At 31.6% G+C, this 72,089-nt stretch overlaps 1 protein-coding gene across 3 annotated transcripts; it reads right to left on the bottom strand.

Moving 5' to 3' along the window:
• Window positions 1–14,112: 14,112 nt before the first annotated feature.
• LOC134687888 (tyrosine-protein kinase ZAP-70-like) lies at window positions 14,113–70,842 on the bottom strand. Of its 3 annotated transcripts, none has more exons than XM_063548356.1 (5): window positions 70,760–70,842; window positions 17,444–17,633; window positions 16,524–16,664; window positions 15,409–15,524; window positions 14,113–14,846 (listed from the first exon to the last, which is right to left on the bottom strand). In XM_063548356.1, exons 1-5 carry the CDS (start codon window positions 70,816–70,818, stop codon window positions 14,765–14,767), a joined length of 588 nt encoding a protein of 195 aa, XP_063404426.1. In that variant the 5' UTR covers window positions 70,819–70,842; the 3' UTR covers window positions 14,113–14,764. The 3 variants fall into 3 exon arrangements, with proteins under 3 accessions (XP_063404426.1, XP_063404433.1, XP_063404419.1); XM_063548363.1 differs by lacking the exon at window positions 70,760–70,842 and adding an exon at window positions 20,382–20,417; XM_063548349.1 differs by lacking the exons at window positions 14,113–14,846; window positions 15,409–15,524; window positions 16,524–16,664; window positions 17,444–17,633 and adding exons at window positions 62,790–64,652; window positions 65,379–65,494; window positions 66,489–66,629; window positions 67,409–67,598.
• Between the last annotated feature and the right edge of the window lie 1,247 nt (window positions 70,843–72,089).

Raw genomic sequence — 72,089 nt, 5'->3', positions numbered from 1 at the left:
ATGTTTTAATTCATCCAGCGTGTTGTAGATCTTGTATTGATGATTTTTTTTTTCCTTTTTTTTTTTTTACAGTTTCTACTTATGCAAAAACTTTATTCCAGTTTGTTTTCAAAATATTAATCAGAACTCAAAAATGAGTCAATTTGGTAATTTAGATCAGTAAGTCTGTTAAAGAGTCATCCAATAATTTCGGGCATAGTATTAGTTTTATAGATCTTGTATTGCTGATCCTGTTTGCTGCTTCAATTATTTTCTCATCTATTATAGTTTCCAGATAAGTGGGGATCTGTATTGTACCTTTGATAACTATTTACGCTACTGGGTCGATGCCACTGCTAGTGAATATCAATTATATGGTAATTTTTATAAATTTTCGGTAACAAAACCTTGAATATTCGAAAAAACTAAGGATTTTCTTATCCCAGGAATAGATTAGCTGTATTTGGCACAACTTTTTGGAATTTTGGGTCCTCAATGCTCTTCAACTTTGTATTTGTTTGGCTTTATAACTTTTGTGATCTGAGCGTCACTGATGAGTCTTATGTAGACGAAACGCTCGTCTGGCGTATTAATTTATAATCCTGGTACCTTTGATAACGAGTTACTTAGTTTTTGAAATTATTTTAAATTAAAGAATATGTCTTCCCAATGCATGGTCTGATTTACATGCCCGGCTTTTGTCATACTTTTGGCTTTACGAGCTCTTAATTTTATTTGATAATTTTGGATTTTCAAAGATTTTGGCTTCGACTATTATTAAGAGACTTTAATTGTCGAAATTCACATTGTATGTAGACTATAAATTGTACCATAAATGATATTCACTACATTGAAGCTCATTTTGGCTCATTCTCTGGTGTAATACAAATTAAAAAAAAACCGGAAGGCATGATAGACAAAAATTTAAAATAGTGTAGATAATATAAATTTAACTACCACACTCGTTCAGGTATAAGGCTTATACTTCGGCATAAATTAATCAGAATGTGAAAAAAAGCACAAGTAATTAAGTTAAAAAAAATCACTTATGAAATCATAGGATAGTATATGATGTAATGGCCCGTTAGCGATAGTAGGGTTACGATATGTTTCTAGTTTGTGTAGCTGTATCTTTTTCCTTCAAATCTATTAAAGATTAAAGTGTCGGTTTAATGGGTGTCCTATGAAGTTGCGTTGATTTCACCTTGACACTTATTGGAAATATTCAACAAAGTGATGTTTTTAACGACATTGACTAGGTATACAGCCCTTGCACTGTCGGCTCTAGCTTGCGCCTTTTTTTGGCATTTACATAATTTAATGTTTACCATATAAGACATGTTACTTGCGGTATGAGCTTTAAAAGAGGCCAAATTTTAATTATATATGAATCTTTGCAGTAGACTGATTTTAGAAATGTGCTACTGTGAGAAAAGCAAAAAAGGGGTTTATATAATCAAACAGCCGACGAAAAAACAAACACATACTGGAAATGCGAAGATGTTATTGAAGCTTTAGATTTTTCTCCTAGACATCAATATATGTACGTTTCGGCGATAAAGTGTATCGACAAGTAGAAGGTATTCCTATGGGCACTAACTCCGACCTTTTAATAGCAGATTTATTCATGTATTGCTCTTGTTCTCAGTTTATGACCGAACTCAGTAAAGACGAGTCATTGTTACATTTGGTTGATACATTCAACACTATGAATCACTGGTATATTCAGGGTTTCGTTACCATAATAGTTATCAAAGGTACCAGGATTAAAATTTAGTACGCCAGACTCGCGTTTCTTCTACATAAGGCTCATCAGTGACGCTCATATCAAAATATTGATTAAGCCATACAAGTACAAAGTTGAAGAGCATTGAGGATCCAAAATTCCAAAAAAATGTGCCAAATACGGCTAAGGTAATCTATGTCTGGGATAAGAAAATCTTTAGTTTTACGAACAATTCAAAGTTTTGTAAACTGGGCTGGTGATACCCTCGGGGACGAAACGTCCACCAGCAGTGGCATCGACCCAGTGATGTAAATAGTTTTCAAAGGTACCAGGATTATAATTTAGTACGCCAGACGCGCGTTTCGTCTACATAATACTCATCAGTGACGCTCATCAAAATAAGTAAAAAGCCAAACAAGTACAAAGTTAAAGAGCATTGAGGATCAAAAATACCAAAAAGTTGTGCCAAATACGGCTAAGGTCTATGAAATTGACCACATTATTGTTGACAACTGGGCTGGTGATAGCCTCGGGGGGGGGGGGGGGGGGATGTCCGTCATCAGTGACATTGACCCAGTGCTGTAAATAGTTATCAATTAAATAATAAATTACTTCAAACTTTTACTAAATTCTTTCATAGATACAAAGATTTAGCTTATAGTAAATTTGGCCGTACCTGTAAAAAACATATTAAAACGGTTTCACATCCTAAATTTTACGGTTATATTGTACATAAACGCGGAAATCACTACGTGATCCGTGTAAACTCATCGAACCTTTAAACAGACTAATAAGTAAATGTTATCTTACCAATGTTGTAATTAGATCTTGTATATAGTTTACATTGGCACTAATATCAGCAAATTAAAACATAACTAAATTTGTATTCTTTTCAAACGGGTGTATAAAGATCACTGGGGTTAAGCTGATGACCGTAACTGCATTCACGGTCATCCCAAGATGTCGGACGAAAAATTAGGTCAGTATTGTTATTGTCTGTTAAGGTGTTTCTACATCATTTTCTTTAAAAAGCATACATTGGTACGATGTAATTTATAAAAGATTCGCACGGAAGTCACAAATCTCTACCAAGGAACGTGTATAGAACGGAAAATTGGATTTTAAAAATTCGCTAAGATGACCGTAAATCATCTTTAAAATATTTTCAAGATGACCGTAACATATGATAAGGATGACCGTGATTGGTAAAATGATGACCGTAATTTCGGAAGGATGACCGTAATTTATAAAGGATGACCGTACCTTTCATAGTATAACCGTCATTTCTAAGAAAAATCCGTCTTTTGTATTACCTTTTTTGTATCAAATAATTAATCGTGTTGGTGAAAGACGTATTTATAAGACAACATTAGTTTAAACAATATTTATTCAGATAATTCATCATGATACGATATTATACAAAGGAAATAATATTCAGGATTCAGAAACAAGCAATTTGCTTTTACAAATCTGTCTCCTTTACAAAAATAATTCACTTATTGAACAATACATAACTATAAATACTGGCATGCTCTGTAATAAATATATGAATATGAAAAAGGTGAAAGAAGAAAAAGAAGAAATAATTTAATGAGAAACAAAATAAAAAAAATAAACATGAATTGTTGTAATGTATACAGTGTGACATGCTTTGGTTCCTATTGAGTGACGAAGCATTAACACCAAGGGTTAAAACGTTTACTTTTAATAATATATTTCTGCACCAAACTAAATAAATGACTATTCTGCTCATCTGAGAGTACCGTTGATCCAAAAAGCAAAGTTTTTGTGTTAACTTGGACAGGAAGAACTGAAACAGAATCCAATAGTTATTTTCTTAAATTAGTATATATAGGGCAAGATAACAGGAAGTGAGAATTTGTTTCTACATCACCACAACGACAATTTGGAGAGTCCATACTAAGTTACGAAGGAAAAGGTGAGAATTCATTGAACTTGAATCCATTCTTAAGCGAGCATGAAGAATTTGACCAAAACGATGTCCTATATAATAATACGCTGGGATCTTACTATTTTGGGTACTAATTTGTTTTTTGAATAATGATAAAGATTCACATTTTCTCATGTTTAAGTTAAGAGTGTCCCATAGTTTTGTTGTTGCAGGGATGAAATATTCAGAATATAAACGGGTCCGTGTGTTGACTTGTGAATTATTTTTTCTCTGTCTTGTATTATGATCATGACTACTGCCTACTGAATCAGGCAATAAGTCTCTTAAATACTCTGGAGTTTTATTATTCAAAATTTTGTGATAATGAGTTAGTCTGTGATTGCGTCCGTCTTTCAGATAGTTTCAACATATAATATAAATTGTTTATACTGGTAAGTTAAAAACCCCGCGTGACGATACGCGCTGCGTCAAGCTGAATACTTTCAAGTTAAGCAATTAAATTCTGTCCCAAACGACATCGGCATATTCAAGAATTGGGCAAACTTTTTTCAAGTCAAAATCTATCAAGAACGTTTTTCATTTTTCTCATTATATTTATTCTTTTGTAAGATTTAGAAACTTTATATTCAATATGGTCGTTCCAGGATCCGTTTTTAGAAAAAAAGACACCTAGATGTTTGTGTTTACTTACTGTTTATAGCTCTTGGGTGTTCATATTTAACGGAGGATGAAAGGGTCTATTTATATTTTTGAAATTATCATACTTTCAGTTTTTTGGGGCATTAAAATTAACAAGCCATTTTTTTGACCAATTATAAATCTTATCTAGATCGTCATTTAGAATTTTAGCTGTTTCTGTTGGATTGTCAACCATAATATTTAATGAAGTGTCATCTGCGAATAGCTTAATTTGAGCTTGAATGTCTTCTACAATATCGTTTATAAATATCAAAAAAAGGAGAGGGCCTAGAATGGACCCTTGTGGGACGCCTGCATTTACAGGTAACCATTCGGAACTTGAAACGTTAATAACCACCCGCTGGACTCTATTTGTAAGATAATTTTCAAACCACCTTAGTAAAGAACCCTGTATGCCCGCTTGTTGAAGTTTAAATAGCAGTCCCTTATGCCAGACTCAATCAAACGCTTTTATACTTATATTACAGAATACTACCCTTATTTCTTTACCGCTATATAAAGCCTTCCCAAAATCATTCGAAATGTTAATTAATTGATTAACTGCTGAATCCCCCCGTGTAAAGCCTGACTGATTTTTCGTTAAAATATTATTGCGCATAAAGTGATTGTAAACATGTTTATATACACATCGTTCCATACACTTTGATATTACACTCAACAAGGAAATAAGTCTATAGTTTTTAATGTCATTCTGTTTACTGTTTTTATAAACTGGGGTAACATTTGCTCTTTTCCATTGATCTGGAAAAGTATACGTACTTAACGATAAGTTAAATAATTTACATAGTGGATATTTTAAAACAGAAGATGCTTCTTTTAACAATTTGGGACTTATGAGGTCTGGGCCAGAAGCTTTTGTAGGATTAACAATTTTCAATATATCTTCAACTTCAGTAACAGTAAGTTCTATATAACTATTGTCATCACTAATATTATGAAGTTCTTCAGGTAACACAGCACTTGAATCATCAATATTTAACTGGGAAGAAAAAAAATTCGATTAAATTCATTTGCCTTTTCGATTTCATCAAATATTAAGTTGTTATTAACCATTTATGGGGGTACACTTGCGTCGTTTGTTTTTAATCCGGATATTTGTTTAACCGTTTTCCATCAGTTAGTAGTGGACGGGTTACTGTTAGTGATTTTTTAGATTGAATAGTTGTTAAAATCATCCTTCGATTTTCTTATTTAACTAGTAACTTCATTTCGTATTTTCTTAAATTTTGACCACTCCGATGGGTTATTATATTTTTTAGCCTTTCTGTGGATTCTATTTTTTTCCTTATCTTTTTTTTAACATCATTTGTTAGCCATAGAGGTTCATTTTTGCGAACAGTTATTTATTTATTTGGAAAACAATTTTCAGCAGCTTCTATGATAGTTTTTGTTATTTCGATTGTAAATTGTTCAACGTTATTTAAGTTAATTACGGAATCCCATTTTTTTTCAGATAAAATGTTACGATATCTGTCATAGTCTCCTCGATCATATAGCAAAATTTTCCGCTTAAAAGTTTTTTGACGACATTTTGGAAAGTTCAAAAGACTAATTAAAGGACAGTGGTTTAATAAAGGTGGCCCGACTCCATAGTAATTTATTATGTGAGCATCATTTGTTATAAAAAGGTCTAACAATGATGACGACGATTCAGTAAAATGAGTAGGTTTATCTATCATTTGAGTAAGACTAAATTGGCTTAACAAATGTGTAATTTTTGAAGACAACATTATGCTAAAGGTAGACAAAAATAAGACGTGCTTCAAATACATGGTTCGTCATATATAGCATCCAACTACTAGCCAAATAGTTAAAAAGAACTAACCGAGCCCCTATTGCGACAAACTCAACAAAAAACAATGCATACAAATATAGATGTTTCTTTCTTTCCTTTTAAATTTAGTCATTCTTTATAAATTACGGTCATCCTTAACAATTTACGGTCATCTTTTAACCAATTACGGTCAGCCTTGTTATGAATCGCTAATCCTGTTACGGTCATCTCGACTACGATTTACGGTCATCCTCGCGAATTTTTCAAATCCAAATACCCGTTTTATACACGTTCCTCGGTAGAGATTTGTGACTTCCGTGTGAATCTTTTATATATCTAAATCGTATCAAAGTATGCTTTGTAAAGAAAATGATGTATCAACACCTTAACAGACAATAAAAATACTGACCTAATTTTTCATCCGACATCTTTGGATGACCGTGAATGCAGTTACGGTCATCAGCTTTACCCCAGTGAAGATGCACCCATGTTCATTTTTATCTATTAAGAGGTTAACTCCTAACTATCCTACTGCCTGTCGATACATTTATTTTTGGCATTGCACAAGTCATGTCTTCTTTGACTATATATGACGTTAAAATACTAAATCCCTGTGATGTGTTTAAGTTGATTTAAGTCTCTGATGCATGATCTCTTTTATCATTACAGTTTTTGGCTTTTAACTACATTTTGTAGCTGTCCGTAACTGCGGGTACTCTCAAATCGTACTGTCTTATTAATTTGGCCTGTTGATACTATTTTTAATGCGTTTAATAAGTTTATTGTTGTTAACACATCACAAACAGTAAACTTACCTTTGTTTGTTAATCAAGACTTCTATGTAAACATTATTGGTAAAATATGTACCTTTAAATTATTTTAATTACTCTTTATTTGAATCTTAATTATTGTTTAAATTTTAAGAGAAGCGACAAATACGAGAGCGTAATTCAAACTCATAATTCGAAAATAAACTGACAAAGACTTGGCTAAAAAATAAGGAAAAGCAGAAAAACGATAGTGCATAAAACAAAATGCAGAAAACTTAAGCAAACTGAGCAATACGAACATGCTGAAGTAATTTGAAGTCCAATATTGTTGCTGACAAATTGGTTGACAAGTCGTAGTATAAAAAAACCAAGTCAACAGGAACAGCAGATACATATTGTCTTCTTTGTCGGACGTTTATATGCAAATATTTATGGTTTTATTGGCATGTTTCTAATTTGGGTAATTAACACTTACTCAAACAATTATTGCTATAATGAGAGGTGGGAATCTTATCCGTCTCAAAGTTATCAAACAGAAGGGGTAGAGTGGTCCAAAGGACGCCACCTACATATCATATGATTTGCTTACATGCAGGTATTATATAATATAGTTGCTTTATTTGTGAATAAGAAACTTCCATCTTCTTTTACTGACACTTCAAAATTGAGAAAAAATATGTTTGCAGGCGAGGTCATCAGACATATTTTTTAAACTAGATACTCAAATGATGATTGTTTGAATTGGGCAAAGTCGTTTCTGAGGGGAAGCGTATTGAAAAAGATACAATTACGAAAACTTATTAAAAACTGAATTGAATATAAAGAGCAATAACTCCTAAAGGGGTCGACTGACAATTTTGGTCCTGTGGACTTATTTGTTGATCTTACTTTGCTGAACATTATTGCTGTTTACAGTTTATCTCTATCTATAATAATATTCAAGATAATAACCAAAAACTGCAACGTTTCCTTAAAATTACCAGTTTAGGGGCAGCAACCAAACAATGGGTTTTTGAATTCGTCTGAAAATTTAAGGACGGATAGATCTTAACCTGATGAACATGTTTACCCAATTTCAGATTTGCTCTTAATGCTTTAGTTTAAGAGATATAAGCCAAAAACTACATTTTACCCCTATGTTCTATATTTAGCCATGTCGGCCATGTTGGTTGGCAGGCTGGGTCATCGGACACATTTTTAAACAAGATATCTTGGTGAAGATTGTGGCCAAGTTTGGTTAAATATGGGCCATCAGTTTCAGAGAAGAAGATTTCTGTAAAAGTTAAAAGAAGACGACGGACGCCAACTGATGAGAAGAGATCACTTGATCTTTCAGGTCAGATGAGATAAAAATAAATGTACAGTTAAATGATCCAAGCGATGGCAAGGCTCATATTCACAAAAAAGGCTATGTGAGCAAATTATCAATATCAAGATGTCTTTTCTCTAATGAGTTTAAAGCAGTAAAACAATAGTAGTTAGAAATTCATTTATTATGAGAAAAATACACAGTCAAATCAAAACTCTGAAAACATAACAAAGATCATTTGTAGATACATTAAAACAATGAATTGCTCTATTGTCAAAAAGACCAGCTATTCAACAACACAGGGTTTGTGTATAAATTATAAAATTTCTTATACTCCAGTAGATTGACAGGGCAGATTTGGAAGTTTGGTTTCCTGTTTTTTCCTATAGATAGGTTTATAATGAGTTATTTCCCTTGGCTTCCATTTTGGAGGGATAAATTGTTGATTTTCTAATCTATGGAAATTCAAGGAATTATTTGAATCTGGAATAATTTTAAATTCTGGAAATTTTTTGAGAAATTTATGATGAAAACTAACCCAACTAAATAGGGTTAGCCTAAGCCATTTGCGCATGGCTAAAGGGGGTTAGTTAGTTCATATGATAGAGAAATTCAAATTAACCTTAGCCATGCTCGCATGGCTAACCCTATTCAGTTTGGTTAGTTTTCATCATACATTTCTGATCAATTTTGTTCCAGATTCAAATAGTTCCTTGATTAAATCCAAAAAATATAGAAATTAAATTAAATGTTACCCACAGAAATCATGTTGTAGATAAAATAATGTTTACTAAAAGATTAAGATTTAGTGTTATATTATATGTACAGACGAACACTTTATTCTCATTGAGAACTGTATTAATAATGATTAGAACTCCAAGCATTTGTTCATATAGAATTTTTCAAAATATACACATATAAATATTTCGGGGAAAAAACTGACTACAAAATATAAATAAGTAAACAATTCAAAAATAATTTGGTGGGACAAGTAAAAAATACTAGTAACAATAGGTAAAAAGATAATACCAGGTATATCATAAATCGAGCCATTTTTACCATGTCTGATTTTCAACAGCTCTTTTAGATTGTATTTCATTTAGACGTGGTGTCCCTTCGATGCCTACAGACATTTAAAAAATAATGGCAGTATCATAATAGAGAAATTAATCACAATGCTAGCTCACTTTCACACATTTTTTTCTTCGTTCATTCCAAAATTAAATTTCTGTATGTTGATGTACATTAGAAGATTTCTATCAAAAAGAGTTGTTTGCCTTTTTTCCTACTGTAAAATATCTATTTTAAAAGTATGTGGAATGTTTACTCATATCACAATTGTTGAATTGAACAAAAAAGGCATATAAAATAATTCAGTAAATAAATTTAATAAAATAGAATGTAAAGTACATCAAATTTTATTTGCAAACTGTTTTGTACACACCAACAAATTAATAGGCAAATGTGATTTCTTGAATAATAACACTCTGGCAAAATTCTCAATAAAGCCAGGATCCCAAAATGATTAGAATAAGCCCCATTGCATGTTTTAAAAAATGATATGAAGCCTTTAACAGCAGCAAATCAAATCTAAGATTCTTTATTATCCTATTGTGATTTTTGTTTTCACAACTACTGTTCCCAAGACTTTTTCTAAACATTTGTTAATGAACATTTCAACTCATATTAAATAATTCATTTTATGAATAACTATAGACGGTCTAATGATGGAAAAAAATATATGTTTTATGTTTTATGCAAAATAAAAAAATGTTCAAAACTCATTTTTCACAAACATAAAATTTAGTGAAATTCAATTTGAAAATAACTATCATACAAAATTCTCAGTCACAGTTTGTATCATACAAATAGTTCTTTAAATTGTTATTTTGAAGAAAACAAAAACCTTTCCCCAGTATCTGTTGATGTTTACCTGACTCTAAATTTTGGAAAATTGAATTATGTGTTTTAAAGCAGAATTAATTAATGAACAATTGGCTTTTAAAGGAGAAGAAATTTAAAGTAAAATGAACACCACAGAAAACAAAAGCTATTGTATTTATTCATTGGGACACTTAACTTAAATGGCCAGGAAAAAAACCCAGCTGATTCTGATGACAGGTTTTGTTTTCTTTACATCAACACTTGAAACATTTGAACCATTCATATATTATTATGCACAATGATTCTTTTTTGTAGAATGAAATAAAATATCCACAAGCCAACATGTAAATGAAATATGAAAATGTCATGAAATGACTGCTTTTGTAGCACCAGGAATGAGGACACATTTTATGAAAAAGTATAATTACTCACACACACAAAAATCATCATAACGAAAGAGTCCTCATAAAACACTAAAACAGTTCAAATGGCTGTTTTATTTGTTTTTTTAAAATGTAACCATTGTCTGCTACTGTGGATTCATTATTATTCGTTGGATACCAATTTTCGTGGATTTCGTGGGAACAGTTGAACCACGAAATTAAATGTTCAACGAATGACAAATTTTCTCATGGCTTGTTTGCAAACTTCGGCAAAACCACGAAATCAAATATCCACGAACAAGTAAGTTTTCCTCAATCCACGAAAATTGGTACCAACGAAAATAAATGAATCCACAGTATTTGCCACAAGGGCATATCCAACAGTTATTTCTGACGGTGAGAATTTTCCTCTTTAAGATATATAGGCTATTTTTTACCTGCTCAAATCAAATTTATAATAAAAAATATATCTTTACTTGCTACTTTTTGAGAATATGTGGTCGAAATTTCAGATATTTGCTAAAAATTTGGATTTGTGGACGTATTTTTCCTCCCGACAGAAATGTATAACTTTTTTGTTTTAAAAGATAAACACCAGCTACTTTTTGTTAAATTATTTATAAGTTTTCTTTTATATAAATTTCCTATAAATGTATCAGATATTTTGCTTAGAAATAACTAAAATTTATTAAATGTTCATGAATGTAGAATAAAACGTAATTTTTTGCTGTATATTTAACAAATTTAAAAAAATTGTATCATTGACTTTTTCATGAAATTTGGTACAAATAATCTTCATACGTAATCAAACCGAATGTCATTTTAAAAAAGAGGGGTCCATGATCTCGTTTAAAAGTGAAATCAATTTGAATGATTAAAATCAGTCGAAAAATGATTTTTTTTCCCGATATGTCAGTTTGACGTCGCGAAAATATCATTTTACGCAAGCAACGGCATTACCTCCCGTGTAACTGTAACATATGCCCTTAAGACATTAAAACATGCACAACATATTCTTTTTGCTGGATTGAGAAATAGTCTAGCAGAAAAATAATTCTTTTCAATGTTTTAACCACAAAATCATTGAAACAAGAGGCCCAACTGTGCCTGTATCACTTACCTAGTGAATAATTTGCCAGTTTGCTATGACTTTTATGTTCACATACTATAATAATACATTTTATTGATGTTAATTTTTGTAAATACTCCAGTAAATAAAAATCCACAACAGCTTTTCAATGAAAACAATTGTAAACTTTTCATTTCTCCAAATTTATCAAAAAAATTAATTAAGCATAAAAGCAAAAAAAAAAAAAAAAGAAAAATTGACGATGAGTCAATGCATGCAGGCAGAAACTTGGTTGAAATAGAACAAAAGGAACGAAGCTCTTTGTTAGAGAAGGCGATAAATGCTAACTGTAATGTTTACCATAGTGACAAAAATTTTCAAAGTTAAAAGCAACAAATAAAATGACAATTTTCTTCTAATACGGAGTGGGGTTTTTTAAAACATCATTTGCATAAGTTTTCAATTTATCTAGTACATAGTTAAGCAGAACAAATAGATATCAAGTCGATATGCATAACCTCCGATTTAATTTTTTTTTTTACCACGAACGGAAAACATATAAATCTATTAGTTTAGTAATTTTCGTGTCTGCCCTTCCATTATGTGACTCGAAAAAAAAAATCCAAAAAATGGGTAACAAAAAGTAAAATCACAAAAATACTGAACTGAGAGGAAAATCAATTAGGAAAGTCCATAATCACATGGCAAAATCAAATAACAAAACGCATCAAAAACAAATGGACAAGAACTGTCATATTCCTGACTTGGTACAGGCATTTTCAAATGTAGAAAATGGTGGATTAAACCTGGTTCTATAGCGCTAACCCTCTCACTTTAATAACAGTCTCATCAAATTCCGTTATATTAACATGATGCGTTAAATAAACAGTCACAATTAATAAAATAGTCAAAATATGGGTACATCAGTCATCATCGTATAACAATTTTAAAAGGGGACAATTTAACCGAAAACAAAAACATCTTCTATCTACGAACACATTAATTGATTTGAGTGTCTGACGTCAGAAAATGTTATACGTCACATAAATTTGTCGTTCAATGTGCATATACAAACAGATTTAAAATTTACATAGGCAATGTAAGCAAACAGGGTTAAAAAATCAAAAGTATGTAAGAATAAATAACAGAAATAGACCGATATTAAAACTAGTCCAAAAGTTATAGGTAGTATTTATGAGAATCCAAAAATAGTTAATACCACTACGCGATTGAATGATTTTGACGTTTGTGGTTCAACGTATATAGTAATTCATAATAGAAATATATCATAATGACATATAATAGACCAATATAATACTGACGGTATTACAGAGTCACGTAGTAAGAAGAAAAGAAATACAAAAAGTCGCATACACAAAACAAACCACAAAAAAATGAAAGCCAATACAAACACATTGACTAGATGTATAAGTACCGAGCCACGTCAAACTGATATCACATAAAACCATTCAACAGTAAAAGTAATATTAATACTAGAACAAAGACAAATGAAAGAACAATAAAACATGTTGTTAAGATGATAAACAACATCAGTACGCAGAATCTATACATCAAGACCATCGTGTATTATGTGAGAAGTTGATACGGAATATTTATCAACAAGGTCTTGATACCTTCCGATGAACTTTGTCAGAAAAAGGACGAGACGTTCTTTGACATATCCCTGGTTCATCAACTTTCTACTCAGACACTGATGACGTTTTACAAAGTCTGAGTAGGAGCTGCAAGATCTTGAATATCGAATAAGTTGGGAAATATATATCCCATATGCAGGTGAAGTTGGTATATTACTACTAAGGTGGGGAAAATTTATAATTTCAAAATTAAGATCGTCTCGTTTGTCATAGATTCTGGTACTGAGATGACTGTGTAAGTCAAATTCGAGATATAAGTCTAAAAATGAGGCGGAGGAAGCTGTGTCTGTTGTTTCTTTAATCTCTAGTTCTGGGGGATATATCAATGGAACCCAATCAGAAAAGTTTGGATTGTATCGAAAAGAGAAAATCGAGTGCACCGTTTTATGTTAGGGCGTGTTTGAGTTGAATATTTTGTCTGGATATCGTACAAAGCAAGAATATTTCATACATCGTTTCGATTCAGATTCTATAATTTTTATATATCGAAGCTACAGGTTGACTTTATAACATAAAAAAATCACAGTAATAAAAGATCAAATATATGGGTCAAGTGAAATACCTATCTAATGAATCACAAAAACAGAGTAGGTGTGTTCGAATAGCTGTTTTTTTTTTACTAAAAGTACTTGTCTTTCAAGTTGGATGATGAAAATGCATATCTTCGAAAAATTATATTTTTTTTGTATGTGATAACTAGGGTTTAAAATCTTCAACCACTAAAAAAATCTAGTCTGCCCTTCCACGAAATATTTAATTAATTTTTTTTAAATGTTTAAGAATTTTCGAAAATTCCACCTGACAACCGATCAGACAATAGTTTTTAGTTGAATAAATGCAGACACGATCATTAACTGATGCTCATTAGCTAGCTGATACATTTGTCTTTTAAGATACAACTGACATATAAAATTGTTGTTGTTGTTGTTGTTATAAGGATCGTAATGGTGCTATGCGGATAAATTATCGGTTTTCAAGAGCAAAATTGACAGCGCGTCATCCCTACAATGGCTTCCATTTCTACGATTGTGAAAATGAACTGGCGTAATGGAGGAGATAATTTTGACATTGTTAGAATCCTGACTGCATGGAAGATCTTTTTATTATAAATTGCACAAAATTTCTCTGCAATAAGTCTTGAACAGAGATATTTTTATAATTCTAGAAACAACTACTTCTGTTTTGTTTTGACTTTATAATTTTTTTTAGAGTGATTCCAGCCATTTAAAATACCCTCCCCTCCCGCAATCTTACACTGCTAAGACAATTAAATTATTTTTTTTCTAAAATGAAGGTGTAAATTGACATTTTTTAATTTATTTTGTACAGATTTTATATTAAAACATAATTATTCTGATATAACATGGAGGTCAACATAAATCATCCAAGTTCTCCCTGCACTTTCTAATAATAATTACATCTCAAATAACAAAATTTTAAGTCAATGTCATTAAGGCGTGTATAGTCCGGCAAATCTTTACAAATCATTTACAAATATATTCTATTTGCAATAACAAAGATAAACAAATATTACCATATAAAGTTTTAAAATCAACAATATCGGAACAATACTGGTATGATCTTATTCATTTTCTAATAAAAAATCATTTATTTAAACTCAGCAGTCTCTGTTGTTGATACTTCATCTTATGGTCAATTTCTTCAAATGTGGGTCGATCTTTTTTACTACAATAACATAAATAATACTTTTAAAATTGAGCTTTCTACTTGTAACATGTTAGGAATACATTTAAGATTCAGCTTGTAATGAAATTAACTGTTTCAAAATCTGGAGAACCATGGGTAATTTCATTATTCATACCTCAAAATGAAAATAACGTCATGTCATTGGTTGAATTTCCATTGTTTATATGACATTTTCAACCAATCACAACGTTTAGGTGTACACTTTTGAAAATACTACCCAGATTGCATTAGATTCTGAAAAGGTGAATTAATAAATTGCTCAATTGAAAAAAGATGTTACTAAGCTGTAAAACTTGTGTCAGATTCATTTGTCAAGTTGAACAATAAAAATGGATCAATCATATTAGAAATTTAAATAAAAACCAGTTCCCACTCAATCGACTACTATTCATTTTCATTTATCAAAAATATATACTATCATTTTCGAAAGAATTGAAGACAATTAGTATTTTACTGCTGTTTCATCTCCCAATTGATAGCTTCCATATACCTCCTCACTGTATCATGAAAATGCTTAGTAATTATACTAGCAGTTACTTACTCATATTGCCAGCACTCCAACATAATTTCATAAACTTGTTCATCACAAAAGTCTGGTTTCTGTAATCTCTTCTCATCTTCTACCAGAAACTTCATGATCTCATTTCCTGTCATTTTCTGTCAAAATCAATAGCACCAAAATTTAGAACAAAAATTGTTTCCCTATTTCCTTTACGCAAAAATGGCATTATAATTATACTGCTGTTCGATAGTCATAAATTGATTTAACTGAAACAAATTCAAGTCTTTGATTACATAAGAGCTTATATTGGGATACAAAATATTCATATCAATTTGTCTCCTTTAAGACTGTCATTTGTAATATACACATCTATTAGTATATGATACAGACTTATAAAATTAAATATGAGGAAATCATTTTACTATTTTTGATATGACATATATAGACATAATTTTGTAAATATAAAACTACAGAAACATGATCTTGGCATAGGCAGAGTTGCAATTTTAAGGATGTACTTAGGTGAGGTTTTGGAATTTGTGTCAGATATACAGACTCCTTGGTGTTTTCCCATATGATACAAGGTTAAATATTTTTGGCCCATAACACCTACTTATCTTTTAATGTAAGACTTAATAGTTCATAACAGGTCATTTAATCAAATTTAAGCAGATTCTTGATTTATCTTTCTTTTCATTTGATACCCATATAATACCAATGCAAATATAAGGTAAAAGTTTGAGTCAACCTTTCCCCGTCATATTTTATGAATCAAATAACTCGAAAAGGAGCTCCATGACCTATCAAAATGTTAAGCTTATTCTACTGCTTAACTAATACTCTTTAAGCTTATAGTATCAATTTTAAATTATTGATTTATTTAATTTCAACTTATATCACCTAACAGAAGCAACACATTTTTGTGTGGAGAACGTGAGGGTCTACTGATTATTTATTTTATGGAACCAAAGTACGACCGTTAAATTTAGTCTATAAATTGCTGATATTATTTTTAAAAACAGTGCCTTTGACTTTTAGTACCAAAACTGCCAAACTGCTTGATAACATTGATCATACTATAAGCTTAGTTTGACTTTGTTGAAAATCAGCTAAGAATATCAAATGCTAGATTTTAATATTACATTACCACCTACCCTGTAAGGTTTTTCACCATATGAAGTTGCCTCCCAAAGTGTTACACCATAACTCCATACATCAGATTTTGCATCAAACTTCCAATAATATAAACATTCTGGAGCATACCACTTTAATGGCCATTTACCAGCTTCTTGGGCCTGTTTAAGATAAGATATCAGTTAAATTGGTAGAAAAAAGACAAGATATTTCAATCTTAAAGAATTAACAGACAATTATCCATACATTTTACAATAAGAAACGTATAAATCTACATAAAAAATGAAGCCTCAATTTTCCCTTAAAAATAGTCAAAACTTAAAAAAAAAATCATTTAAATGGCAGGATAAGAGGGCTTAATTTCTGAACAATCCAATAAGTGTCCTAGATCTGAATGTATGCAGTCTACAATCATTGTTTAATCACACAATACCTCAATAAAATTCCTTAATTTGATATTTCTTAGTTATTGGCCTTGAACTAGCTCTCAGTAACAGTGTGTAAGTCTTTCGTGTTTAGTCTCTTTGTAAGTTAGTTTTTATGCTCAATGTCAAGCTGTCTTCAACTGATGTCTAAAACTTGTTATTGAAGTTGTGTTGTTATATCACTGTCATAGATTTTGAAAGGGTATGGGCTTGTAAATAAGTTTAACCCTGCCACATTCTTTATGTGCCTGCCTAACATCAGGAGGCTGTAATTAAGTGGTTATCCTTAGTTATGTTTCCAATTTAGATTTTTTTTCATACAAAAATAATGCTGCCCTTTTTCATATAGGGCCTTTTATTGCTTGATACATGGTATGAATTTTCTTATTATTGAAGGCCACAAGGTTGCTAACAGGTATGCCATTTGGTCTCTGGTAGATAGTTTTCTCATTTATAATCACAACTTCTTAGTTTTATATAAATACACTACCCCTCCTTTATCATTTCATACCTACCTTGTAATAATCTTTTCCACTGTCGAGTGCTTTAGACATACCAAAGGAACTTATTTTTGCAGAATTTTCGGACAATAATAATACATTTCTCGCAGCTAAGTATCTATGTAAATAATTTTTAGAATGAAGATAAGCCATTCCTTGAGCTACCTGCCACATTAACTGGACAACTGTTGACTGCTTCAGTTCTCTGTAAAGATAATCAATTTATTAAGAACAGACATCAAATAGAATCATATTCAAAACAGTGTGGTCCTGGCCATTGATTGACGACCTAAATTATCCCATTGACTGGGACAGATTAGGTGAACGTTTGTCGGTAACGACCATTGCTCACTTCTTATTATAGAATTTAAACTGTGGGGTCACAAAAGGTTCTTAACGCCTTTAATAATAAAATAATTCGAAAAATTATTCAGGAATTACCTTTATGTTTTGATTTATATTATTGATATAAATCAACACATTGTATTATTCCGGATTAGTTTTTCGAATTACTTTATTTAGGTGTTGAGAACCTTTGGTGACCCCACAGATTCAGTGTCTTTAACAAGTACATAGTGAGCAGTGATTGTAACCGACAAACGTTCACCTAATCTGTCACAGTCAATGGAATAATTTAGGTCGTCAATCAATGGCCAGGACCACACTGTTTTGAATATGATTCTAATATCCCTGTAAGATAAACAACAGACAGGAAAATGTTTTATTTTTTATGAGGGGCCTCGGTGGCTGAGTGGTCTGAGTAGTTACTACTGTAATCACTAGCCATTCAACACTGAGGTTGTGAATTCGAGTCCTGCACTCGCGGGTGCACTCGACTCGATTGTCTAAAATTGTCAGTTTTCCTATCGAAGGTCAGTGGTTTTCTCTGGGCACTACGGCTTCCTCCACCAATAAAAACTGGCCGCCACGAAATAGCCTAAATGCGGTGCTTAAAAGTGGCGTTAAAACAAAAAAAAATCAAAATCAAATATTTTTTATGACACGTGTTCCAATAACTCATTTATTCAATGTGTTTATTTTCAATAAATCAATTGATGTATACTATCTTAGCAATATTAAAGTGATACAAGCTCCCAAAATAATAAATTATTGAAATGCATTTCAATATTGCTAAGATTGGTATCCAACGAATATTAATGAATACACAGTATCGAGAAAATGATCGTGAAAGAAAACCGAACTGTGGTCAAGCTTTACGATCGGATCGTGAATGTAATAAATTGTAATTCTACTTCAAAATCTGTGAAAAATCTGTTGTATTTAAAACCACCAAAAATAATTTGTCAAAATGATTCAACTTTTTCAATAATACTATACCATTAGATAAAGAAAATATGCAGTTCTTACTCAGAAAAATACAAAAGGTGCAACACAATTCTTCGGGATTCATAAAAATAAACACTTGTTTTACCTATAATGATCACATTCGAATATATAATAATATATTGGAAACTGAAGAAACAAAATTTGTTTCCCTTGAAGCCGTTCATTATTATTTTTTTAAAACATTTGTTTATTTGTGATAAATATCATTTGTGTGGGTTATGTGGTATTAAGAGTTATCTCCCTGCCGATGGTTTTGTTATAAAGAGACAATAACAATCAAAACCAAGGAGTAAACAAAGACTCGCTAAACCAAAGAGCATTTACATCAACAGTTATAAATAATAATGAAACAACTCCACTTAAAATCGGGAGTGAAATCAGGTGTTCTGGAAGGGTCAGCATAAGCATTTCCTGCACCGTATACGGCACCTTTGTTCAGGTCGGTAATGATGGAAGGTTATTTTGACTGAGGAAGAATATCAGATATGATTTCTGACACACTTAAGAGATGTTGTATTGTCTTGAGGTGATTAGCTGTCAATTTATTTTTTGAAGTTTCTATTAAATGCTGATGAAGGTATATTAATTATAGCTTTGATTATGTATAACATTTTCTGTCTGAATACTTTTGTGATGTATTTCAATAGGTTTTTATGGTTGCACACTCCAATATGACCATATCTTGTGGGAAAGTATTTATTTTGGAAAAAGGGGGAGGTTAAAACAATGGGGTAAACAAAATAGTGATTGTGAATTTTTTCTCTCCTCAAGATTTCAAAATTAAAAAGAAAATTTCTTCAAATATTTTTTTTTTTAAAGTGGTGGGGGATGAATTCTCAACAGCAATGTGTATTCAACAAAAGCAAAAAAAGGTCAAATCATATAATAAATTCTAAGTTGTTTTACTACAGTTATTCTCTGTCAGGAACCTTTTATGTGTCTTAATTTGTTTACAATCCAAATTCAGCGCGAATATTGTGTCCATTTTAGCCCCAACTGTTCAGGTTTTGAGGTCTGCGGTCGTATCCAGCTGCGCTCGGTGAAGCCATTTATAAGTGATTAAGATTATAACACAATCATCCTATTTTTGATAGTTTTATCTATTGTGTCTAGTTGTTTTGTTCCCACATCGTTGTCAAAACCAAGGAATTTATGCGACTGTCATATAAGTGAAAGGTTAAGCCAGGTTTTATCCACCATTTTCATACGAGGAAATGCCTGTACCAAGTCCGAAATATGACAGTTGTTATCGATTCAATTGAGATGTGTTTCAGCTTTTGCTTTTGCCATTTGATTACAGATCTTGCGCATTGAATTATCCTCGGAGTTCGGCATATTTGTTATTTTACTTATTATTAAATATTGATTCCTTTTTCAGTAATACTTAAAAGCACGTAACATAAAATTTCAAATAAAATCAAGGAAGAGATATCAAAATATTACAAATCTACAAAAGATAACGGAAATACACCGAATTTTCAAGAAACGATATGTGATTATCTTATGGATCACTGTATAAGGTATTTTTTCTCTCAGACTGTATATAAATGATATGATTAAACTAAAATTGCAATGGACTTATATATAAAATAATAATGTATCTTACCAGAAGAGATGTGATATCGATAAAATCACAAATCGGAACCAGTGCGGTAAACAGTGAAGTGTTACACATAGTTGCATCCGGAGGCTCCTTACATTATCAATCGTTCATTCGCCATACATAACTTTACTAAATTTGTCCGTATATTAACAGTGAAATTATTTAGAAACTAAGGTTTTAACTCCCTCAGGCAAATTTGACTTTAGATGAATTTGGCTATTTATTTTAGGTATTTTTTGACATATAGCTCTTCAACGGTTTCGGTATTTATACATCCTCGGATTTCAAATGTTTGGCTTTGAGTGTTCCTGATGAAAGTAAATCCAGAAAAGCGCCTCGGACGCAAGAAATTATTAAACCTGTTGTTTTCAATTTTAACATCACTGGGTCGATACCTCTGCTGGTGGAGTATCAGTCCCCGAGGGTATCATCAGCTCAGTAGCCAGTATTTCGGTACTGATTTGATTTAACAAACTTTACTAAATTTGTCCGTATATAAATAATGAAATTATTTAGAAACTAAGGTTTCATCTCCCTCAGGCAAAGTTGGCTTTAGATGAATTTGGCTATTTATTTAAGGTATTGTATAAAACATATAGTTCTTCAACGGTTTCGGTACTTAAAAATCTTTGGATTTAACATGTTTGGCTTTGAGTGTTCCTGATGAAGGTAAATCCAGAAAAGCGCGTCAGACGCAAGAAATTATTAATCTTGTTGTTTTCAATTTTTTAGAGAGTTGTTAGTCAAAACTAGGAAATATACTCCTCCTGTCAATCAACCGGAAAAAAAATGTATATACATAGTTAATAACTTTGCTAGAAAATGGGTAAAAAACGATCCAAGTGAACCAAAACTTGACACTCTATCTGAATACATCAGAGATATTCGTACATGTATTCCAAACTGCGTATACAATTTACAACTTTACGAGCAACGTACAATTGTATGTATTCCGAACTGCGTATACAATTTACAACGTAACAGGCAAAATGGTTTGAATCCCTTTCTTAAATCGTGATGTGGATGGGTTAACTTCTCTTCAAGACAAAAAACATACAAAGCTTTTAGAAATATTTTTATATGAAATGACTCGGAATTCACAGCAATACAGATATTTACACTTAAAGATCTGTCCGTGTCTCCTTTTGGCTTGGCAATCCAGTCGTTTTACTGGATACTTCACAATCATCTTTATAAAAAACGATATATCTGGTGGTCAACCGTTTCAACTAAACATATGTCTAAAGTTCTAATCATCATTCTTTCTACAGTAAAAGGTGGCTTCAGAAATATTTGATGAGGTATATTCTTAAAGCAGCGATTACTCGATGTGAATCCAGTGACCAACTGCAAAATCTTCTTTCATATTCTTGAACTATTATGAAGTATTTCAAACCTACAACGTTTCTACGCTTTACACTTCTATTCTCAGTCTTCACTTGAAAGATCTAATACAACGTCTTTTAAACGGATCGTTTTCTACAAAAATAGGAATTGTAGATGCAAATTTCTTGTTTCAGGTCATGCAAGGTCATCTCATTTTGTAAATAACTGCGCTGATTTTAAAGATGGACGTCGTAAAATTGTGAATAGGTTTCATTAACTAGCGGTGTTAATCAATCAGGTGTTGATATCTTAACAACTTCTAAAGATCTACTCTAAATAAAGGCAACAGTATTATGCCGCTGTTCGAAATTCATATAGTAGATATAGTAGAAAAAAAGGTCTAAAAACTAAAATTGAGGAGAAAATTGTCTATACCAATCTGTGCAGTTTTGCAGTAAATTCAATCATTTGATATTCTATGCTTTACACTACTATACCGCATGCTCAATTAAAAGTTCGGCTGCCATGTCTTATTAAACAAATAGTTTTGAAAAAAGGTAAGCTAGAAACAGATATCTTTATGTCATCATATCTCACTTCAGAAGAACGACACTGATTGTAATTGCTGGTGATCCGACGGATTCATCTGTTGTTGAGTTGTCACTGGATCATACGTACTTATAACTATATTTATTTCTGTGACAGTTTCATGCATTAAATATATAGATATTTCAGCTAGTCTGTCTCTACTCTCCTGCAGCTCGTCGGATACAGTACAGGCAATTTGGTGCCACGATATCTCAGCAGCATTATTTAAAATTGTTGGGCTGATGTTTAGACGAGTTGTATATACAGAACATACACAGCCATGTATAACCATCACTGCTGGTGTTGCGTAAGGCGTGGGAAGTACAATATATTTGTAAAAGCGAATTTTTAAATCTAACATTGCTGGGCTGATGTTTAGACGAGTTGTATATTTATATGCTGTATGTCCTACAACGAAATTTGTTTTACATGCACACGTATACAAATTGAGGTTTTTATCCAACGTAATCATAGGCTTGAACGTAGTTTCCAATGTAGACTTGTTTTATAGGCTATAGATGCTCACAATTTCTATACACGTTTAACCGTTATTGATATGGTCATACTTATAACATAGCTGTTTACAAAACTTTTGATTTTTTTTAAATACTAAGACTTTTCTACCTAAGGAATAGATTACCTTAGCTGTATTTTACAATACTTTAAGGAATTTTAATACTCAATGTTCTTTTACTCCATGTTATATGATTTGGCCTTTTTAACTTTTTTTTTATTCGAACGTCACTGATAAGTCCTTTGTAGTCGACACGTATGGCAAGCCAAAGTGGACAAAAAGAGCAATTTTTTAATATTTAAAAATGATTTTCTAATATTAAAAAATAATTTTCTAATATTAAAAAATCATTTTCTAATATTAGAAAATGATTTTCTTATATTAAAAAATGATTTTCTAATATAAAAAAATCTTTTTCTAATGTTAAAAATACATTTTCGAATATTAAAAAATAAGATACTTTTTCATATTAGCAAATATTTTTTTAATATTAGAAAATCATTTCTTAATATTAGAAAATCATTTCTTAATATAAGAAAATCATTTCTAAATATCATTTCTAAATATTAGAAAATCATTTCTTAATATTAGAAAATCATTTCTTAATATTAGAAAATCATTTTTTAATATTAGAAAATCATTTTTTAACATTAGAAAACCAATTTTCAAAGCGTCTGAATGAAAAAGTATTAGAGTTTTATGACATCATTAAATATTTATCTTTCATGGAATTTATTACGCAAGTGCATGACGCCACACTTAAGATGGCTACATAAATTTTACGTAAATGAATGCGGATAAAACTTGCATTTCCAAAGTTTTTTTCTTTGATGCCTCCATGGGCAGAGAAACAATACAAATGATACTGGTTGATATTTCATTATTTGAAGAACATGATACTACCGTGTGCTCATTTTTATTGGAATGTGAAACATTAGACAGAATGAAACTAGAATCTGGAGTATCCAAGGACCAGTCATAGGATCCCAGTTTCTTTTGTTTTTACATATACAACCAACGCTGAAGGTCCACACTAAACAGCGATACTGTTTGCGGATGATACTTAACCACTTCCTCAGACGACCTCAGACAACGACTGCCACGAACTATAAGAATTCCTAGACAAACTGCCGAAATGGAAAAATGTTTGAAAAATGGAATTCCACCCTGACAAAGCAGCGTCCTCACAATAACAAAAACAAATCCAGTCAAGTGATACTACAAACTCACGGACATACTATGGGACATGAAACATGTACAAAATACCGAGGCTGCACCTATGGAACGCCATGACTGTCTTCTGATGTTGATTGTTTAATATGTTCGGTGCTGTATGCATTATGTTCAGTAGTATCTATATAATGTTCGGTAGTATCTATATAATGTTCAGTAGTATCTATATAATGTTCAGTAGTATTTATATTATGTTCAGTAATTATCACATTATGTTTAGTAGTTTTGACATTATGTTCGGTGCTTTGGTTATAATGTTCAGTAGTTTCCTTATTATAGAATAAGACTGAATAGAATAAGAATAAGAATATTTATTATTCCAATCAAGGGTCCTTGATGGGCAGCATAACATGTACACATAAAATAATACATCATGATTTTTAATAGAAAAACATTTTTATAATAATAAAATGAAACATTAAAAAAAGTTCAGACTGATGTTATTATCTTCATTCTATAAAAATCCTATACATTTAATTCCAGGCATAATCAGAACCATAAAATCATGACAATTATCATTGTTATTACATACATTAATTAACATTTCGTCTAACATCTAGACATGTAATAATATAGCTCCCTAAATATTTAAGTACAGACAAATTTTCTTTTGCCTCATTAGAAGGATGTATAAAATTTGGACAAATACAGTTTATCTCCTTGAAAAATATCTCCCTATCAGTTTTGTATGCTGGACAACTAGTTATAAAATGTTGTTCATCTTCATGCAGTGGTATTTCAACTATATTCGGTACTTCTGGCGTTATATTCGGTGCATTTTTCATTATGTTCAGTACTTTCGACATTTTGTTCAGTAGATTCAATATTATTTGCAGTACATTAGGTATTATCTTCAGTGGTCCCAGTTTCTTTATATTCGGTGGATTATTTATTATGTTCAGTAAAAGAATCAGTATTATACTCGGTTCAATCAAGGATTTGTATACTATACAAATCCTTGGTTCAATGAACTATATGTTCATTGGTTGTACCATTATGATGATGCAGTAAAAATTTGTTGGCGGAAAAAAGGAACTCTGATATTTTTTTAAACGGGATGGAATGAAAAGAAAAGAAATGGAAGCAGTATTAAATCGGTCTTTATACTTTTGCCATTATTCTCTTGTTCTGTAAACCTCCATTTACATTCTGCTGAAGTCAGACTATGGGGGTGTCCGACCAATGGGGTGTCGAAATATCGGCGCGATCCCTTTATGTTAAGCAATTGGATAAAAAGATGCTCTCTGCTCTCTCAAACCCCTGTCACTTAAGGTAATCACTGAATCTGTCTACAAAACTAGCTGGGATCAGATTCCTACCAGCGTAACCAGAGTCATATATGTGTATATATGTTTCTGGCGTAACTGTATAATTTTCAACTAAATTGAATTTGTTGTTTCCTTTCCTTTCATGTAGCCAATAGTTCGAAGACTTTAATACATCCATTGCATACAATTTTCTAGGTTTAAAATGTCCTTCAAAAATGGAGATTATGTTGCCCTATCCCCTCAGTCATGTCTACTGACTTTGAAACTTTTGCCTATTTTACATGTATTAGCTTGTAATTAGTTCAGTTTAGGGGATCTATTCGGCGGAGGACATTTTAGCAGAAAAAAATGTACATTTAAGCGCCAAAGTAAAACCCATTTGGGCCAGATTTAAAACCCTTTCAAACGATCGAAAATTAAAATTGTCACTGCCCATTTTAAAGAAACGTTTTAACCCATTCGAACAAATAATATATAAATCAAAATGTGTCTCCAGTACACGGATGCCCCATCTGCACTATCATTTTCTATGTCAAGTGGACCGTGAAAATGGGATTAAATCTTAATTTCGCAATAAAATTAGAAAGATCATATCACAGGGAACATGTTTACTTAGTTTCAAGTCGATTGGACTTCACTTTATCAAAAACTACCTCGACCAAAAACTTAGAGAACGTACGTTTAATGGGTTCTGGATATACCATCTATACAATAATGTACATAGAATTGCACTAGGAACGGTTTTTTCTTTTTATCTTGTCTAGATTGTGGTGCAAAATTCGTCTATCTTTATAGATGTTGTTGTTTGCAATTTGATAATTATCAAGAAAACGCGAATAGCTGGATGACAACTATAAAGTTGCTTATTATAATGGACATGAAACGTTTCCGTTCTAAGAATTATACACGGAATTTCTGGCCAAAGCTTAAGTGGGAACATAGAATCCCCAGTTACATCCCATAGTATTCGGTCAGATAATTGGCGAATTCGACACAAATCTTATTGTGTTTCCATGATGAACATATAAACAGCTTAAACATTAAACTAGTAAAAATTACTGTTCATGGTTATAGTGAGGCGAGTATTATTCCACCAGGTAAGTTTTTGCTAAAATTGGCTAATACAACAGGTAAAGGGATTAATTCTGCGAGCTAAAATGGGCTTTAATGTCGGCACTAAAATGTCCCCTAGTAGTTCAGTAGATCCATACCCGAAGTCAGGGGGTATCGGGGGGTTCGGAGGAACCCCCCTTTGAAAACAAATAAGCACTGTTAAAGTCAATGTTCTGTTCGATTTGAATTATGACGGTTAAAGTCGAGTTTGTGAGTCCAACGAACACCCCCCCCCCCCCCCCCCACACACATACACACTTGGAATTTCCTGGCGACGGGCCAGAGATCAGTTTAAGATGAACAGCTAATGTTAGGTCAATGATATTTGGCATTTAAATTTATTGTCATTTGTATCATTTAGCAAAATCTTTTTCAGTTCATTCGGACATTTTTTTCTTAATTCCGTTTGTGCACAGTTAGGGGTTATTGAATATAAAACAAACAAGTCAAAACTTTTTGATGATGAACATTTTAATTTTTAATATTAAAAAATGATTTTGTAATATTGGAAAATGATTTTCTAATATTAAAAAAGGAATTTCTAATATTAAAATAGGAATTTCTAATATTAAAAAAGGAATTTCTAATATTAATAAATGATTTTCTAATATCAATAAATGATTTTTTAATATTAGAAATTCATTTTTTAATATTAAAAAATCACTTTTTAATATTAGAAAAGGATTTTCTAATATTATAAAATAGCTCTCTTTGTCCACTTTAGCTTGCCATAGACACGCGCGTCTGGCGTAAATACAAAATTTAATCCTGGTATCCATGATGAGCTTGTTTGCTATATAATGGACAAACACTAAAAATTAAATTTTAAGATTTTCGTTTACAGTCAATAAGTTGTATAAGGAGTACTAGTCATCAAATGGTTTTAGACAATAAAAGCATTTTTGAAGATCTAGTATTGCTTATAATATTTGTCGTTTATAGCTTCTCAGTGGCAGATCCTGAACTTTTCATAAGGGGGCCCGCTGACTGATCTAAGGGGGGCCGCTCCAGTCATGCTTCAGTGATTCCCTGTATAATCAACCAGATTTTTCCAACGAAAAGGGGGGGGGGGCTCCCCCCAAGCTCCCTCTGGATCCACCTATATCAATGGTATATATTAGTGATCAAGAGATAAAAGGCAACAATATTAGGTGAAAATTCGTAATTTAAGAGCAATAATTCTTACTTTGGATTTATTATTATTCGTTGGATTCTTATTTTCGTGGGTACAGGTGAACCACGAATTCAAATGTTTAACAAGTATCAAATTTCGAAAAAGACCTTGTATAATGAGATGTGCAAACCCCAAAATGAAATATCCATGATTAAGCAAGTTTTCAGCAATCCACGAAAATTGAAACCAACGAAAATAAATGAATCCACAGTTTCAGCACATATTTTCTTTATGGTTTGGTATATGCAAGAACTTGCAAGAAGTGTTCAGTTGTGTGTAAGTACGCATGCATGTATGTGTGAATCTTATCTAATTCCATCATTTTCACTTTTTTTACTTCTGGCGTACAAAATTAAAAGCCTGATATTTCTTATGAGTTTTAATTTTTTCTTAATATACTTTGATCATTCTAAAATGTGCTTTCAACATCGACTGTTATAAACCCTAGACCAAACTTTTGCCAATAGCTTACTAGTACATTGAAGTCAAGGTATGATACCATGTGTAACGATATCGCCTCGTCGTAATTATAGGTTTTGGGTTGGGACTAGCTCAAGCAATAAAACACGTCTTACGTTGACGACATTTAATAAAAGAGAGAGAGTAAAACAGGCGTTTCCGGACATCACTTGTACAATTCCGTAAAACATATAAAACTGAATTACACATATATAAAACATATATATCTAAAAATATAACATCCCCCGGCAGAAAGAAAATTCCCAATGAATTTTTGCATATATGGAATTCAGATTCACAATCAAATAAAAATACATGATCAATATTACAATACTATCTTTCTAACTTTCAAAATTCTCTATCTTTCAATATATATCTTAACGAACAAGTAACTGGTATGGATAACTTGGTGGAATAAGCATCTTGGAACAAATTGTGGAGTACTACATGTATAAAAATATCTTGCTCGTCATAAACGTGACAGTTAAATATCATATGATATAAAATACTATGAAATCACCAAAGTCCTTACTCTTATTTTGTAGATAAATGCTAAACGTGATAAAATATGCACACTTTCAAAGAGTCTCACACAAAAATACAATACAAGACCAGCTCATACTACTCTCATGCACTCTGAATTTCTCGTGAACCATACTATTCGCAGCAATACTACTCAGGTTATTTGTGATTAACATATAAAAGTCACTGACAGATATTCATACAATCTCATTTGGTTATCTTTGCCATACTATTCCAATTTTCATGTTTTGGGGGGATTCAACTTGTTTCATTACCAATTTGAAACTTTTGAACTAGAAGCGTTATGAAAAACTACATACAAATACAATACGCATAATTTTAAATTCAAAACGGGGGAGAAAAACAAAAAGTAAATTTCTAGCTACATGTTCTAAAGTCAATGAATTTGCCTTTCAAAGTAATTCAGGCTAACTGCCCTTAAAGTCTAATAAAAGCTTCAATACAAAACAAAAACATGTTAATCTATCAAACAAAATTATTCATGTTATCAATAATCAATACAAAATACAATATTTCAATAATTATATTTAAGTAGCAAAAATGTAAGTGATGCCGGAATGATAAAATATATCAAAAACACAAATGCATGTAGTTATACAAAATATAATAGAGAAACATACAATAAATGTTCGTATTAGTCTTTTCTTTTGCCTCTATGGTTCATCTTTAGCAGAAGTTGCAATTTGCCGGAAATCTTACTATGAGATTAATCTCACAAATAAGTCTACCGTATAATATTAAGATACAGATGGCACAATATCGTGAAATAAAATCACATATCCTGACGAATTATTACTATTACGAGTCAATGTTCAAATTTCGAGAAATGTTACGTTGTACATAGCTACTTTATTAAATAGTCATGAGATAAATTTATATTAACAGCTGATAAAGTTGTATGCGCACGTACTCATGAGATAAATCTAACGAGTTGATTAGATGCTGACATAAAAACAATCCACTGAATAAAGAAAAGAAAATGTTTGAATATGTTGCGGAGGTCGACAATTTACTTTGGTTCGCTATACTTCACTAAAATTAATAAAATTTTGATATTTCAACCTGGCCGGTAATTTTTTGGTGCACTTCTGGCGAGACAGAGCTTTGTTATTTTGAACAAATAAAATATTGTCAGAGTTGCTCGTGTTTTCGGAGACGGAAATATCATCCAATAAATTGTCATAAATGATGTTATGGTTAGTTTTAACAGGCATACTATCGGCATAATCCTCATCTATAGATATATGGTCCTCGTCGAGTTTCGTTAGAACAGGTTCCATAAAATATTTTAAAGAAATTGCAGGTCGTTTCAACTGTCAGACACACGTACGCATGAGATAAATCTAACGAGTGTAAATCGTTAATGCTAGTATTATTAAATGAAGATGATATTCCAATGAAAAAAAAGAAAATTCAATGTCTAAATTTGCAGCGAAGGTCGAGAATTCAATCTGGTTTTTGCCTTGGGTCCAAACTGATTTTCATGAAGCCACATATCGCTTGTTCACCAGCTACATGTATATTAGTAACATTATATATAATTTACATTGATAATGTTCAGTGCTGGCTATGAATCTTTCAATTTTTACTTGCCTGACCACATTGCCGAACAAACCACGTGTGTCGTCCTCGTGTGTGGGGTCTACATGTATGATATACACGGACGTCACATTTTCAGAAAATAATTAAATATGTGTCGAAAACTGCATAAATGTTCTTAAAAGCTCAGTAAAACGTCTCTATATATCCTTTTTTAGGGTCACTCCACCATGTAACGATATCGCCTCGTCGTAATTATAGGTTTTGGGTTGGGACTAGCTCAAGCAATAAAACACGTCTTACGTTGACGACATTTAATAAAAGAGAGAGAGTAAAACAAAAAGGCGTTTCCGGACATCACTTGTACAATTCCGTAAAACATATAAAACTGAATTACACATATATAAAACATATATATCTAAATATATAACACATGGCAGATATGAAAAAAGAAATGTATGAATCTAGAGTAAGAAGTTATCCAATCTTAGTGGCGTGTTTATAGAATTTGAATAGATAACAATACGGTTATTGCAGCCTCATTGAGTAGGTAGCAGATTTTATCGATGGAAGTGTAATAGTGAGGATGAACGGAGAAACTTATCCATGTTTCGAAACATCTGTTCTGTTTCAAAGATGTGTATGGTGTTTTTCATAGCATTTTCACTTCCATTATAAAAATCTGCCCCTTTTTCATATGGCTGTAATAACCATGAAAGGGTCTAATACTTGTCACTTTTGCTATTTCATTTTTAGTTATCTATTCTAATTTAAGTAAAAACTCGAAAATATGTTCAGAATAATATTTTCTATTTTCTTCATTTCTATTATAGTTTCGAAATAATCGGCACATTTACCATAATGGTCAACAAAATCATTACGATCTCATTTAACCTCTCGAGGGAACCACTTGAAACCACTGATGCAAATTTTCGCTGGTAAAAAGTCGTCTTCTATCACGGAATTCATGATAGTAAACGAAAACCCTGCGAGATATACACAACATATGCATATCTATGCAGGCGTTTCTGAAAAGTTCACAATAGGGAAAATTGAAATTATCTCTTTTGTCACTTAGTGTCTCTAAAGAGCCGCTACTTATCACCTTGGTCGATGTACATATTCAACCAAGGACACTCTCCAACATTGTAGACAAGAATAGAACGCATGAGCAAAATCTGTTTTGTTCATCTGGTATTGCTGATAATTTAGCCTGGTTAGTTTCTCTCTTTCTTCAAAAGAAGATAAAAAAAAATCCTCATTTTAAGGCGATCACTCCTGTAAAGAGTCACAGTTTTTTTTTTAACTATATAGGCAAAAATTAACTTGCTAGTAGATCAGTTATGTAATTTAAAGTCGATCTTTATTAACTATACTTTTCTATCAAATATGACAAACGCAAATTTAACCATAAGGTGAAAATTGTCTTTAGAGGGAAATAACCTCAGTAAGGAGTCGTCTACATTGTAGATTTTGTTTTGCTGATTATTTTTGCCTAGTTAAGTTTCTATCTGTCCGTTATAGTTTTAAGATATCAGACAAAACGTAAAATATTTGCTAAAATCATCATCAAAGGGCAACAACTTCTTGCTGCTCATCATAAAGTTTCTTTGTATCTATTATAGTTTTGAAGATAGTAGGCAAAAATAATTGAAACAAAAAAAATGGAACACTTTTCATTTATAGCAATAAATTCTTGAAAGAGTCATCTGTCAATTTTGACATGTTTGGCAAATTGGTAGAGCTCAACATCCTCAGAGCATTTTGCTCTTTATATTGGTTATCGAATTATAAGACAAAACTTGCTTTGTTCCCCTATATTCTTTTTAAGCAATGTTGGCCGTCTTGCTTGGCATGCGAGGTCATCAGACATAGTTTTTAAAACTACATACTCCAATGATGATTGTTTAATTAAATCTGGCAAAGCAGTTTCAGAGAAGAATTTTATAAAAGATACAATAACGAATAATTGTTAAAAACCGACTATAAAGAGCAATAACTTCTTTTAAAAGTGGTCTTTGACATTTTTGGTCGTTTTACTTATTTGAGGATCTAACTCTGCTTAACATTATTGCTGTTCACAGTTTACCTCTATCTATAATAATATTAAAAATAATAACCAAAAACGGCACAATTTCCTTAAAATTAATAATTTTGGGGTAGCAACCCAACAACGGCTTCTCCGATTCATGTGAAAATTTCAGAGCAGATAGATCTTGACCTGACAAACAATTTTACCCCCGTCAGATTTGCTCTAAATGCTTTGGATTCAGAGATATAAGCCAACATCTACATTTTAAACCTATTTAATATTTTTAGCCGTGGCGGCCATCTTGATTGGTTGGCCAGGTCACCGGACACAGTTTTAAACTAGATATCCCAATGATGATTTTGGCCAAGTTTGGTTTAATTTGACAAAAAATTGTAAAAGTTAACGACGACGGACGCAAAGTGATGAGAAAAGCTCACTTGGCCCTTCGGGCCAGGTGAGCTAAAAGGGAGAATTTTTCTGATGCAAAGCAAGCAAAGCAACATATGTGAAGAATTAATTTTGTGTCCATATCTCTGTGCTATCCTCTACAAGTGTAGTTTCACCTTAACTTTAACTTTATAAAGTCAAGTTTTTATTGATAAAATAAATGTTTATGATTTGGAAAGATGTTTCCATGAGCGTTTTCCAAACACATCACTATAATGTTGTTTGTAAAAACTTGTATGATTGGTAAACTAGGACCGTGAAGGAAGTTTAAGTTGACCATTTTAGGTTTAAGTTTTTAATTGTCATTAAACTTATTATTACTCAGCGTTTCCTCTGTTGTAAGTGTGGATAAATAGCCTTATCTTTAACTAACTTTTTTTTTAATTTACCTTGGAGTTTGGTATTTTTTTGTTTAGTTTTGATTTACTGTTTTATTTGTTTTTAGTTCAAATTAGAAGAAAATATGGCTGGTTAGGAACAATTTTTTTTCTAATTATTTTTCTAAAGTCTACTCTGAAATTGTAACAAAACCATATGTTGTTGTCAGACATTGCTTTCTGTAGAAACGAGGAGCTACATGTGAGTAATGCAGGCTTCTAGAATGCATTTCTTAATTCAAGTTCCAATGAACCGAGACAGGGACTTTCGACTTTTAAAGAAAAGAAAATAAGAACTCTTAGACAAACTTTAATATTGGAACTAACCTTTATTTCAAAATGCTCAGAATTCCCTGGAGCTAAAGTAAAAAACATATAAAGTAAAAAAAAGTAAGTCAAAATTACCTACATTGAACTATTATTTTTTTCATGCATCATTGTCAATGTAATGGAATTTGATGCGACTGTCATACAAGTGATAGATTTAGCTATTCACCATCTTCTACATAATCAGAAATATGACGGTTGTTATCAATTCGTTTGATGTGTTTGAGCTTTGGTTTTGCCATTTGATTAGGGACTTTCCGTTTTGAATTTTCCGTGGAGTTAAGTATGTTTGTGATTTTACTTTTTTCTAGCGGCATAAATATTTTGTAACAAGCCTGGTGTGTTTTATTTGGAACTTACTGTATGTAATTTTTTAATCATTCAAACAATCAAAATGTTTATAATAGGAATTGACAATGTCAATAATCTTGTTTTTTTATAAGAATTAAAAATTAATGTAGTCAAATGACCCAAGCAATGGCAATGGTAATGGCCCAAATTCACAAGAAAAGACTATGTGATTAAATTATCAATATCAATATGTCTTTCTTCTAATGAGTCTAAAGCAGTAAAACAATTCATGTAGTAGTTAGAAATTCATTTATTATGAGAAAAATACACAGTAACATCAAAACTTTGAAAAAAATCACAAAAATAATTTGTGGTCGGTAACTTGTAAATACATAAAAAAAAATGTATTGCTCTATTGTCAAAAAAACACCAGCTATTCAACAGCACAGGGTTTTGTGTATAAACTATAAAATGTATTATACTCCAGTAGATTGACAGGGCAGAGTTAGAAATTATGTTTCTTGTCTTTCCTATTAAGGTTTTGAATGACATTTTTCTTGATGGGAGATCTATTATTTATGAAGTAATTTGCAGTACTCCTTCATAGCAACAAAATGGAAGTAACTCTTGCTCAAATTTTGTCAATATATATTGTTGATCTTTGATTCATCCTTTTGACAAATTTGATGCCCAAATAAATTAACTCTTATCGGGTTAATGATATACATGTAAAAAATTATCAAAGAAATATAGCAATTAAATCAAATTTTAACTACAGAAATCTGGTTTATGATATAATGTTTTATCAAGTTGTTATTTTTTTCATCAATTAAGATTAAGTGTAATATTCTATGTACAAATGAACACTTTATTCTCATTTAGAACTGTATTAGTAATGATTAGAACTCTCAACATTTGTTCGTATAGAATTTATCAAGATATACACATATAAATATCTACAGGAAACAAAACTGACTTTAAAATATAAATAAGTAAATTGGTCACAAATGTTTTGGTGGGACAAGTAAAAAGACTAGTAACAAAAAAAGATTAAAAGATTATTTATCAAATTCAGAGTCGTTTTAACCGGGTCTGATTTTAGTAATTTTTTAACTGATCTTTTGGTTTCCTTCTGATGCCTACAGCTATTTGACAAAATAATGGCAGTCTCAAGATAACATAATCAATCATAATAGAAATCACATTTACATAACATCAGTAAAATATTCTACTATTAATTGTCAGGAGGATACTTCTAAATCATTACCTCCTACTTACAAAATGATTAACATAAAAACTAAATGATGTATGAAAGTAAGTCTTCTGACAATGCTAGCTCATTTTCACACATTACATTGGAGCATACCCGTAGCCAGGGGGTTCGGACGACCCCCCCCTTTTTTTTTGAAAACAAATACGCACTGTTAAAGTCAACGTTCTGTTCGAATTGTGACTGTTAAAGTTGAGTTTGCGAGTCCAAATAACCCCCCTTTGGAAATTCCTGGCTACGGGCCTGAGCTGCATCCATTAGAGGGGGACAGGGGATGGGGCCACCAGTCTCACCTTTCGTGGGGAAAGTTTGGGTGATTATATCAGGAGCAGTGAAGCATGACTGTAACAGGCCCCTCTTATGGCAGTCAGTGGGCCCCTGGTTTAAAAAAAGTTCTGGATCTGCCACTGCATTATTTCATTGGTTCATTCAAAATGAAAAAAATAATCCATTAAAAATCTCCCTGTATATTGATGTACATTGGAATGTACAAAATTTCAAGAAGAGTTGTTTACTATTTTTCAAATTTAATCTATTGTAACAGTATGCGGAATGTTTATACATATCACAGTTTATGTATTTAAACATAATTAGCCAATAAGATAAGTCAGTAAATAAATTTCATAAAGTGGAATGTAAAGAAGATAAAAAAAAATATGTTTTTTTGTAGCAATGTTTTGTTCTTAAAAGTAAATCAATAAACAAATGTGATTTCTTGAATAATAAACACTCTGGCAAAATTCTTTATCAAGCCAGGACCCAAAAATTATCTAAAAAAGTCCCATTGCATGTGTAAAATGATATGAAGCCTTAAAAGCAGCATATGAAATCTATGATTCTTTATTATCCTTTTGTGATTTTTTTCACTGCTATTGTTTCCATGTTTTTTTCTAAACATTTGATCAATAATAAAATTTCAACTAATATAATTTAACTTATGAATAAATTGAGATGATTTAATGATTGAAGGAAATATATGTTTTATGCAAAATAAAAAGTTGTTCGAAACTCTTTTTTCACAAATATAAAATAGAGTAAAATTCATTATAAAATAACTATCATACAAAATTCTAAGTTACAGTTTGTATCATACAAAAAGTTCTTTTAAATTGTTATTTTGAAGAAAATAAAACCTTTCCTCAATATCTGTTGATCTGGGGCCTGTTTAACGAAACTGTCCTAAGATCGGTCCTAAGAATTTCTTAGGACAGGAGTTAGGATAAAGTTAGGACCGACTTACGACACGTCTCAGCATGCACATCGAAGCTATCTTAGGAATATCTTAGCTAGGACGTCCTAACTGATGTCTTAAGTATTGTCGGAAAAGAAAATACGAACTGAATATAAAAAAATTAATTATAATATCATATTTTATCAATAATTTTATTTCAAATATGGTTAATTAGAAACTAATAACTAATAGGTAGTTCTAAATTAAAAGTAATAAATATATTTTGTAAAATAATTGTAGATTTAAACTGTATGAAACAAAACATGAGACAAAAATAAAAATTGAACAAACTAACTGTTAAACAAGATATATAATAAGTAAAATTCACAATATGTTTTTGAGTGAGTTGAATTCGAAGTGTCACATTTTCATTCTTTAACAGCTCGTGCACTATTCATATCAATACGGAGAATTTCAACTAGTTTTACTACTGCTTAAAATTTAATACGCGTGAAAATGAACAAAAGACGATATTCGAATGTATCCTACAGTTAGGACATTCCTAAGACCATCCTAAGACACCTAAATTGGTATCCTAAAATTAGGACAATTCCTAGGACTAAGATGTGTCCTAAGTTGGTCTTAGGACACGTCCTAATCCTAAGAGAGCTTCGATAAACAGCTAGGCCCCTGACTCTTAAGATTTTGGAAAATTTAATTATTTGTTTTAAAGCAGAATTAATCAATGAACGATTGGCCAGGAAAAAACCAGCTGATTCTGATGACAGGTTTTGTTTCCTTTACATCAACACTTGAAACATATGAACCATTCATATATTATTATGCACAATGATTCTTTTTTTTTGTAGAATAAAATATAATATCCACAAGCCAACATGTAAATGAAATATAAATATGACTGCTTTTGTAGCACCAGGAATAAGGACACATATTAAGAAAACGTATAATGACACACAAAAAAACCCCATCATAACAAAAGTGTCCTAATTAAACACTAAAACAGTTTAAATGGCTGCTTTCAAATGTAACCTTGTCTTCTATTTGCATTGAGAGCATATCCAACAATTTATTTCTAACGGTGAGAATTTTTCCCTTGAAGATAAACAGGCTATTCTGCCATACTGCCACACTTGACTTTAAGTATGTGGTACAAATGTAGCTCTTGCTTTAATGTCAATTAAGGACTTTAACTACACACAATAGTGGTTAATTGAACACCTATTGGATGTTATCATGAAAATATGAAGTGTAATCAAATGATTAGTTCACAAACAAAATAATTTCTCAATCTGAAGTTGCAGCTAGAGTCACTCAATGAATATTCGTTTTCATTAACTAATATATCCACGCATGAAGAATCCGTGTCATTTTTATAGCCCCCATCAAAATTGTTCAGCTTTATTTTTTTCCCGTAAACGTCAACAAAAGATTCTCCATTCATCCATGTTTTTTTTCTAAGACCAATCCAAGCCACATTAGCACCTACAATAAAAAAAAACAAGATTTTATTGTACTCAATTTTAGATGGAACACGTAGTTTTAATCAGTGATGTTTAAAAATACGTTCAGCTCATAGACAACATTTTGTCATGTGGCCGTTATCAACGTTTACTTTTCATGATTGATTCTTTAAAGAGGCACTAGCTACCAGATATATTTGTTTGTTCAATCGTTAATAAAGTGATATAAGGAATTAATAATTCGCTCTTAGTAGCGGATATGGTTCAATTTTGTCTATATTAGTTAAGAAACGTTGATTATGAATTATTCACTTGCAAGTAATAATTTGACCTCATTGAATCCAAATTTATGTCAACTTTAATTCAACCGATTAACTTAAAATGCACAACGCCTAAATTGTGCGTCATTGGTACTTAAAAAAGATTATCAGCATTTAAAGTGAAACAAAGGTAAATCATTAGATTAACTGAGTCGATCCCCAAAACATCATTCTTACACAACTAGAAACGATAATTAGCAAATACTTTAATCTAAATATTAAATTGAAAAACCGTAGAATAATCACACGAGTTCACTATTTACTAATGTATATGTTTATCTTTATTTCGCTTAAATGACCATCTCGGAGGTTTACAAGATAGTGACATTAGATGACGTCTGGACTAAAATACACACTAAAAGAACCTACATTTTATCGAAAGCTATCCCTTTAAATCGTTTATTTTAGAATATTTAGTAAGCTATTTCTTCAATAAGTTAATGCAGCTGTTTTTCTTTTCTTTTGTGTTCATTAACTATATTTTTTATGGAAAGTACCAATTTGGACGTGTAAACTTGAGTTAAACCTCAATCTCTATATAAAGGAGGGACGACATATACCTAAGGGACAGTCAAACTCATAAATCATGGCTAAAAATGAAAAAGACAAACAGAAAAACAATAGTACACATGACACAACATAGAAAACTAAAGAATAAACAACACAAACCCCACCAAAAACTAGGGTTGATCTCAGGTGCTCCGGAAGGGTAAGCAGATCCTGCTCCACATGTGGCACCCGTCGTGTTGCTTATGTGATTACAAATCCGGTAAATAGTCGAATTCGTTAGGTCACATTCATGAAAGGGAAGGGGATTGCAGTTACGACGTAAGGAACATATCCGATATCATTTGTGAAACGGTTATTCCATAACGGTCAACCAACTCGTGATGGCGTCCGTAAAATTTACGAAAGGATGATTTCAACTTCACCATTTGGAACTCTTGGTTTAATAGCTTCCTTGTGAGCAGTAACTCTCTATCAAGAAAATCATGATAGAAAAAGCAAGCACGGGAATATCGTATCAATTGGGAGATATATTCCCCGTATGCAGGTGCTGCTAGAATGTTGCTACTTAGAAATGGAAAGTTCACAATTGGAAAGCTGAAATCATCTCTTTTGTCGTAAAGTTTTGTTTTCAACCGACCCTCATTGTCAATTTCCAGATGAAAGTCAAGATATGAAGCCGACTTAACTGTATCTGTAGTATCCTTTATCTCCAGTTCGATGTGATAGATGCGTTCCACATAGTCACCAAATTTTGAATTATTTAGTGAAAGAACATCATCTATATAGCGGAAAGTAGAGTTAAAGAATATTGCTAACTTCTTATCTTTCTTCCTAAGAAGTTCCTGCATGAAGTTAGTCTCGTAATAATAAAGAAACAAGTCGGCTAGTAGAGGGGCACAGTTTGTTCCCATTGGAATGCCGACAGTCTGTTGAAAAACAGGTCCTCCGAACGTAACAAATATGTTGTCAATCAAGAAATTAAGCATCTTGATGACATCAGTTTCAGAGAATTTTTTATTTGAATCAGAGTGATTCTTTACAAAGTAGGATTTATCCTTCCCTAAGACAAGATACTTGTATCTACGTTGGCCATTCTTTTTTATGAAGCAAAGTAATACCAACTCTTTCAATTTGTCTTTTAGTTTGGAATGTGGAATACTTGTGTAAAGAGTAGAAAAGTCAAATGTTTTAATACTGTTGCAAGATGAAAGAGAGTTAGATTGTATGTACCCTAAAAGATATCTATATCTCTTGCTATTTTTTAGAAGACATACACGTGTATCTGCATCGATTCAATAATATTCAGAGCTACATTTTGTTTTTTGACATGTTCCTAAACAATAGTCATTTTTCATATTTTTGTAAAACATATAGTATGTGCATCTTGATAACAGTTCATTCAGATATAATTATTTTATATCCAAAATACAATTTATATCCTCACCTCGAACGTAATGTTGGCTATTGTTTAGGATTTCTTTCTTGTACAATATTTGATACATATACAAATTGAAGATGTTTTGCTTTATATTTAGATTATGAAATTTATTCAGGCGTTGATATTTGACCGTATACTTTGAAAAGAAATACTGTTAGAGTTTGATATTAGGGTATAGGTGCCATGTGTGGAGCAGGATCTGCTTACTCTTTCGGAGCACCTGAGATCACCTCCAGTTTTTGGTGGGGTTCGTGTTGCTTAGTCTTTAAATTTCTATATTGTGTCTTTTGTACTATTATTTCTCTGTTCGTCTTTTTTTAAGCCATGGCGTTGTCAGTTTATATAGATTTATGAGTTTGACTCACTCCGGTATCTTTCGCCCCACTTTCAATACTCTGTAAGTACAAGTTCAAAAAAGGAGCTGTGTAAACTAAATGTAAATAAAAATGAACATACTTTTTTTAGAAATAGGTCTAGTGTGACACAAATGCCTTGAACTAGCAAATGGTCTGATTTTCGTACAGAGTTTAGATTATTTTATTGAAGAGTTATTTTGATCGTTAATAATCAAATGATTATATTTATCTGATAATTTAAAATTTACTTAGTAAACTTTTCTTAAGGATGTATTCTTCTGACTTTTCAGTCTCGTTCAGTCTCGTTGAAATCTCGTTCTTGAATTATTTCCAAAACATGTGATACATGTGGAAAATATTAATCAATTTTAAAATTATCACAATAAAACATAACTCTGTGAAAAAATTGTGTATTTACAATGAATGTTTTTTGAGTATTCCAGTTTTCAAATTTTACAACTTATCAAGTCATTATTTTTAGCCAAAATTTTGGGAAAATGGGTTAGGGATACAAAAAATGATTTTACAAGAATCGTGTACATCCCATATCATTTTGGTCTTTTTTTAAATTTCTTAGATATGTATGTTTTCAATCATTTATAACAAAAAAGTTGAAAAAGTATGCATTTTGTTCTTTTAAAAATCACAAAAATACAAAAATACAAAAGAGACAGCATGGCAAATTTTACACAAAAAAGCGTCAAAATAGGATAAAACTTTCTTATATCAAAACCTACCTATAGTTTTTTTAAGTAAAATTTATTCAGATTGCTCCACTTCATCTTTATAGAAAGTATGAAAAAAAGTTTAATTGTGGAACTGTGATTTTTTCACGATAATAGCCCAACAATAGGTAAAAATCGATGAAAAATGGGAAAATCATCAAAATTGGGCATTTTCAAAGGGCCATAGCAAAAAAAGTAGTGCACCATCATATGATTTTTTCTTCACCAATTATTTTGTTACAGACTTATAAACCCAAAAATCAGGTTAAGAAAAAAAGTTTAATTCTAGAATTTTTTGACTCCTCAGAGGTGTACATCCTTAATGACCTTATCCAGTCCTTTTTGACAAAATATTTAACCTCTTGAATATGAAAAAGACTATGGCATGGAAAAGTTTGCAATCAAAACTAGGTGTTATTTGGGGAAAAAAACAACTAACAGATGAACAGTAATTTATAAAAATTACACAAATACAAGAGCTGGATTCGAGTCGATTATAGTGTGTTTACGAGAATTGTATGCCTTTTGTTTTGACATTCATTTTGCGGTTCGTTATTGATCGTTATTATTAGTTTCTTTACGTCAATTTTCTTCAGTTGTGTTTTTGATTTTAGCATTACGAAAAAAAGTGACACGTTGTTTGTAAGACAAGTCAGAACGGTATTTCGTGTTACGCGTTAAGATTGCAATATTTTGTGTTTTTGGTTGAACGAGTAAGATAATATTAATAATAAAACTCACATGTTATGTAACTATGTACAAAGTTCATTTTCAATTTTGTAGTTATGCTGATAAGATCTCCGCCATCCTGTTTACATATTGATCTTGCTTCTGTCCAACTTACCGCGGGGCCATCAAATAATTTTAGACAGGTTCGTGTAGTATACTCAAAATCATAGCCTTCTTTATTACAGTCTAAAAAGGGGATAAATGAATATAAGATATAAAGAAGAAATTATTTTAGAAAGTTTTAAATGTTTTTTAGAAAAATATAATTATAGATTATGGACTACAATAAGTATGTTCCTCTCCTTCAACTCATCTGTTCTAAAATATTTATGCTGAGTAATTTCTTATATTTGGTAAACAACAACCTAAGCAGAACTCCAAAAATGAAAATTCGTCTCATTTTTGTCTTTCGCGGATAGCTGTCTTATTGAAAATTTAAACCTCGTCTCTTTGTCTTTACAGGGGTAACAAATAAAATTGAGAAAGAAAATGATGAATGTGTCAAAGCGACAACAACCCGACGATAGAGCAGACAACAACCGAAGGCCACCAATGGGTCTTCAATATGTAGCGAAAATCTCCCGCACCCATATGCGTTCTTTAGCTAGACCTTAAAAATATTAAAATTGAAATATGAAGTCTATACTTCAATTTGTTATTTCAGAATCAACTGTGCGTCATGACTGATCATTATTTAAAAAATTGTAATATGCAGTGGCATGTATTCGATCGTAGTATTTAGTTTTTTCTGTTTTTTTCTTCTGTACTGTTAGTTGTCTTTTTGTAATTTTTTTTAGCCATGGTTTTGTTAGTTTATTTTTCAATCTGTGAGTTTGACTGTCCCACTAGTATCTTTCGTCCCTCTTTTTTTCAATTTATGGATACTAGACACGATCATATAATTAGAATAGATGACAATTTAGAAAAGCAGCGTCTTCGAAAGTACATGGGAATTTCTCATAGAACTTTACAAGTATTCCATTAAAACATAAGATAAACTCGTGAGATACTCGGGAATAGCAACACCATGTCAATTATTTAGAATAGTATTGTGTTAAAAAGTTTTTTTTAAATTGATAGCAAGATCTGAATTTTGAATATGTAATATATATTTACAATCTATGACTGCAATAAATGAAGCTGGATGTTTTTTACATGTGCAGTGTACTCCAAAGAAAAATATAACAATTAAATAAAGTAATAATGATTTGTACATTTACATGCGCTGCAATTCAAGGCGTTCACTTGTAAATAATGGAATTTATTTGAATTTTAAAGTTTTGTATGCAAGAAAATCGCTTCAAAGTAATGTGAAGTGGCAAAATGTTGGTCGCTATCCAATATATCCTCATTGACAGTGGCAGTCCATCCCTTTGTCAGCGACGGCTTCCATTACAGGACCTTTATTTTTTTCTATTTTAAAATGTGTTCTCGTCATGAACAGGCATAAAGTATTTACCAGTAAGTGATAAGCAATCAATCGATATCAAGTGAGTTCTTTAATTTATCTGAACTTACTACTGTTATAAAATGAAACATAGGTTCAGATGGGAATATGTTGGAAATACACGAAAGCATGCTTTACTTTAAGTCGTGTGACGGTTTTTTTTCCAATCATGTCCTGCGGCGTCTTTCACCATTGTTTGTCAAGTTAATTAAAAATTGAAAACATGCATCAGCGCAAAACGTGAAAGGAAGTGATAGGTGAAGGCAACAGTAGTATACTGCTGATGGAAAATTCATATATCGATAGAAAAAAATCCGGGTTATAAACTAAAACTGAGGGAAACGTATCAAATATAAGAGAACTACGATACACCATTAAATTTAAACACACAAAGAAACGAACTAAGTATAATATATTTAAACGCTTTATGACGTAGTAATATTTTTTTTTATGTTAAAATAAAATAAGTTAAGGTTTACATGAAATATTTATAAGTTAGAGACCAACATTTGTTCAAACCTCATAAATCAATTTAAAAGATGCAAAAAAGAACATTCTCAATAGATAACGAAAACGGAAAAAATCGCATGATAAGGTGCTAGACCAAGCATATTGACAGGTGTGGAGCAGGATCTGCTAACCCTTCCGGAGCACATAAGATCACCCCTAATATTCGGCAGGGTTTGTGCTGCTTAGTCTTTTGTTTTTCTATGGTGTGTCTTCTGTCCTATTATTTGTCTGTTTTTTGTTGTTATTTCAGTTGTAGCAATGGCGTTGTCAGCTTATTCTAAATCTATGAGTTTGAATGTACCTCTGGAATCTTTCGTCCCTCTTTCCTTTGACAAGTTAAGCGACTCGTGTAATGCACGCTTCAACTGCCATGCGATTCAATATTATACTGTGTCAAATTGACAAGATCGGTATATATCCAAAATAGTAATCAAAAGTACCAGGATTATAATTAAGTACGCAAGACGCGCCTTTCGTCTACATAAGACTCATCAGTGACGCTTATGTCAAAATATGTATAAAGCCAAACACGTACAAATTTGAAGAGCATTGAGGATCCAAAATTCAAAAAAGTTGTACCAAATCCAGATGACTTATTTGTCACATACAAAGATCTGCGAAAAATTTTTTGATAGTTTAATTAATCGAGAAAAAAAAATATCGGTCAACTCATTAATAATTGGAAAAACAGTGCTTGTGATCACTTACTCTTGATGTTTGCGGCAGGCACTCATATACGGCGTTTTGTCGACTAAGTTTTGTGTTGTTTTAGTTTACTAATTAATTATTTTTATACTCAATGTATATTCTATCTATTTCTGATTGAGATATTTTTAAATCGATCTCTGTAATGTGACTAATTTTGAAAGCCACGTGAATCCCTCAATATTTGTAAAAACTCCTGGATTGTAAAATTGAAAAAACTATTTTTACTTTTAGTTTTCTGCATTGTACCCAACAGATTTATCACAATTTTATAAATTACCTGCTTCCCATCCTTTACTGAATAAATCCACACCACTCACAATCGAACCAATGATGTTGGTCCTCATTATCTCGGAATGTAGCATACATTCCTTCTCTGTAGAGTCCCATCCAAGTCTACTACACGATTCAAATTGTGAGCAAACGCACGCACACTCATCTAATGACAATACTTTTACTTTCAAAAAGAAGAAATGTTTTAACGTGCATGTTGGCATCATTCTCTTATATGGAATAAAACACGAATTCGTCAAACAAACATATAAAAGAGTAAAAACATTCAATTGGAAAAGACGCATCTTATGCTTGTTTTTCTTCAGCTCACTAGACAACAGTGTATTACACTCAACAGTAATGCATTACGCCTTCGAAATGCATAAGTAGGCAATAAATATTTTAAATTTGTTTTATCGGATCGAGCCGTATTGCATGAATCTATTATGCTTACAAATTTTGTTTTAAAAAAAAAGGACCAAATATAGTAGTCATTATTTCAAAATAATTTTAATAGAACTGATTCAAAGTGATAATATAATCGAGGATGATTTAGTGCGTTCAGTATGCATGCATTGATAAAATGAATGAAGCGAGGTTCCTTGATTCCCGACAGCGACCGAGCATCAAAGCAATACAAGACTGAAGATTTTAAAATATATATTAGCCAGGCGAATGGTTAAATGATCAAAGTAAAGTCATTTTACAATTTTTAAGTCACTCAGGGGCATTGAGTCGTTTTCGTTGAATGAATAAAACAATAACTTTATATTGTTATAAATTGTATGGACAACCCTCTGATTTATTGCAATTAGAATGTAGGACAAATCTGAATCATATTTTTAACTGGTAATTAAGCGGTGTGTGATTAATTATCTCCATGTTGAAGTTATTTCCTGGATATTGAATTGGTTCAACTCTCATAGTAATACTGTTAAAACCGTTCCACTAGATAATGAAGTCTTTGGCGTTTTTTTTATACATAACAACCAGATTGTTTTAGAATATATAGTTATATATACAGGAGTATAATGAAAAAAAGAGCGCGAAAGATACCCAAGAGATAGTCAAACTCATTAATCTAAAACAAACTGACAACTCCATGGCTAAAAATGAAAAAGACAAACAGACACACAATAGTACACATGACACAACATAGAAAACCAAAGAATAAACAACACGAACCCCACCAAAAACTAGGGTGATCTCAGGTGCTCCGACAGGGTAAGCAGATTCTGTTCCACATGTGGCACCCGTCGTGTTGCTTATGTGATATCAAATCCGGTAAATAGTCTAATTCGGTAGGTCACATTCATAAAAGGGAAGGGGATTGTAGTTACGACGTAAGGAACATATCCGATATCATTTGTGAAACGGTTATTCCATAACGGTCAACAAAATCGTGATGGCGTCCGTAAATTTTACGAAGGGATGATTTCAACTTCAATATTTGAAGCTCTTGGTTTAATAGCTTCCTTGTGAGCAGCAAACCTCTATCAAGAAAATCATGATAGTAAATGCAAGCACGGGAATATCGTATCGATTGGGAGATATATACACCGTATGCAGGTGCTGCTAGAATGTTGCTACTTAGTAATGGAAAGTTCACAATTGGAAAGCTGAAATCGTCTCTTTTGTCGTAAAGTTTTGTTTTCAACCGACCCTCATTGTCAATTTCTAGATGAAAGTCAAGATATGTAGCCAACTTAACTGTATCTGTAGTATCCTTTATCTCTTGTTCAATGGGATAGATGCCTTCCACATAGTCGCCAAATTTTGAATTATTTAGTGAAAGAACATCATCTATATAGCGGAAAGTAGAGTTAAAGGATATTGCTAACTTCTTATCTTTCTTCCTAAGAAGTTTCTGCATGAAATCAGCCTCATAATAATAAAGAAATAAATCGGTACAGTTTGTTCCCATTGGAATGCCCACAGTCTGTTGACAAACACGTTTTCCGAACGAATCAAATATGTTGTCAATCAAAAAATCAAGCATCTTGATAATATCAGTTTCTGAGAATTTTTTGTTTGAATCAGAGTGATCCTTCACAAAGTAGGATTTATTCCGTCCTAAGACAAGATACTTGTATCTACGTTGACCATTCATTTTTATGAAGCAAAGCAATACCAACTCTTTCAATTTGTCTTTTAGTTTGGAATGTGGAATATTTGTGTAAAGAGTAGAAAAGTCAAATGTTTTAACACTGTTACAATATGAAAAAGAGTTAGATTGTATGTAAAGATCTTTGGAATTTTTAGTTATCCACATCTGATTCACGCCACCTCTAGAATTGTTAGTTTCATAATAACTTTTAAGCCCGTCTTTGATTGCTGATAAAATAGATGTTAATAATTTAAAAACAGGTTTCGTGGAGCACTTGGAATACCCAGCAATATACCGTTGTTTGTAAGGACACTTATGTAGTTTAGGTATCCAATACAGTGCTGGAAGATCCCGTTCACCATCTTTGGTTGAAATTTCAAAGTAACAAAGAACAGACCTATGATTATCCAGAGTTTCCTCTTCGGTAAGTGTCGTGAGGGTATATGTTGAGTTTCCAAGTGAAATGTCAATACCTAATTCGTTTATCAAGCAGTTAATGTAATGACTTTTACACACAAAACCTATGTTATTTGGGGCTTTGTCTGCGGGGAAAACAACAAATTTATCATGGAGGTCAGATAGGTGTTTAGTATCATTTGGGTCTTTAAAGATTGATGTAGCATTGGCATTGATGGACCCATTCCTTTTCTTAATTAAGTAAGCCAGACAATTGGCGAGTTAATTTTAACTAAAATACTGTAAATACACACATTCTCCATTTTAAGCATTTTTTATTTATCAATATATTCACGCAAGACGAGTCCGTGTCATTTTTATAGCCCCCATTAAAATCGTTCAGCTGTACTTTTTAGCTCACCTTTCCTAAAAGGAAATGTGAGCTTTTCTCATCACTTGGCGTCCGTCGTCGTCTGTCGTCTTTAACACATCTTTCAAGCATCTTCTCCTCTGAAACTACTGAATGGATTTGGATGAAACTTAGCATGATTGTTCCTTAGATTATCCTGCACAAAGTTTGTGCTTCGATTTTTGATCCGTCAAAAAACATGGCCGCCGTTACTTGAAATAGAGCATAGGGGTCGAATGCAGTTTTTGGCTTATATCTCAAAAACGAAAGCATTTATAGCAAATCTGACATGGGGTAAAAATGTTCATCAGGTCAAGATTTATCAGCCCTGAAATTTTCAGATGAATCAAACAAACCATTGTTGGGTTGCTGCCACTTAATTGGTAATTTTAAGGAAATTTTGCAGTTTTTTGTCATTATCTTGAATATTATTATAGATGAAGATAAACTGTAAACAGCAAAAATGATCAGCAAAGTAAGATCTACAAATAAGTTAATATGACCAAAATTGTCAATTGACCCCTTGAGGGATTATTGTCCGTTAATGACAATTTTTCACAATTTGTTCATCATATTTTCTTACTTTAAAAAAACTTCTCCTCTAAAACTACTCAACCAAATTCAACCAAACTTCAACTGAATGATCAGTAGGGTGTATAAAATAAAGTTTGTGTTTTATTTTCTATTTCGTCAAAAACATGGCCGTCATGGCTAAAAATAGAACACAGGGTAAAATGCAATTTTTTTGCTTACATCTCAAAAACTCCCGCATTTATAGCAAATAAGACAAGAAGTTGAAGTATTTATTAGGTCATGGTCTACCTGTCCTGAAATTTTCAGCCGAATTGGGTAACTGGTTTTTCAGGTATAATGCCCCTGAATTGATGATTTCAAAGAAATTTTGCAGTTTTTGGTTATCATCTTGAATATTATTATAGATACAGTCAATTTAACCAAAATTGTCAATTGACCCCTTAAGGAGTTATTTCCCTTTTATGACTTTTTTCACAATTTGTTCATCATGTTGACTTACTTTAAAAAATCTTCTCCTTTGAAACTGCTGTATCAATTTCAGCCAAACTTAGGCTAAATGGGTTTCAGAGTATCTAGTATAAATTTTATATTCACAAGTTATTTCCTTGTATGTCAAGAAACATAGCTCCTATGGCTAAAATAGAACATAAGAGAAAATGATTTTTTTTTGCTTTTGAAGAAAATAGGACGATCCAAAGAACATTTAAATAAATTAAAAAGCCAAAATAATCATTGGTGAGAGATTTAATCAAAAAAATTAAGGTGAGCGATTCAGGCTCTTGAGAGCCTCTTGTTTACCGTAAACGTCGAAAACGAGATTCTCCATTTATCAATTTTTTTATTTCTTAGACCAATCCATGCCAAATCAGCACCTCAGATCAGAACGAAATTTGGTTGTATCATACATGTTATACATAATTATTAATAATTCAATTTTGAATGTAACACCTCATCTCATTGACTGATTTTTTAAACGTTCAGCTCATTGACATAATTTTGTCATGTGACCGTCCTCGATGTTTTCTTTTTTTATTTTTTCCTTATAAATGCATTTAGAATTACGTCAAAATGTATGGCTGTACATTTTAGTTTCTGTCTATTCGACATATCACAAACAATGTGGTTCATGTCTAATTTTTGGTACACAATTTGCCTAAATTTAAGTACTTTGACATGCAATTGCTTTTGGAAAGTGATCCAGTTTATTGTCAATAATTATCTTAAGGATCTATGGATTTTTCAAAGTTGGAAAAAAAGTTTGTTTCCAGTTTTTGGAGAAAAAAAATAATTTTTTTTTTTTTCACCAAAGTCTTCAAGCTAAAACCTTATTTTTATCATTATTATTCATGACAGCGATGTTCATTTTGTTCATCCGTTAGCTTTATACAGAAAACCGCCGACAAATAATGTATAAATTCGTATCTGACAAAAAACAACATTGTAAACATAATAACAATGGCGGCCGTGAAGACAAAATTTTGTTATATCGGAATCGATTCCGGAAGCGGATAAGGGTAATTCCGGGTTTCGGCGATCAATTACAAAATAAATCCAAGCAGGTGAAAAATACATATATGCATGGTAATTGAATATAAACACTAGAATTGTAAACCAAAAGATATGTTGAAAAGAAAGAAAAGGCAGAAAAATATTTTATACAGAAACTCAAAATTACTTTTTGACAAATCTTAATTTAAAAATCCAATAAAACGTGACAGCTGGGAGCAGTATATCTAACAATATACATGCTCATGGTTACAGTTTACATTTTCTTTATCAGTGATAAATGATGAGAATGCATGTGAGATACTTTTAAAATGTAATCATTTTACTGCAATTTCGAAGGGTTATTTTTTGTCCTGAATTTTGAAGGGTCAATTAACGATTGAGATCCCCACACCAAAACAATATATATTCATGTATGGGCCAATATAACTAATTAAATTGAATATAGGGGGAGTCCATGGGGTCACCCTACCCCCTCCTGTTTGAGAACTTGGAAACCGATGAGATTCCCTCCCCTAAACCATATATATTCATGTATTAGAAATATAACAAATCAAATGAAATATAGAACAATTGCCTTAATAACTAAATCATAAGATAAACATAAAAGTACTTTATAGGAATGTTTAATGTTAAGGCAACATTGCCACAGTTTTCATAATTACGTTTGCCTTGGTTTTTGGTTAACTGCCTTCAGCGCTTACAGCGCTTTGATTTTAACTAAATAATGCAGCTAGTTTTCTCGGTTGAATTGTTTTACATTGTCATATCGGGGCATATTATAGCTGACTATGCGGTATGGGCTTTGCTCATTGTTGAAGGCCGTACGGTTACCATAGATAGTTGTGAATATAAAAAAGAAGATGTCTGTGTCATTTTGGTCTATTGTGGACAGTTGTCTCATTGACAATCATACCACATCTTCTTCTTTTTTTTTATATCAAATGTAAATATATAACATTAAAAGGAATCCAAGAAATAAAAGGAATCCAAGAAATAAAAAGAATCGAAGAAATAAAAGGAATCCAAGAAATAAAAGGAATCCAAGAAATAAAAAGAATCGAAGAAATAAAAGGAATCCAAGAAATAAAAAGAATCGAAGAAATAAAAGGAATCCAAGAAATAAAAGGAATCCAAGAAATAAAAAGAATCGAAGAAATAAAAGGAATCCAAGAAATAAAAGGAATCCAAGAAATAAAAAGAATCCAAGAAATAAAAGGAATCCAAGAAATAAAAGGAATCAAAGAAATAAAAAAAATCTACTGGCTTGTATTTGAATGTTTCATATGGTGAACTAGTGTATGTATTTGAAGCACGTCTTATTTTCTTCTTCCTATAGGATTATACTCTCTTGTACATTCGTTTTATATCAATTACAACACGATTAATTATTTGATGCAAAAAAAGGTAATACAAATACGGATATTTTTTTAGAATTGAGGGTCATCCTTTATTAATTACGGTCATCCTTCACAATATACGGTCATCCTTGTTATATATGTTACGTTCATCGTGAAAATATTTTGATGATGATTTACGGTCATCTTAGCAATTTTTTCAAATCCAATTTCCTCTTTCATACACATTTCTCGGTAGTAATATGTGATTTCCATGTGAATCTTTTATACATTTGAATGTATTTGTTGTAAAGAAAATGATATAGAAACACTTTAACATACAATACAGTTACTGACCTATTTTTCATCTGACATCATGGCTTGGGATGACATGGTCATCAGCTTTACCCCGGTGTTAAATGTCCCTATTGTATTGTCAATTTTAAGTACAGGTTGAGCTATAGGTAAAGTTTTACAGTAACACCCATAGTCAACATAATGTACATGTATTTGTTTTTATTAAATGCTTATAAAGATAGGTTAGTTAATTATATTTCAGATGAACCAATGATTATGTTATGTTGATTATATATGATTCGTAATTGCTGTTAAATTTATTCAAATAATTGATTTTGCTAGTTTTCAAGATAAAAGAGTCAAGATAACCAGTAAATAAAAAAACAACGTTTGGTCATAAAGGTCACAATGCAATCCAAGTTGCAGGCTTTTCTTGTAAAAAATCAGTGACATTGCTTGTTGATGGCTTTCTTCTGGCTTGATATCTATGCTCAATGTATATCAACCAGATTTGGGAGATATTCATCATTTAAACAGTGACACATGTATATGATGTTTTTCTACACAGCATGAATAGAATGAAAATAGTTTCTGAAAAGAATCTGTTGCTAACCAGAGTAATTGAGCTATTAAATAGCAAATGATTCCCTCAACTTCATTAGATTTATGAATCAAAAGGTTGATAAGTGGTTTCAAAGAACAGTTCTTGATATGAAACATATAATGTGTTCTTCATAAACATTCTATTTGCAGTTATATCAGTTAGGAACATCTAAGCATAATTTTGACAAAAATTTCATGTATGTGGCTAAACTGTTTTAACCTATAAAAGGCACATCTATTGACAAATTGATACACAACTATCGTCTTACAGATCTTGCATCTTCCTGCAGAACCAATTATTTAACATAGTCAAGACTCCCAAGTAGATACAATCCACATTTGCTTAAATACTGACCGTGTCAAAAGAATTTCTATTCACTTACAAATTCTCATTTAATTATTTTAGTCTGGATTATAAGTTTCTACACAAAGCTAAATTCCACATGTGTTTAGTTTTTTTAACCATGCTGACTTCTATAAATAAATAAATAATTGATAAGATACTTAGGCCCCTCCCATTTCCTTATTGGCTTAATTGCTCTCCACGCGGATTTCTATCTAGGTAAGCCCTGGCCCTTATGTTTAAATATGAAATTCCATACAAAATATTCAAGCAGTTTAATCTGTTGTTCAGTGGTTGTATTTTGTTGATGGGGTTCATGAGTGTTAAGAGTAATTTTTGAGGCCCTTTGTAGCTTGCTGTTCAGTGTGAGCCAAATCTTAATGGTGAAGACCATACTTTGACCTATAATGGTTTATTTTTATACGACCGCAAAAATTGAAAAAAAGTAAATAGAAATCTATGAAACAAAAAAGGAAGGTTGGGATTGATTTAGGGACTTTTGGTCTCAACAGTTTAGGAAAAAGGGGCCAAAAAGAGCCCAAATACGCATTTTCTTGGTTTTCGCACTATAACTTTCGTTTAAGTGAATAGAAATCAAAGAAATGTAAACACAAGGTTTATGAACACAAAAGGAAGGTTGGAATTGATTTTGGGAGTTTTGGGCCCAAAAGTTTGGGAATTAGGGTCCAAAAAGGGGCCCAAATAAGCATTTTTCTTGCTTTTCGCACAATTACTTTAGTATAAGTAAATAGAAATCTTTGAAATTTACACAAGGTTTATAACCAAAAAGGAAGGTTGGGAGAGATTTTGGGAGTTTTGGTCCCAACAGTTTAGAAATAAGGAGCCCAAAGGGTCCAAAATTAAACTTTGTTTGATTTCATCAAAAATTGAATAATTGGGGTTCTTTGATATGCTGAATCTAACTGTGTATGTAGATTCCTAATTTTTGGTCCCATTTTCAGATTGGTCTACCTTAAGGTCCAAAGTGTTTAAAATTAAACTAAGTTTGATTTTAACAAAAATTGAATCATTGGGGTTCTTTGATATGCTGAATCTAAACATGTACTTAGATTTTTGATTATTGGCCCAGTTTTCAAGTTGGTCCAACTAGGGGTCCAAAATTAAACTTTGTTTAGTATCAACAAAAAATTGAATCCTTGGGGTTCTTTGATATGCTGAATCTTAACATGTATTTATACTTTTGATAATAGGCCCAGTTTTCAAGTTGGTTCAAATTAGGGTCCAAATTAAACTTTGGTTGACTTCAACAAAAATTGTATATATGGGGTTCTTTGATATATGCCTAATCTAACCATGTATTTAGACTTTTGATGTTTCGGCATGGTTATCAAATTGGTCCCCATTGAGGTCTAAAGGGTCCAAAATTGAACTTTATTTGATTAAATCAAAACTTGAATTCTTGGGGTTCTTTGATATACTGAATCTAACCATGTATTTAGAGTTTGGATATTGGATCATAATAGAGGTAATGTCCAATTTAAATTTTAAAGTATTCAAGTTTAAGTTCTAAGATCACATTCATTATGTGTCAGAAACCTATGTTGTGTCAACTATTTTATCACAATCCAAATTCAGAGCTTTATCAAGCTTGATGTTGTGTCCATACTTGCCCCTATGTTCAGGGTTCGAACTCTGCGGTATAAAGCTGTGCCCTGCGGATCATCTGGTTACAAATTGTGACTTGGATGTAAAGTTGTCTCATTGGCACTCATACCACATTTTCTTAAACCTATGTTAGACAAACCTTTATAGAGTTTTACTATACTGTGGATTCATCAATTTATGCAGATTGAGGAAAACTTGTATTCCAGGGTGTATTTGGTTTATAAAAAAAGAAGATATGGTATGAATGCCAATGAGGCAACTGTCCACAAGAGACCAAAATGACACAGACATTAACAACTATAGGTCAATGTATGGCCTTCAACAATGAGAAAAGCCCACATCGCATATTCAGCTATAAAAGGCCCTGATAAGACAATGTAAAACAATTTAAACAAGAAAACTAACGCCCTTATTTCTATAAAATCAAAGCGCGAAAGCGCTGTAAAGGCAGTTAATTACAGGTTGTGTGTATTTCTAGTCCAGTTATATCATTATCTTCCATAGAACAGAGGTGGTTTGTAGAATTTAAGATTTAGAGTTCTTTTGTACCTTAGTTCACCTATACATGTATCTATAGTCTACTGTTAAAGTGTTTACAGTATATTTTCTGTGCCTCGCCATGAAATGCATTTTTAGCCATGGCCTTGTCAGTTTGCTTTAAATTTATGAGTTTGACTGTCCCTTTGGTGTCTTTCGTCCCTCTTCTTTAGACATATAAGAACATTTCCTTTTCAATATTAATAGACTATTTTTAATTATTGATTGTATACGCATATTCTATGACTCCCATAAAAAAAATAGTTCACAAAGATTGACTAGTCTCTGTACTGTGTGTATAGCAAGAACATAGTAACATAATGGTAAATGTACATAGTAACATGTCAACTTTTTTGATGACCATACCTGCCAACTGTCAGTATTTGCAGAGTATTTCCCCCATCGAGCTTGAGGCTCCCAAATGGAAATTTTGTAAGAGCAATTTTGTCGACTATTTAAAGAAAACAATTAATTCAACAATGGCTATAAGCTTGTTAATGCAAGAAGAAGCCAAAAACCACATTAGAATATATTTGAAGGAAATCCATGACAATCGCCCCATTAGCAAATAGCCCCACTTTTTCACTAACTCGCCCCACTTTTAAAAAAAACCTGCCCCAACCTGGATTACCAAATCGTCCCACTTGTGAACTGTGTTAAATCCCGTTAATATTACTCCTGCCAACTCGCCCCACCTAATAGAAAACGATAATATCTAGATAAATATATTATTAACCAGGAAGAATTTAGTAATGCCAGCTCGCCCCACTTATGTAAAAAGATGTTATCCCGTTGTATATAAGTTAAATTCTGTTAATATAACTCTTGCCAACTGGTCCCACCTAATGGAAATCGGTGTAATCTAGATAAATATATTATTAACCAGGATGAATTTAGTAATGCCAACTCGCCCCACGTATGGAAAAAGATGTTATCCCATTGAATATAAGTTCAATTCCTTATATTGTATTATGATACAATTAACAGGTTTCTTTTCAATTGTTATGCAAATAACTAAGCTTCAAAACTTACATTTATTCTTCAGTATATATCAATATTAGTAATTAAATTAATTTTCGGTTTGTTTGTATTCTGTGTAGATTAGTTTTCATTAAAGTGGTGCGAGTTTTTATTCTTAATTATATATATATATATATATATATTAATCTAAAAATTACCGTTTTTTTTATAAGTAGGGCGAGTTGACAGGAGTAATATTAAACAGGGTTCTCGCTAAGGCGAGACCATGAGTCCTGGACTCAACAAAATCTGTCTGGACTCACCATTTTTAAAACTGGTGAGTCCACAAATACATCAATATTGAAATATTTTGTATAAACTGAACACAGTTACCATGACTCACCGTGGCCAAAAATGACGAGTCCCTGGACTCGCCTTCAAAAATCCTTAGTGAGAACCCTGATTTAAAATGATTTAACCAATTTCACATGTGGGGCGAGTTGGCAGGAGTAATATTAAACATGATTTAACCAATTTCACATGTGGGGTGATTTGATAAATCAGTTTGTGGTGTTTTTTTAAAAAGTGGGCCGATTAGCCAGTGGGGCGACTTGTCCTGCTTCCATTTGAAGGCCCCCTTGAAGGTTTTGTATGACTATATGAACCATCTTTCACGTAAAACCCCCATGTGCATTTTGAAAAGTTGGCAGATATGTTTCTAACTCCAGGCAAAATCTACCGGTATGAATGAAAAAGAAGTTTTCAATTAAGGCTCTGTGGCCATAACAGCTGTCTCATTAGCATTTTAACCACTTCCCATATTTGCAATTAAAACAATAGAAGAAAATTATTCAACGCAAAAACAAAACTTACTTGTAAATATGAAATTCTCTTTACGGTATGAGTTTTTCTCCTTGTTTGAGAGCGTACAGTAGTACCTGTAACTGCTTATACCTATTTCTTATTCACTTTTGCTTGATAAACTCACTAAATATCATATACATTGTACCACATCTCCTTATTTTTATATGCATTCCAATAACATGAACAATTGTAATTCAATTCTATATATACCAAAGCAAAATGAACTGCACCACTTTCATTCACTAGTATGCATCTTTTGGCAAAATACAAGACTTTATTCTTAGATGACACAATTAATATAATATATATTTATTGATAAAAAAATAAAATTTAGTATACAACTCTTTAACGGTATAAAAAAAAGCACAGCTGTGTTATAAATTGTGAAATTTGTGCTGAAAACATAGACATTGATGGTATTTGAGTAATTCCATATGTGAAGCTCAACATTAGCTCGTCAGTTGGTGGTGGACAGTTATAGTTCCTTTCTGCAGGGTAGGATGAATGACTTTTCAGGAAAACCAATTTCACAAATCAAAACTTTCCTCTAGCATGTCTAGATTTCTCCTACAATATTCATCCAGTTTAGTTCTTTTGTTTTAATTGGACACCGTCCTGATTTTTAATTTTGCAAACCATTCAGTCTCCTGCTTGCAAATGGTGCATGAAACTAGGATTGGTATGGCAGTAGACAAGTCTCTTTAAAGTGGGTTTGTGCCCTGAAAAAAAGTTTTATAACTTAAGTTTAATTGAAACTTGTGCAACACATATACCTACAATGTAAATAACTATATAACATAGAAGAGAGCATCATTCGTGTCAATGTTTTGTTCCTGTTTACATTGTCATTGATATTTTTTCAGAAAGCCTGAGGCATAGCTCATGAATTCCTGTCATTAGACATTACATCCTAAATTAACATAATTAGTGCTAGAATGATTATCAGTATGATATACATACACTATCATTGTACAGCCCAAGTCTTCAGTATATATAATTGTTGCATTCATTCACTCCTGTGTTCAGTCGTTCAAAAATTTCTAAACATCAACAAATGAACTTTAATAACAACAAGAACACACTAGAAAAGATACGTACATACAACCCGTGTTTAAGTGTATTTGAAAGAGAAATAAATCTGGTTAAACGATGTAAAAAGGAGAAATATATCTGGTTAAACGATGTATAAAGGAGGGAAAATTGTAGATATTGCATTACGATGCGTTCTACCTATATAGCACGTGGATATGTTTACATATTTAGACTTGACCCAGTATGACCCGTACCTTGTAGGTCACCGCCGTCGTTTAAACACTTGACTACAGTCGTGTATAAGCTAGACAATAAAAAGCTTAAGCCTGTACTTTTGTGTGAAGTAAATGTGTTTGTTCTGTACATTTATATTGTTTTACCTGATAGCAAGAACGTATATCTATCCGTTTCCTTCTCAATTCACTTTGTCAAATTCTTCGAGCTTCTTCAAAACATACGTATTACTGCGCCGGAAGTGAAAAAAATATGAGAAATCCTCGTAAAATAGTGCTATTTTCAATTTTGTGGAATCCATTTTGTTATATTAATTATACAAAGATAAAAAAAAGTTACGATTAATTATGAATTTGCATATCATTATACGGAACGTTTATGGACTATTTTTTAAGTCGGTCATTTTGGCGGTAAATCATGTACACATACACACGTAGATTGGCTGGTACCCGATTGTAATGTTACACATCAAATATATCAAATAGCTAATACCCGGAACGTAGTACCGGGAACCAGGATAATACGTAGATAACATACATAACTAATACCGAAATTGAAAACGCTTTACGGTTTCTCGTTCATAAACCGAATTCCGCTTTGAATTATAGAAGATGCAATATTAATCATGTTCAGTCGACTTTTCATTGTTATATCAACGTCTGAACTAATTAAAGAATCTTTAGATGTCAGATAACACTTGAAATTGACCCGACCTCTTTCCACACGGAATATACAAATAATGATAGTTTGTAGTCAGGTTGACTGCTTATAATGCAAAATACACACTTATAACAAGTTCTATAAAACGAACAATACACACTGGTCGTTTCTTTAGTCCCCAATGTAAATGAAAGAAACAAAAACCATATCATACCATAAAAAGAAGAGGAGAAATTCGAACATTTCCGGATCTATTTCTGGCCAAAAGACCCCCAGCATGGATTGCGTATAAAAAGATGAACCTCATGACTTAAAAGTCAGGCCTTAAAGCACTGCCTTTAAAAATGAACGAAAAACAAATATGTAACACATTAACAAACGACAACCACTGAATTACAGGCTCCTGACTTGGGACAGGCACATACATAAATAATGTGACAGGGTTAAACATGTTAGAGGGATTCTCTACATACAATTTCGGTTGAAAATGTGTAATTAATTCAACATTTGAATTCATGGTTCACCTGTACCCACAGAAAACAAGAAAATTGGTATCCAAAAAATAATATTAATGAATCCACAGTACATAAACAGAAGACATATACTTCCTGTAGATAGACCCATGACCAATATTGTTGTACTGTTTAAAGTTACTAAGAAACTGACATCATTACAAAAGATGCTATACCACAAAATTCTAGTATAAGTTGCATCAAAGGTCATGATGAAATAAGATTAATTGGGTGTCCTTATAGAACATTTTTGAAACATGTGATGAAGTAGTTACTAATGCATGTAAGCAAGAATTGCATTTTTAACTTCCAAGTTGTAACTTCTTATATGCAATGAAACATTCTGAGAAATTGTTACAAAACATATACTGGACAGGTGTAAACTTGTTCATGCCAAGTATCTCTTTTTTGAAACAAAAGTAAATTCCGCACACTTTTTTTTATCATTGCCAATCCAACAGAATATTGGAGGAATACAATGGTGATATTACTCTATTTTAGGGAAACTGCATACACACCTTAGAAATTTAATTCTCATGTTTTAAACAACAAATAATTGACATAAGAAAGTTCCCTTTCAATTTTATTTTTTTTTGGCTTTGTGGTTCCTGAGTTACTGGACTTTAAACTTTTTTACTTAGGCAATTTTTTACATATTGCTCAATAACCCAAGTATGCCAGAATTGTTTTAAGCAAAACTATGTTATGCCAATTGGTGTAATGGGCACTAAGTAAGTAAGTTATGTTATTGTTGGGTTCGATAAAAGAAAGCTCCCTTTAAATTTGTCTATTTTCTGGTTTGTCATTTCAGAGTTACAGGGCCTTATCAGATTTTAGTTAATTAGTTACATATTGTACTTTAACTTGAATTTGCTTTGATTGGTTTACTGGAAACTGAGCATAATGGTTGAAGTTAGGAAACATGACAAATAGTTTGATGAAAAAAAATTCCAACCATTCCAGTTATGAAACTTTTACAGTCAGCTAAATAAAGGCATTTTTAAAATGTCATGCATAAGCTAAGTAGATCTAGTTTGCTTGGAATAAATTTAAACTTAGTACATGTACTGTTGTTAAGATTTTTTATTGTAGACTGGCTTTTGTTTTGACAATTTTCTGGTTTGTCATGCCAGACTTATGTCAGTAGTTTCACAAGAATTAGTAAGTATGTTTAGTTCAATGAGCACTGGCAATAGATCAAATTTACAAATAAGGCTAAGTGATCAGACAAGTACATGTCTTTCCTCTAATAAGTTTTAAACAAGAGTGCACACGCTGAAATGTCTCGCCTTCTTTACTTATCCTTGATATTATTTTGATAGACCTAAATATAAAGCTTGCAAGGTACACACATACCAAATAAAGCTATCCAACTACTTATAATAAGATAGAATTTAACATTATGAAAAAAAGTAGTCACTGAACCATGAAAATTAGGTCAAGGACATTGGACCTGTTACTGACGGAAAGTTCGTAACATGAGGCATCTATATACAAAGTATGAAGCATCCAGGTCTTTTACTTTCTAAAATATAAAGCTTTTATGGTGACTTGAATAACACCAGTATCACTCAGATTATAATTCTACCTTGACAGGTAAGTTTGTATTTAGCCTATAAAATACTTATTTAGCCTTGAGAATTGAAATGTCAGTTTATCCCATTAATACAATAGAAGTATATAAATTTGGCTTTATGCCATTTACCTTGTCCAAAATTAAGGTCACTTTATTGTTATTGTGATATTGTTAAAGTACAAAAGAACCCTATATTCTGACCAATACTGAAAACTTTGTGCATCTTGATAAAATTGTTAAAACTCTGTTAATGTTGAATTTTTTGGGTTATTTTCGGCCTTTTAATTACATATTTCTTTACATGGTAGTTTTTTTTTTCAAATATAAAAAAAAATATCTGCTTGATTTTATAGAAATATACTATGCTTGCAGGTTATCTATTACACTGTCTTGTTTATACAGAATATTATTTAGTTGCAAAATATTTTAAATTAAACCTGATTTTTTTCTATCTTTAAATGTGCATTGAAGGTTAAAATAATCATAATGTGAACAAGAATGAAGAAAACATCTTGGACCCCCAAAAAAACATCATCAACCAGACTATAAAATTCCAAATTTTAATTTATTATACTAATATTAGTTGAAATCTCAAGTCACTGTTTTGCATGTTAACAATGTAGACATCTAGGGCAAGAAACAATCAGTTATACCAAACCAGTTTGACTAGATCATGATGTCTAGTTTAAAACCAGTTTGACTAGATGTGCCCTATATTTTGACAATGTAAATGACATAAGGACCTGCATGGGTTTTTTAATATTTGTATCTTTAAATTTTTAGGGCATTTTTCTCTTACTAGCCTTAAAAAAACCTCTTATTAGACTGTAATATTCTCTTGAAAATGATTTTATTATTTAGTCTTTCTGTTACAAGATTATTTATCATTTCTATACATTGATCATGATTATATTAATAGTATTGCATGACAATTACCTAAGTTACCTTTTTATTATGCACAGTTTTTCTTTAGACTTTTACACCTTATTAAATTATTCTCTATTCTTTATTTTGTTATTTATTTTTTATTTTTTTATTGTATATTTTTTGTTGCTATTACATGTATTCTCTATTCTGTAAACCCCATTCTGACCCTTATAGGTAAACTTCTATTGTGATAAACTGACCTTTCAATTCTCAAGGCTAAATAAGTATTTCATAGGCTAAATACAAAGTTACCTGTCAAGGTAGAATTGTAATCTGAGTGATACCGGTGTTATTCAAGTCACCATAAGAAGTTTGCTAACGCCCACGCTGCAGCCGGATCACTATCCCTATGTCAAGCTTTCTGCAACAAAAGTTGCAGGCTAGACAAAAAGTAGTACAATTGTAGTTAGAAATTCATTTATTATGAGTAAAATACATAGTAACATCAAAACTCTGAAAAACATAACAAAAAATGGTTGGTTAACTTGTAAATACATAATAAAATGTATTGCTCTATTTTCAAAAACACTAGCTATTCAACAACACAGGGTTTTGTGTATAAACTATAAAATGTCTGATACTTCAGTAGATTGACAAGGCAGATTTGGAAGTTTGGTTTCCTGTTTTTCCTATAGAAAAGTTTAGAATGAGTTGTTTCCCTGGACTTCCATTTTGGAGTGATGCGTTGTTGATTTTCTAATTTGAAAAACCAAGTTGAAACATGCGATATGAGTTATATACAGAGATCCTTACTAGATTGTTGTTATGAACCAAATATAAACCAAAAATCATTTAAATGTTAAAAAAAAACATTGCAACAAAAGGGAAGTAACTCTTGCTCAAATTGTGTCATCCTGTTTAAAAATTTGATGCCCAAAATAATTCCTATGAACTCAGCAGAGATAGATTGGGCCCAGCACCCCCCCCCCCTTTTTCTGGGAAAAATTTGGTTGATTATATAGGAAATCACTGATGCATGACTGGAGCAGGCCCCCTCTTAGGCAGTCAGTGGGCCTCCACTTATGAAAAATTCTGGATCTGCCACTGCTCAGGTTAATGACATACAGGTAAAAAGTATGGTGAATTAAATAAAAAAAATATAGCAATTAAATTAAATGTTATCCACATAAATCAAGTTGTAGATATAATAATGTTTACTACCAGAGTTTTTTTTATATAAATTAAGATTTAGTGTAATATTATATGTACAGCTGAACACTTTATTCTCATTGAGAACTGTATTAGTAATGATTAGCAAACATTTGTTCATATAGAATTTTTCAAGATATACACATATAAATATTTACAGGAAAAAAAAACCTGACTACAAAATATAAATAAGTAAATAATTCACAAATAATTTGGTGGGACAAGTAAAAATACTAGTAACAATAGGTTAAAAGATAATACGAGGAATATCATAAATCGAGCCATTTTTACCATGTCTGATTTTTGTCAATTTTAAAAAGCTCTTTTAGATTGTATTTCATTTAGACTTGGTGTCCATTCAATGCCTACAGACATTTAAAAAATAATAGCAGTATCATGATAAAGAAATAAATCACTCACTTTCACACATTTTTTCTTGCTTCATTTCAAAATTTAATTTCTTACTGTATGTTTATGTACATTGGAAGATTTCTATCAAAAAGGGTTGTCTAGCTTTTTCCTACTGTAAAAATCTATTGTAAAAGTATGTGGAATGTTTATTCATATCACAATTGTTGTATCAAACAAAACAGGCAAAATAAGTCAATAAATATTTTTTTTAAATAAAATAGAATGTAAAGTACATCAAATTTTATTTGGGAAATTTTTTGTACACACCAACAAATTAATAAGCAAATGTGATTTCTTGAATAATAAAACTCTAGCAAAATTCTAAATAAAGCCAGGATCCCAAAATGATTAGAATAAGCCCCATTGCGTGTTTAAAACAAATGATATGAAGCCTTTAATAGCAGCAAATCAAATCTATGATTCTTTATTATCCTAATGTTGATTTTTTTTGCAACTATTGTTCCCATGTCTTTTTCTAAACATTTGATAAAAAATGAACATTTCAACTAATATAATTCTACTTATGAATAACTATAGATGATCTAATGATTGAAGAAAACATATGTTTTATGCAAAATAAAAAGTTGTTCGAAACTCATATTTCACAAATATAAAAGATTGTGAAATTCATTATAAAAATAACTATCATACAAAATTCTCAATTACAGTTTGTATACAAAAAGTTCTTTTAAATTGTTATTTTGAAAAAAATAAAAAATTTCCCCAGTATCTGTTGATGTTTACCTAACTCTAAATTTTGGAAAATTGAATTATGTGTTTTAAAGCAGAATTAATTAATGAACGATTGGTTTTTAAAGGAGAACACCACAGAAAACAAAAGCTATTGTATTTATTCAATGGGACACTTAACTTAAATGGCCAGGAAAAAAAACAGCTGATTCTGATGACAGGTTTTGTTTCCTTTACATTAACACTTGAAACATATGAACCATTCATATATAATTATGCACAATGATGATGAAATATCATATCCACAAGCCAACATGTAAATGAAATATGAATATGTCATGAAATGACTGCTTTTGTAGCACCAGGAATGAGGACACTATGAGATATCTTAAGAAAAAGTATAATTACACACATAAAAAAACAAAAGTGTCCTAATTATATACTAAAACAGTTCAAATGCTGAAATTTTTCTTCAATGTTAAAACCACATGATCATTGAAACAAGTGGCCCACTAGTGCTGGTACCACTCACCTAGTGAATATTTTGACAGTTTGCTAGAACTTTTATATGCATATACCTTAGTAATACATTTTATTAATGTTCATTTTTGCAATTTGAATATCTAACCTAGCTCCTAGAGGTTTTATTGATGGATAACATCCAAAACTGAAAAAAAAACAGTAAATAATTTTCCACAACAGGTTTTCAATGTAAACAATGTAAACTTTTCATTTCTACAATTTCATCAAATAAAAATTTAAACGTAAAAAAATAAATTGTTGATGAGACAATGCATGCAAGATCTTTTTATTTTAAATTGCACAAAACTTCTCTTTGATAAGTCTTGAAGAGAGATAAGTTTGAAAATTCTAGAAACAATCAATTCTGTTTTATCTTGATTTTATAACAAAATTAGAGTGATCCCAGCCATTTAAAATGCCCCCTCCCCCAATCTAACATTGTCGAGACAATAAACTAATTTTATTCTGAAATGAAGGTGTAAACTGACATTTTTTAAAATATTTTGTACAGATTTTATATCAAAACATATATATCCTTTCTGATATTATATGCATGTCAAGATAAATCATCCAAGTTCTCCCTGCACATACTAATAACAATTATATCTAAAATAACAAAACTTGTAGTCAATGTCAGTAAGGCGTGTATAGTCTGGCAAATCATTACAAATCATTTACAAATATATTCTATTTGCAATAACAAAGACAAACAAATATTACCATGTAAAGTTTTAAAAATTAACAATATTGGAACAATACTGGTATGATCTTATTCATTTTCTAATAAAAAAAAATCACTTATTTAAACTCAGCAGTCTCTGTTGTTGATATTTCATCTTATGGTCAATTTCTTCAAATGTGGGTCGATCTTTTTTACTACAAAAACATAAAGAATACTTTTTAAATTGAGCTTTCTACTTGTAACATGTTAGGAATCCAGTTGGTTGAATTTCCATTTTTTATATGACATTTTCAACCAATCACTACGTTTTGGTGTACACTTTTGAAAATATTACCCAGGATGCATTAGATTCTTAAACACTGAATTAGTAAGTTGGTCAATTAAAGACGATGTATGTTTAAATATTGTTGTGTAATATGTATGTCAATCAATATGTGACACAATAATACAATAGATTATTACTATTATTTGTTACTAAGCTGTAAGCATATGTCTGATTCATTTGTCACTTTGAACTATAAAATATGTATCAACCATATTAGAAATTGAAAAAAAAATAACAGTTCCTTCTTGACTACTACTGTTGATTAATTATTATTCTTTGGATACCAATTTTTCGTGGGTTTCATGGGTACAGGTGTACTACAAATCAAATTTTTAACAAATAACAGATTTTCAAAAGGCTTTATATACAGAGATTATCAAAACCATGAAATCAAATATCCACGAATATGCAAGTTTTCGTAATCCACAAAAATTGATACCCACGAAAAAAAAATAATCCACAGTATTCATTTATCAAAAAAAATAGGCATGAATTTTTGAAAGAATTGAAGAAGATTACTATTTTACTATTTTACTACTGTTTCTGCTGTCAAATACTTCCTCCCTGCTTAGGAATTATACTGGAAATTACTTACTCATATTGCCAACACTCCAACATAATTTCATAAACTTGCTCATCACAAAAGTCTGGTTTCTGTAACCTTTTTTCGTCTTCTACCAAAAACTTCAGGATCTCATTTCCTTTCATTTTCTGTGAAAATCAATAGCACCAAAATTTAGAAGAAGAAAAAAGACAATAGCTGTACACCACTGTTCAATAGTCATAAATGATTAAACTAAAACAAATCCAAGCTTGTGATAACATAAAAGTTTATATTGGGATAACAGATATTCTATATCAATTTGCCTCCTTTAACATGTTTAAGACTGTCATTTGTAATATACACATCTTTTAATATGTGATACAAACTTATAACATTAAATGTGAGGAAATCATTTTACCATTTTTGGCTTGCTGAATGATAGAATTTTGTAAATACAGAAACATGATCTTGGCATAGGCAGAGTTGCAATCTTAAGGATGTACTTAGGTGAGGTTTTGAAATTTGTGTCAGATATTCAGACTCCTTGGTGTTTTCCCATATGATACAAGGTAAAATATTTTTGCCCCATAACACCTACTTATCTTTGAATATAAGACTTAATAGCTCATAACAGGTCATTTGATAAAGTTTAAGCAGAGTCTTGATTTTCTTTCTTTTGATTTGAGACCCATATAATACCAATGCAAATATAAGGTAAAGTTTGAGTCAACCTTTTCCCGCCATATTTTATGAATCAAATATCTGGAAAGGAGCTCCATGACCTATCGATATTTTTAGCTTATTTTGATCCTTAACTTATACTCTTCTAACCTATAGTAACAATTTCAAACTATTGATTTATTTAATTTCATCTAATATCACCTAAGTACATCCTTAAAAGATTTGTTGCAGAAGCAAAATATTTTTGTGTGGATAATGTAAGGGTCCACTGACAACTTATGACAAATGATTGGTCCCAAAATATGAGTGTGAAATTAAGTCTATAAACTGCTGAATTTAAAAAAAACAACAGTGCCCTTGACTCTAACCTTTACTGCCAAACTGCTTGATAGCATTGATATACTATAAGCCTAGTTTGACTTTGTTGAAAATCAGCTAATAATATCAAATGCTATATTTTAATATTACATTACCACCTACCCTGTAAGGTTTTTCACCATATGAAGTTGCCTCCCACAGTGTTACGCCATAACTCCATACATCAGATTTTGCATCAAACTTCCAATAGTATACACATTCTGGAGCATACCACTTTAATGGCCATTTACCAGCTTCTTGGGCCTGTTTAAGATAAGATATCAGTTAAATTGGTAGGAAATAAGACAAGAAATTTCAATCTTAAAGAAATAATAGACAATTGTCCATACATTTTTCAATAAAAAATCTACATAAAAAAATGAAGCGTAAATTTTCCCTTAAAAATAGTCAAAACTTTCAAAAAATAAACTTAAACGGCAGGATAAGAGGGCTTAATTTCTGAACTCTACAATAAGTTTCCTAAGCTTCCTATGACTGAATTTATGCAGTCTACAATCATTTTGATCACAATACCTCATTAAAATTCCTTAATTTGATATTTCTTAGTTATTGGCCTTGAACTAGCTTTTATTAACAGTGAGTAGGTCTTTCGTGTTTAGTCTCTTTGTAAGTTAGTTTCTATGCATAATGTCAAGCTGTCTTCAACTGATGTCTAAAACTTTTTATTGAAGTTGCGCTGTTGTACCACTGTTCTAGGTTTTGAAAGGATATGGCTTGTAAATAATTTTAACCCTGCCACATTCTTTATGTGCCTGTCCCAAGTCAGAAGGCTGTTATTCAGTGGTTGTCCTTAGTTTATGTTTTCGAATTTAGATTTTTTTTTTCATAAATAAATCATTCTGTCCATTTTCATATAGGGGCCTTTCTTGCTTACTACATGTTATGGATTTCTCATTATTGAAGGCCATAAGGTTGCTCATTTGGTCTTTGGTGGATATTATTCTCATTTGCAATCACAGCTTCTTAGTTATATATCAATAACCCCTTCCTCCTTTCCACCTTCATTATCATTTCATACCTACCTTGTAATAATCATTTCCAATGTTGAGTGCTTTAGACATACCAAAGTCACTTATTTTAGCAGAATTTTCGGACACTAATAATACATTTCTGGCAGCTAAGTCTCTATGTACATAATTTTTAGAATGAAGATAAGCCATTCCTTGAGCTACCTGCCACATTAACTGAACAACTGTTGACTGCTTCAGTTCTCTGTAAAGATAATCAATTTATTAAGAACAGACATCAAATAATATCCCTGTAAGATAAACAACAAACAGGAAAATGTTTTAATTGTGATGATTTCTATGTTTCTACAAGTGTTACAATTATCTCATTTGTTCAATGAGTTTTATTTCAAATACTCAAATGAAGTATACTACCTTATCAATATAAAAGTGTTAAAAGCTCCCATATTAGTAATTTGCACCAAAGTGGGTCATCAGGTGCAAAAAGAGTCTATTTTGCTGATTTTTCGTCCTTTCTCCTGACCCAGAAGACCCAGGGATGCTGGTAAAGGTATCCAGCTGTAACCTGCATGTAGAGTGGACTCTAGTTAACGAATTGACCCCAACAGTTGTTAGGTCGGAGGGAATCTGATCTTGGTTCAGCAGTCTACAGAAGGTCATTTGGACCCAAAATACTGAATTTCATGATTTTTGCCGATTTTTGACTTCAAATGGACCCAAAACCAAGGCTTCCAAAACGGTCATATATTCCGGACATGACCGGAACTTTTATAAAAAGACCGGCTGCTCTCAGCCTCAAACGGTCTAATAGAATTATTTTTTTCAAGACATTTTTCATAAAACGGTCATTTCAATTTTGAACAACTTTCGATCATTTAAAAAAATGTCCGTTTGGGTTTTGGACATGTCCGCTTGGGCATACTATTTCACAAAGATATTTCGGTCATAATTGGGTTTATTACAACAGATGCAGCATATTTAAGATTCTTTGAAGTGTCTCAGTTAGTCTAATTCTCTGGGAACATAAATGTACGGCTTGGTCTTTAGCTTGTGTACATCAATAAAAAGTAGAAAAAACATGTTTTCTTTTATTTAAATAACAACAAGCTGTCAAACAATTATCCCTTCAATAAGTTATATTGAAGCCATAAATCATTCACTGATTACAGGTTTGGTACCTTTGACGAGGTGTCCTTAGCTTGTCTCTTTATCAAAAGAACTAATGATGCATAACAAGGTACACAAAGGTGATCAGGTAACGAGGTCAAATATGTAAGCGTGTACTGAACAACATCATATTTAATGACGCTTTATAGATATTATTTTAAATTAGCATTCAGTTTAACAAAAGTTCCTGATATTTAAAAGTGATAATTTAAATAAGTATATTTTTAAATGAATAAGTATGATATCAGATATATAAATTTTATTTGACACTGTACATCGTGTTAAATACTGGGGTACTACAAAGGGGAAAATTAATTGAAATATATATTAAAAACACCAAGAAAAGCTCCGATTTCCAGACAACAAAATTTTCGAAGCATTCTCTGTGTTTGAACCGTCGAACTTTCCGAGTAGTGTTGCCGACCTTCCTCGCTACGGTGAGCAACAGTTAGAGTGTCTCGGGGACCATTATAACTCAATCAACCAAGAAGAACTACAACTAGAATGGGGTATACTTAAGTATTTGATCTTCAACAATTATAAGTGACTTTCGTTTGCCGATCTGTTAACCGCCATTATTTCTAGAAAAGACCAGTTCCCTAATGCAATTTTTCTAATGGAAATTTCACGTATTTTGCCGGTTTCAAGTGTCGAATGCGAAAGGGGTTTTTCAAGGCAGAACATTATTAAGACAAAGCTAAGGTGTAGTCTGGGTATTGATGCTTTAGATCAACTTAGAATAAGCTTAGTAGGTGTAGATGTTGAAGACTTTGACCCTGTTCCTGCAATCCGCAAATGGCAATCCGTTCGTAACCGCCATGTGTATCAGAACAATGCATTCAGCAAGCTGATGAATATTAGATCTTAAATTGGACTAAGTGTAATCTTGTGCTATGATCTGTGCTTCTTTTCAATGAACTCATTGTAATATTTATTGCTTGTGTTTGTCAACATTGTGCTATTATTGTTGTTATATGCTTACATAATATATCATGTTGTTATTCATTAAATTATTAATCAACAGAGTATGTTTTTATTTATTCTTGATTTTCTAAATCCGGTTCGAAAATTGTACAACAAAAAAAAGTTTATCACTGTTCAGTAGATTGTACACGGTTTAAAACAAGATCCTTCATTGGGCCTCTTCAATGTTATCTATAAATACCGCAAGTTGTAAAGGTCACGTGGTCAGGTAATCAATACACAAAAAAGAAAAGTATCACGTGTATCAAGCTGTACTACAATAATAAAGTCAGTTGTCATCAACAGTTTTAAATAATATGGCCTTAATTAACAAGTGTAACTAAAGTACCCACAGAGAGAAGATAGATTATTTAAACAAAAACAAAAACATGAGAAAAGTCAGGTACTGAAGCTGACTTATGCAATGCTGGTTCCCGATACACAGAAAAATGACACAAAAACGAGGAAAATATTTTATTCATTTTAAGAATAAAGACAACAAAACAGTTATAAATAATTTATTGCATATAACACTTCTAATTACTTAGACACATATAGCTTATGCATCCTTCAAGTTACATTTAAGAATCCAGCTGATCATTGACCATCAAAAATATTTCTTTGTAAAATGTCCGGCTGTCGTCAGGAAATTTTGGAAGCCCTGCCCAAAACCGGAAGTAGTTGTTCCCTATGCGTATTTCAATAATAATAACGATCAGTAGTTATATGTCTGTGGGTTTGCACTGTTTTTGCAAGTTGTATGCCTCTGAACTTCCTGTGTAAGATACAGATGTGAAGCCCACCCCTTTTAAAAACGAGTTTTAGCCATTTCAATTTTCCAAGTCCGTATTTGTACTCAAAATGCTACTTATATATGAGAAATGTGAATATGGATAGCCTCAGGTGGACGGAACATGCATAACTTTTAAAATAAGTATCATAAAGTTGACTTCTAAAAGTATGGAACGCCATTGGAGCAAATAACAGTTTTTTTAGTACGCCCATCATATGACGGTCACAGCATGGTAAGGGTTAATATTATTGGCAGTGAAGAGTATGAGACATTCCAAAAACAGCTCCACCTTCAATCTGATTGTTTCTTAATCAGGCCGTCTCCTATGGAAAGAATTGGAACAAAAGCTTAAAGATTTTCTAAAAGTATATCTTCAAATCTATTTGAAAATGAAACACAATAATTTAATTTTTTCTGTATGCAGATTTGAGCAAAACCCTAAAAATACATTTTTTCCTCAATCAATGAAAATTGGTACTTACTTGTGCTTAGCTAAAAATGAATTTAAAGGTCCACAGGGACATAATTCTAACACTAACATTATACAATCTGCTCTACATAGACCTAAAATAATCAACATACTTAATCTTATTTCAATAATATAAATTTAACAGATTCAACATCAAAAAATCATTTGAACACACACTTTATTTCGTGTTAAGTCCTTCCAAGCCTATTTCATGACGATATAATTTTGCAATTTTCAAATTTAATAGATGTAGTTAAATAAAGACTCCAACTTTTACATGTTTGTGATGATTTTTATTTGTGTAATTTTTCTACTTGCGAAAGTCATGAAAATAAATCACTCGCACAAATTAGTTGGATTACAATACATTGGTCTTGTATGTGCTTGTCCCAAGTCAAGAGATTTTACTTGGTTGTTGTTTGTTGCTGTATAACATACAATTTTTTGTGTGTTTTTTTTTTCATAATTCAGGGTGTTAGTTATCTTATTTGAATTGTTTCACATTTGTCATATCTGCCATTACTTGCTATGTGATAAAGGTTTTGCGTATTGTCTACAGCCTTAGGGTGACTTATAGTTTTTGACTTTTACATCATTTGGTATCTGGTCAAAAGTAGTCTCATCATACCATAGCATCAAATTTTTATTTCTAATTTCAATTATGGACTACTTATATTTTTCACTCACCTATCATTCTGACAATTCTTTGATGAGTCAAATTTCTCATCAAATCAGCCTCATTTAATATCTGAAAAGGTAAGTTTCCACTCATTAAAAAGTTTAAAAAAAAAAACACAATAATTATGCGAGAAGATTAATAATGATGATGAATAAAGGCTGCTGAATGTTCAGCCGTAATTAAATGAATATTCAAGGCGCTGACATGTTAATTTATCCGGTTTTTTTACTTGACAAACACCTTGAGCTAGATTTATAACAAGCTTGTTCACAAGGTAACAGTCTACGGTAAGACATGTTACCTAGAGTAGATCCATCAATTGTGGATTGTTTGCACTTCCTTTGAATAACAGACTAGAGTTTTCAATAAAAGGAAAAAACCTGAAATTTCACACCTACATTATTGATCATAATGTTCAAAGAATGTAAAATAAACATTTTCTATTACAGGTACTACATGAAGATTACATTATCAATGCTCTATGAAAAAGAAGTCAAGGTTTATTAACCCTACCAGACAGACATCTACAACTTACATTCATTCCCTACATCAAACATAATTGATCAATTGCTGATTGTTTGAGAAAGAGATCTTACTAGGAAAACATAACATTGATCATAAAAATCATGAAAATGAGGTCAAGGTCAAATAAACTCTCCCAGTT

Source organism: Mytilus trossulus, chromosome 1, assembly GCF_036588685.1.
Source record: "Mytilus trossulus isolate FHL-02 chromosome 1, PNRI_Mtr1.1.1.hap1, whole genome shotgun sequence".
NCBI classification, from domain to species: domain Eukaryota; kingdom Metazoa; phylum Mollusca; class Bivalvia; order Mytilida; family Mytilidae; genus Mytilus; species Mytilus trossulus.
Note: the sequence above shows the minus strand (reverse complement) of the source record. Positions and strands in the feature narration are given on the sequence as shown.

Bases quoted from the DNA above. Each gene is read 5' to 3' on its own strand.
- LOC134687888 (XM_063548356.1), bottom strand. From the start codon at position 70,818: ATGTTAGTGTTAGAATTATGTCCCTGTGGACCTTTAAATTCATTTTTA. The intron at 17,634-70,759 runs GTAAGTACCAAT...TTATCTTTACAG, and splicing joins TCATTTTTAGCTAAGCACAA to AGAACTGAAGCAGTCAACAG. The intron at 15,525-16,523 runs GTAGGTGGTAAT...TGATTTTGACAG, and splicing joins ATGGTGAAAAACCTTACAGG to AAAATGACAGGAAATGAGAT.